The sequence below is a fragment of the Crinia signifera genome, chromosome 3, assembly GCF_055691185.1.
Source record: "Crinia signifera chromosome 3, ASM5569118v1, whole genome shotgun sequence".
NCBI classification, from domain to species: domain Eukaryota; kingdom Metazoa; phylum Chordata; class Amphibia; order Anura; family Myobatrachidae; genus Crinia; species Crinia signifera.
Window position 1 is genome coordinate 308,821,489 of NC_139219.1, and position 72,089 is coordinate 308,893,577.

General features: G+C 44.8%; 1 protein-coding gene across 1 annotated transcript; it reads right to left on the reverse strand.

The window, feature by feature from the left end:
• Positions 1-32,487: 32,487 nt before the first annotated feature.
• SDC1 (syndecan 1) lies at positions 32,488-54,610 on the reverse strand. The gene is made up of 5 exons (XM_083178593.1): positions 54,444-54,610; positions 38,036-38,123; positions 36,207-37,270; positions 35,190-35,301; positions 32,488-34,476 (listed from the first exon to the last, which is right to left on the reverse strand). Exons 1-5 carry the CDS (start codon positions 54,498-54,500, stop codon positions 34,310-34,312), a joined length of 1,488 nt encoding a protein of 495 aa, XP_083034719.1. The 5' UTR covers positions 54,501-54,610; the 3' UTR covers positions 32,488-34,309.
• Between the last annotated feature and the right edge of the window lie 17,479 nt (positions 54,611-72,089).

Sequence of the window (72,089 nt, forward strand, 5' to 3'; positions counted from 1 at the left end):
AGTCACCAGATCATCCGTAGTGGGGGTCATGGTCAGCACGATCGCGTCCCCATGGCCACACCACCCCCCTCTGTGCAATGCTGGTATTTCATGCATTGCACAGCGGGGGGCAGGGCTACAAATTACGCAATTTACGTCATTTGCTCTCGCGGACCCCCCCTGCCAAGGGGCGTCGCGGGAGACTGCCCACATTCCAGGAGGCTTGCTCCCATTTCAGGGGGGCCGGGAGGGGGACCCGATTATCTAATCTGAAAACCCCATATGCATTTTTTCCCCCCAAATACCGCAGGTATCCAGAGGTGGTATAACGGTGGTAATCCAGCCCCTAGGAAGATACAGCGGTGTTTTTGCTATAAGAGGCAGAAGGGTGTGTACAAGCTATAGGTGCGCCAAATAAAGACATGCCACCCTATAAGATCAATGTGATGTACGACTGTAGGCTGAGTAAAGTATTACGGGGTCAGGCTCTGCACCTACGCTGTGTATTAGCAGTTAATTATCTTGTTTTTATTTTTGTATCAAGTAACCGCTTGCTTGATTACATTATTTACTATCGCCTCACGTGTCGTTACTTGATTATGGAATACAATGTCATGCTTAAGCAGTGTATACAATCATACACTTGTATGTGGCAGGTTCAGGGGCCGTAGCGATGTATATATATCTAAGAATATACTTGTCATTAGTGCCAAAGGACAAAGTCACAATGGGGGAGATGTATCAAGCTTTGGAGGAAGATAAACTATCAACCAATCAGCTTTTGACATTTACAGACTGTGCTACAAAAATCACAGAAGCTGATTGGTTGGTACTTTCTCTCTCTCCACCTCATCTCTGTGCAAAGCTTGATCTGTTTCCCCAACAGTTAGAACAATGAGGTCAGGCAGAGAAGCGGAGGCAGTAACCTGCAGTAAGGGACTGTAGGGGATATGTATCAAGCTTTCGATAATCATTACACAATTAAAAATTAGTCACGGAGATCACTCTTCAGAACATCCACTGTTAATACTGGTAGGTTAATTGTCTCCCAACTGGTAATGAGGGGATTGAAAAGGGGGAAAGAGGGATGGAAAAGGGAAGCCGAGGGTATTTATCCCCTGTCACCCCTTCCACAGACACATTAGTCTGATAGAAACATAGAAACATAGAATTTGACGGCAGATAAGAACCACTTGGCCCATCTAGTCTGCCCCTTTTTTTTAAACATGTTACCTCAAACCATATTTGATCCTTATTTTTTTGTAAGGATATCAATATGCTTATCCCAAGCATGTTTAAATTGTACTACTGTATTTGCGTCTACCACCTCTGTTGGGAGGCTATTCCACTTATCTACTACTCTTTCTGTGAAAAAATTCTTCCTCACATTTCCCCTGAATCTTCCTCCCTCTAGTTTCAGTGCATGTCCTCGTGTTCTGTTGCTCCTCTTCCTGTGAAGAATGTCTCTCACCTGTACCTTGTTAAAGCCCTTGATATATTTGAAAGTTTCTATCATGTCCCCCCTTTCCCTTCTCTGCTCTAAAGTATACATATTAAGATCTTTTAGTCTTTCCTGGTACGTTTTGTGATGTAGGCCATGCACCATTTTAGTTGCTCTTCTTTGTACAGTCTCTAATGTATTTATATCCTTCTGGAGATATGGCCTCCAGAACTGAACACAATACTCTAGGTGAGGTCGTACCAATGACCTATACAGTGGCATTATTACTTCTTTCTTTCTACTGCTGATACCTCTCCCTATGCAACCAAGCATCTGACTTGCCTTCTTCATTGCTTTGTTACATTGCCTACCTGCTTTTAAGTCCCCTGAAATAGTGACACCTAGATCCCTCTCTTCCTCAGTAGTTTCCATTATAGTGCCATTTATACTATATTGAGTCTTTGGATTTCTGAGACCCAAGTGCATGATTTTGCATTTTTTGGCATTAAACTGTAGTTGCCATTCTCTTGACCATTTCTCTAATCTGCCTAGATCCTCAATCATTTGTTTTACCCCTCCTGGTGTGTCTACCCTGTTGCATACCTTTGTGTCATCTGCAAAAAGGCACATTTTACCCTCAATTCCATTTGCAATATCACCAATAAAGATATTAAAAAGCACTGGTCCAAGTACAGATCCCTGGGGTACTCCACTTGTAACCTTTCCCTCCTTTGACTGTACTCCGTTTACTACAACTCTCTGTTTTCTGTCCTGCAACCACGCTCTTATCCATTCAACTATCTTAGAATCCAATCCCAAGCTTTCAAGTTTATTTAACAGTCTGCGATGTGGGACAGTGTCAAAAGCTTTACTAAAGTCTAGATAAGCTACATCTACAGCCCCATCTTGATCTATTACTTTAGTCACCCAGTCAAAAAAGTCAATAAGATTTGTTTGACATGATCTTCCCCCAGTAAACCCATGCTGTTTTGGATCCTGTAAATTGCTGGTTTTGAGATATTCTACAACTCTTTGTTTTAAGAGTGTTTCCATCAATTTCCCTACTACTGATGTAAGGCTCACTGGTCGATAGTTGCTTACCTCTTCCTTGCTTCCACTTTTGTGCAGTGGGACTACATTCGCTGTTTTCCAGTCCTCTGGGATTACTCCAGTAGCTAGTGACTGGTTGAATAATTCTGTTATTGGTTTTACCAGCTCCCCTTTAAGCTGATGGTCAGCAACATGGAGTCGTGACCCAATGCTGGGGTGGTCGGGACCGACTTTGGGGTCAGGACCCACAGTTTGAGAACCGCTGGTCTAGAGTTTGTGTGGAAGGGCATATCTGCCATATAACATTAGATTCTGCCCCAATGTATGATCTCCCGTCCAGCTCATACACAACTCAACAAGTATATATACTAGTAAGCCCACTCGAAGCTAATGCTTCGAAAGCTAGTCTGCTACCTTGTACAAACATATAGAAACACTTGCCTCTGTGTTTGTGCATGGGTGAGAGAAAGAGATGTTGTTTCACTGGCTGCCAACAGATGGCAGGGTTTCCTAGACACACGGACACTAGACATAGATATATATAGAAAGAGAGATAGATAGATAGATAGATAGATAGATAGATAGATACAGAAGTACCAACACACTCACCAAGTGTATTGTATTTTATGCATATAATCTGCATATAATGAACAGATCTGCATATAATGAACGGATCACTAGCTCCCATTCACTATTACAGGACTTCCATCGGGCTGCTCCCATCCTATGGAATGCCCTTCCACGCACAATAAGACTCTCCGCTAGCCTCCAAACTTTCAAGTGTTCCCTGAAAACTCACCTCTTCAGGCAAGCCTGTTATATTTAAGTTCTATACGCATAACCCTCTGAGGCACTTATGTATTATAAAGCTTCCCTTCTGGACTTGTAACTTGGTGGTACTGCTATGCTATTACTGGTGCCTGTCCTTGTGTTTCCCTCCTATGTCCCTATAGATTGTAAGCTTGCAGCAGGGCCCTCCTACCTCCAAGTCTGTCTGTTGTCACCCAGTTTGTTTTATCTCTGTCTACTATTGTAAAGCGCAACGGAATCTGCTGCGATATATAAGAAACTGTAACGGAACCTGCTGCGCTATATAAGACACTAACAGAATCTGCTGCACTATATAAGTAACTGTAACGGAATCTGCTGCGCTATATAAGACACTGTAACGGAATCTGCTGCGCTATATAAGACACTGTAACGGAATCTGCTGCGCTATATAAGACACTGTAACGGAATCTGCTGCGCTATATAAGAAACTGTAACGGAATTTCCTGCGCTATATAAGACGCTGTAACGGATTCTGCTGCGCTATATAAGACACTGTAACGGAATCTGCTGCGCTATATAAGACACTGTAACGGAATCTGCTGCGCTATATAAGACACTGTAACGGAATCTGCTGCACTATATAAGTAACTGTAACGGAATCTGCTGCGCTATATAAGACTGTAACGGAATTTGCTGCGATATATAAGACACTAACGGAATCTGCTGCGCTATATAAGACAAGGTAACGGAATCTGCTGTGCTATATAAGAAACTGTAAATAAATAAATAATAATAATCTGCTTATGTATGAACCAATTCTTTACCATTTCCAGCCCTACAGTAAAAGCTCACCCTGATCTCGGTAAACCAGCGGTAACAGCTGGGTTTTCATCCAGCAGCCTCCGTTGCCTGAGATTTCATTGGCCTGGAGTTATTCTAAGCATTTTTTTTGTAGCTCTGCTTAGTGAATTGGCTTCAGTTCTCTGCAAATCAAAGTATTACATAGGGGTCTCCTTAAATCTTACAGGTCCCTTCACACGTAAACATGAAAACAGTCCTTTGATGTTGTTAAAACTGAACGCCCCTCACATATTAAATGATAAAAAAGAGAGAACTCTCATGGTGGACAAATAACTGTGTATCCAAGGCTCCACAGACATTAATGCCGCGTTCTACAACATAAATATGCCTTGTTTATTTTAGTTACGGTAATGAACCACCGTATTTTGAAGTGGTATTTACCTGCAGGACAAACTTCTTACTAACGCTGCACTCAGCAAAAGGCTTCTTTCATCCAGAACCCTCTGCCCCATAGAGGCCAGCAACTAGGTGCGAAATTCTGTAAGCAAATGCTGTGTCCATTCTAAATATTTTTGTTCTGTGACTTATTACTGTATATGATTGCCACATAATCTTACTAGAATATCTGCCTGTTACGGGTATTATTTAACATGATACGCCTACGTCTGCTGTAAGACGCTTGGAGACCCAGTTGTGATTGGGGCTGGATGGGACCGGGAACAAGAACACGAGGGAAGCCAAGTTCACCTACTTGCTGATTAATCTTTGGCCCACGTATTGGCCTATTCCAAGAATTCATTCCCTTTCTGTGAATCAGCACCTTGGTGCTATGTAGCTGTCAAGCACACAACCCAAGACATGATAACCGAGATATATAAAATGTCATAAATAAAAGAGAACAGGAAATATTTTTTCACTTTTATCTGCGGTCACGTTGAAAATGGGTCCCGTCACCAAATGGGGAAAAACACAAAACACTATTTACAAGGTCAAAAATTGGGATCTGTCTAGCTTAAAAACAAACAAGTACAATTGTAAAATGGTCAACTGAATCACAGCAATTGGCATTGTAATCTTTCCACATTGGGGTCTTGGGTGGAACTGTGTCGAGGCCGGATTCTAGGTTGAAAGTACATGGGGTGCAGATGGATCACATGGATATCTACCAACCATAGGTGCCGATTTATGATTTTGCTGGTGGGTGCTCAAGCCAAAAATATATGGGAGTGGCTTCATGGGGAAGGGGCGTGGCCACAAAATAATACCAATTTATATTATGTAGTACAGTTGTCTCCAATATTCAAATTATGGTAGCAGTGCCAAATACCTAAATGCCCCCACAGTGCCAAATACCTAAATGCCCCCACAGTGCCAAATACCTAAATGCCCCCACAGTGCCAAATACATAAATACCCCTACAGTGCCAAATACATAAATGCCCCCACAGTGCCAAGTATATAAATACCCCCACAGTGCCAAATACATAAATGCCCCCACAGTGTCAAATACATAAATGCCCCACAGTGCCAAGTATATAAATACCCCCACAGTGCCAAATACATAAATGCCCCCACAGTACCTGTGCCAGCAACGAGGGAGGGGGAGTGCGGTGGGACAAGGGCGGAAGGGCCGCTGCTGAGCTACTCAGTCAGTGTGCGCTATGTGCACAGCACGCACAGGCTGGCCTGCCTCACATCCACCTATTACTCTGCGGATGGAATACACTCTTCCCGGCATACCTGGGATGCCGGGATCCAGCACCCGCATCGCAGGACCCCGGCGGGTCCAGCAATGCGGGTGCTGCAGCCGCAAATTAGCAAGTTAGCGGGACTTGGGTCCATGGGTGCTCATCAATTTTCGTGGGTGCTCGGGCCCTTGAGCACCCACAGAATCGGCAACTATGCTACCAACTGTGGATGCATTGCAGGACGCGATCTCAGACTGAGCATTCCCTGCATCAGTTAGTGGGTTTCTAAGTAGGCACAGTGAGGCACCTGCCTAAGGGTTGTACTTGGTGGGGGCAGCAAAGCCGGTCCCCCTGCATCAGAGCACTAGTAGGATACTGGTCTGGAGGGGTCCCTGGAGACCTGGTGAATCCTTATTTTTTTAGCCATTGCAACAATGCGTGGTGTGGGAGTTAGGATGGGGTTGGGTCTGCCTTGGCTGTCCAGATGCATAAAGGGGCAGTGGCGTAACTACTGTAAGGCAGCCCCAGCAGCCGCTTGGGGGAGCAAGCGGCAGTGGGGTCTGTGTGGGCGCCGGCACCTGCTCGACACACTGACATGCTGCTGCCTGCCGCTGCCCACTGGCTGAGCACCAGAGGCTAGTCAGACGCAGCACGGGTGCGGCCATGGCAGAGACGACAAATCCCCCCACTGATTCAATTGACTGTACACAGAGCCGGCTATTGGCTACTGTGTACAGGATGGGTGGGCGGATGGGCGTGTTAGGGCGGCCTGGTGTCTGTAAAAACGACCAGTGGGGACACGCATTGGATCGGAATGCCAAAACATGCCCAATTTACCATACAATCAACATACAATCTGTTGGAATTGGATAGAAATTGGGGTATTGAGGCCAAATAGTTCTGGTGTGTACCCTACATTAGTGTACCTGACCCTTGTCCTGCATCATGCATAGGCAGATAGACGCAGATTGAAAGAGAGAATGGTAGGATATGTTCGTTGACAGATTCATTGTTCAGCCCGGCACACAAAACAGTCCTGTCTTGAGGAAGTGTTGAGGGCCTGTAGGCCAACTCCCGTGCTCATTCGCAGCGCGGGGGGGGGAGAGATAGGACGCATTTCTCTGAATTACTTTTAGCACCCAGCACAGGGAGGGTGTACGTTCCAATATCAGCTGCAGATGAAGACCACTTGGAACGGCTGTCCGCTACCAGTCCTGTAGATACTCAAGATAGACAGTCATCAACGGCCTACTGGTCATCTGCATGGCTGCAAAATAGCCACAGATGAGCAATGTAAACCATTTTCCTGGGATGCAAGAGGCAATCTGCAGGTAGAGATGTTCTGGCAGAAGACAAGACTAGAGCACACTGTGGCATAAATCATCTTTATATGTCAGCAGCAGGGCGGAAGTGTATATGCTGCCAGTTCCCCTAAGGTTTTCCAGCACTGAACAGGATACACTCTGTACAAAAGCAGTACAAATGCCTTAGATAAACGCAGCACGGGAACACACAGCTCCTCTGTAAAACAGCACCTTGCATTGTTCACAGGTTGGGCAAAAGTTTGGGTATAGAATAATTATGCCTAAGTGATTAGCACAATGGACCAAACTGGTATTTATAAGTTATAAGTAGTGCATGGGAAGGATGTGGCTAAGATGCTGGTGATTGCGATGCCAGCGGTCAAAATTCCAGAGCCGGTTAAGACAGTTTGGCAATTCTGAGGTTATAGCATGGCAGGTCTGCCAGCAGGCAACAGATAGGCTTCACAATGTGGGTACACTGCAGAGATTCCTAGCATAGTTCCCCACATTCTCCCCAGCCTATTGCCCAGCCACTAAAAGGCATTGAGAACCCTGACCCTCTGCTCTGGATAAACATATAACAGGAAATAATAGGTGGTGGTAATTAGCAGACAGTGATTCACAACAGATCTTAACATATCAAATATATCCTATGAACATATCACATATACCCTATTTTAATACCTGGTGCCAAGACTAAGGATCAGAGTTATATCTGGTGCAACGACTGTTGTGCACAGCAATACGAAGTGTTCAGGGCCGGGCCCATCCACTGGATATGTGGGACCAAATGTAATAGCATCAGGGAAAGGGGGGTGCGGGGGCTCTGGGAAGCAAGCAAGAGACTTGCCCACATTCCCGGGGGGGCGGGAGGTGGACCCAATTTTTGGTATCCTCCCGGCCATTCCAGGAGGGTAGGCAAGTATGGATTTATATCAGATGTCAATTCTAATGCTCAGAGCCATCCCTGGTGCAAGTCTAATGCGCCGAGATATGTCTATTGGCAGGATTAGTTAGCAGAATCATAACTGGTATGAAGGCCAGAGTGCAAAACTAATTCTAGTGTCAAAATAAATGTGCATAATCCATTGGCGGCTTCAGAGGGGGTGCTGAAGCGGGATGCGGTCAATATGCCGGCGGTCGGAATCCCAACGGATGAAATACTGATGCCGGAATCTCGGCCGCCGCAATGCCGGCATTTTGTCCCTCTATGGGTGTCGTGCACACCCATAGAGGGACAAAATGCCGGCATTGTGGCGGCCGGCATTTTGTCCCTCTGTACCGGGCAGTGTGCACAGCTTCCTTACAGCTGCTCGCCTTCGAATACACAGGCCAGGGGGGGATACTAGCCAGTATATGGCAGTGTGCGCAGCTTCCTTACAGCTGCTCTCCTTCCAATACACAGGCCAGTCAGAGCAGGGGGGGATACTAGCCAGTATATGGCAGTGTGCGCAGCTTCCTTACAGCTGCTCTCCTTCCAATACACAGGCCAGTCAGAGCAGGGGGGGATACTAGCCAGTATATGGCAGTGTGCGCAGCTTCCTTACAGCTGCTCTCCTTCCAATACTCCAGGCCAGTCAGGGCAGGTTTGAAGTTAATTTAAAGAAATATCAAAGTACAATAGCTTGCAGGAAGGAAACAAGTGTCAGCCTGCACGGAGAGCGCTACAGAGAGAGCTGGAATCTGCTATGTCTCATATACAAATAGACACATTTCATGCCGTTGTGTCAGCAAAGTAATGAGGTGTTGTCTTTTATTTAAAGTAGAAGTCAGACATTGATGTTGTGTAAATGTTGCGCTGCATGGTAATTGCTGGATGAAGGACTTCACCTGACATATACAGCTCCTTTCACCTCTGTTTAGTACACTGTCTTGTTTTAGTGCTGCGTTGCCAATTAGGTTTGAGGTTGACCGCAAAAAGTTAACAGACACAAGGTCAAGGTCAAGCACAGGGTCGATATGAAAATGGTCAACACATTAAAAAAGGCTGACATGAGTTTTTCAAATTTTTTATGTTAATTTGTAGATTTTAGCACATGAACCAACAATGAATGTACCGCGTATCGTAGCATGACATGCTTTGTTCCAATCGACTCGCTCCACCTCCGCCACATTCGGAACACTTTACCATTCCCAACTAGTCCATATTAATGGTGGTACCGTACAAAAAAAATAAAAACGTAGAAAAATCATGTCATCCTTTTTAGGTGTCGACCATTACATGTGAACTCTATGTTTGTATCCACCTATTGTTCATGTCAACAGAATGCATGTTGACGTAAAGTCCAGATCACAAGGAATACTGTATCAGTGGATTAACATGTAATGGGCATTATGGTGTACATTTTTAATGTGCGCCTTTGGCACGCAATGCCCCTATTTATGAAGCATATTGTGCATTATTGCTCAATCCGTTTAGTATAGTGTGTATTTTGGCTCAATCCATGTGGCAAAATGTGAATTTTGCCTTAATCTGTGTGGCATAACGTGAATTTTGCCTCAGTCCGTGTGCCATAGTGTGAATTTTGGCTCATTCCATGTGGCATAATGTGTAAGAGGCAAGAACTGTATAAGGGGGTTACTATTGTGCTGTATGAGTTGTATAAGAGGTATATGGCGTGGTAAAATTAGGTGACCACATGTTTGACTGGAATGTCGCCTCACCCCGCAAGTATTTTAGGACATCGGCATCCTGCGGGTGCACCTTTGGAGGGCACCTACCAATATATTTCCCAGCATTTTTCCTATGCCAGCTCCCTGCCTTTTCCAGGCATATATAATTAGTTGAAAGTATTTACACAAATAGAGACACACCCATGAGCAGACCACCCAACCAGAACACTGGTCACGCCCCCCACATTATTAGGTGCTGGCCACAACCCCTATTATTGCACATAATAGGCCCTTGATAATTTTCAGCTCCAGGCCCATTTACCATGGAAAAGGAACAAGCAGAAAAAACTTCCCTTAAGAAATCTCCCCTGATATCTCCACATAGGAACAGTGAAATGTTTCTAATAACTGACCAGAGAGTTGGAGCATCACGATGACAAATAACACAAATACTAAATACATCTGAATGTAATAAGACTCCACAATTATATTAAAGCGCCCACAACGTAATAAAAAGCATTGCTTATATTTCCCTTTCATCTACAGCAGTGCTCACTGGTAGTTCCAGGAACTTAATGATAGAGAATGTCGTGTGGTGTCATACAGGATAATATACAGCACTGCAGCGTCCATTTCTGAGGTAATTACTTTTATACTGTGTAATGAGTGGTGTCAGCCCTGAGGCCCATTAAGTATTTCCCCTCCCATCATTACGCAGGAGTCACATTATGTCAGGACACAGACCAGCCTCCATTAGATGTCTGCTACATTCATTATCTCTCATTGTGCACTGAGCTACTGTATAAGCCTGATGCAAATGACAAGTGTCCTAGTTCCTTACCATCTGCCTGGCTCCTTCCACCTCTGCCCGGCTCCCTCACTGTCTGTGCAGCTCCTTCCCCCTCTGCCGGGCTCCTTCCCCCTCTGCGCAGCTCCTTCACTGTCTCTGCAGCTCCTTCCCCATCTGCCTGGCTCCTTCCCCCTCTGCCCGGCTCCTTCCCCCTCTGCCTGGCTCCTTCACTCTCTGTGCAGCTCCTTCCCCCTCTGCCCGGCTCCTTCCACCTCTACTCGGCTCCTTCCCTCTCTGTCTGGCTCCTTCAATCTCTGTGGAGCTCCTTCCCCCTCTACCCGACTCCTTCCCCCTCTGCCCGGCTCCTTCACTCTCTGTGTAGCTCTTTCCCCCTCTGCGCGGTTTCTTCCCCTTATGCTTGCCTCCTTCACCCTCTACTCAGCTCCTTCCCCCTCTGCCCAGCTGTTTTGCCCTCTACCATGTTCCTTCCCCCTATGCCCAGCTCCTTCACTATTTACCCTGATCCTTCACCCTCTGCCCTGCTCCTTCCCCCTCTACTCGGTTCGTTCCCTCTCTGCCCGGCTCCTTCCACCTCTACTCGGCTCCTTCCCCCTCTGCCCTGCTCCTTCCCCCTCTACTCGGTTTGTTCCCCCTCTGCCCGGCTCCTTCCCCCTCTTCCCGTCTCCTTCCCATGCTTCCCAGCTCCGTCCTCCTCTGCCCAGCTGTTTCGCTCTCTACCCTGTCCCTTCCCCCTCTGCCCAGATCCTTCACTCTTTACCCTGCTCCTTCACCCTCTACCCAGCTCCTTCCCCTGTTCCCAGCTCCTTCTACCTATGCCCGGCTCCTTCCCCCTCTACTTGGTTCCTTCCCCCTCTGTCCTGCTACTTCCGCCTCTGCCTGGCTTATTCCCCCTCTGCCCTGCTCCTTCCCCCTCTGCCCAGCTCTTTTCCCCTCTGCCCGGCTCCTTCACCCTCTACCCGGCTCCTTCCCCTACTGCCCAGCTCCTTCCCCTGCTTCTCAGCTTCTTCCCCATATGCCCGGCTCCTTCCCCCTCTACTTGGTTCCTTCCCCCTCTGCCCTGATCCTTCCCCCTCTGCCCCGCTCCTTCCCCCTCTGCCTGGCTCCTTCCCCCTCTGCCCAGCTCATTCCCCCTCTACCCTGCTCCTTCACCCTCTACCCGGCTCCTTCCCCTACTGACTAGCTCCTTCCCCCTCTACCCGGCTCCCTCCCCTGCTTCCCAGCTCCTTCCCCCTATGCCCGGCTCCTTCCCCCTATGCCCAGCTCCTTCCCCCTCTACTTGGTTCCTTCCCCCTCTGCCCTGCTCCTTCCCCCTCTGCCCGGCTCCTTCCCCTTCTGCCCCACTCCTTCCCGCTCTGCCTGGCTCCTTCCCCCTCTGCTTGGCTCCTTCCCCCTCTGCCCAGCTTCTTCACCCTCTACCCGGCTCCTTCCCCTGCTTCCCAGCTCTTTCCTCCACTACCCAGGTCCTTCACCCTCTACCCTCCTCCTTCACCCTCTACCTGGCTCCTTCCCCTACTGCCCAGCTCCTTCCCCCTCTACCCGGCTCCTTCCCCTGCTTCTCAGCTCCTTCCCCATATGCCCGGCTCCTTCCCCCTCTACTTGGTTCCTTCCCCCTCTGCCCTGCTCCTTCCCCCTCTGCCCCGCTCCTTCCCCCTCTGCCCCACTCCTTCCCCCTCTGCCTGGCTCCTTCCCCCTCTCCACACATAAGGGGAGACAGATCCATGATACACAATAATATAGGTAGAGCCCCCAGGTAAGGACACAGAGCATACTGTATCCGGGGTATTTAGCAGACCACAGAGTCTATACAACCATGCAGTGGCATACGTTCGTTCCAGCTGCCCGGAACCAAGATATATATTGGTGTCCCCCCCCCTACACACACACACACATACACAACACAACCCAATAAAACCTTATATAAAATATATATTTATATATAAATATAGGTAGATAACACATATATTTCTAAGAACTCAGCCACAGAAGCAATATCGTTGGCTTTTAAATAACTGATTTATACCTTCCTGGGGAGGAGAGGTGCCCCCTTGGGAGCAGGATCCCGGCGGCAGATGACTCCATTGCCTCCCAGAGTTCTGCCTCTGCAACCAAGAGCTAAGTGCACACTGCAGCATGTACTCTCCATGGGGATTTTAGAGACACTTTTCAGCCTTTTTGTCAAATGTAAACTGTAATAAAAATTGAAAATAATAAAGAAATGGTTTATTACTGTGAATATTTAAGCAAAAATAATGATTAAATGAGGTAAGAAAGCGTAATGAAGATTAAGTAGATCAGCGCATGTCAATTATAGAGATAAAGAACAGTGTGTGGTTTGGATTTAAGCTTTTTCCTGTCAATTGTAACATTTTTGTGCATTACTATGTCTCTGACTGTCTTCTGACTAAAGCTAATCCTGCCCTGGGGCCTAGTGCAGCGCTGAAGCCTGTGCCAAGTCACCCAGCCCCTACTTGTGCCTCAGTGATAGAGTCTGTAAATACTGCAAACCTCTGACTTGTAAGCACAGTAGAGGTCATTTACAGCTTTGGACTCACTGCACCTACAACAGATAAGCTGAGAGTGAAGGTGGCCCCAGTGAAGTATAATCAGTGGCAATCGCAGGATTTCTAGAGGGGATTTAAAAATGCATACTTCCCAACTGTCCCGATTCTCTTGGGACAGTCCCATTTTCATACCTCCCAACTTCTGTCCGGAGGAAATAGGGACACTCGCGCGCCGAAAAGGGGGCGGGGCGTATGCAAATGAGGGTGCAGCTTATGCTAATTAGCCGCGACCTCATTTTCATACGAGAATAGACGCTGTGCGCATGCGCACAGCGTCTATTCTACTAGATTGGGGGGGTCTCCCAACTGCCACCCCCCGCAGCGGGACAATGCCTGCCGCGGGTGGGACATCGGGACAGGACCCGAAAATCGGGACTGTCCCGACGGAATCGTGACAGTTGGGAGGTATGCATTTTTTGGGGGGACACACATTCTCCCACCTCATGGTAAGGCTGCCGAAAATCAGGTCCCTTTCCCGGCCCTCCGGAAATGTGGGCAACCCTCCCGTATACCGGCAGCAAACACCATTCCCCCCCCCTCCCCCAATCTCCCTGGCAGCATCAGTAAATTACGGCGATTCTCTGCTTTTCTGGAGAGGAGACTTTAAAAGTAGGCAGCCTTGAACTATCACATTAGCAAGGGGTGCAGGGGAGAGGGTTGTCACTACCTAAATATTGCTACAGGATCTAACTTTGGGACCAAGCTACACACTAGGTAAGAAGGATATCGCCGTTTCCTAATCACACCACACCTGCAGTACAACCAGCACTGGACTTTAATCGCTGCTTCCATTTAAGAGCAGGTGCTGTAATCTTGGATCCTCACACACACAGCGCAGAGTCCAATGACCAGCTGTCCGACAGAGCAAACACAGGAACCAACTGCTCTCGTTGGCAGTTATGTAATCCCTGCAATATTCAATCACAATGGTTATAGTTTGTTTACATACAGTAATAATACAGTTTTATTATGACCCCTCCCCCTTCTGTGCATTCACGGCCATTGGGACAGGTGCTACATTGCAAAAGGGTAACTATCTATGGAAAAAAATTACCAGGGCTATTTTTCAGCAGGCTCCAGCAGGAACTGTGGCCCTTATTCTAGTTCACTCTTTCTGACAAATTATTTCTTAAAACCATGTGCACTGCAGGTGAGGCAGGTGTTACTTGTGCAGAGATAATTAGATTTGGGTGGGGTTTTACACCTGCCTCACCTGCAGTGCACATGGTTTTGTCCATCTAAGAAATATTTTGTCAGAAAGAGTGAACTAGAATAAGGGCCTCAGTTCCTGCTGGAGCCTGCTGAAAAATAGCCCTGCATATTACCCCGCCCCCTTTTCGCGGTCCTGCAATTTGGGGCGTTTGATTGGAATGGGGGCGGGTCTTGGTGTTGTTAGCCTTGTCCCCGCCTCCCAACCTGCAGTGTTTTGTCTCCGCTCCGGGCTTCCCCCAGAGATGCACAATTAAAAGTTGTCAACCCTGAGTTATTATTTATTAACAACTTTTTATATAGTGCAGAAAATTGCTCTTTACAAATTGGAAACAAACTGTGTATGTACAGACTGATGGCCTGTATAGGGAAATAGATACACAGGGATAGGTCCATGGAAACGTGTCTCTCGCTATCAATATCCTCCGTCGTCTTGCATATACATTTACTTGGGAATGTACATGATTACAGATATGCTGCGTATACATGTATATGCAGCATATTGGGAACCACTGGTCTAATGTGTACGCACCTAATCCTACAGATATACTTGTTGATCTAAAATGTAACTGTTATTGGATGTTTTTGTTGCAGACAGACTGGTGAGTCTGTCTGCAACAAAGACATGAGTGAGTCTCAGACTCATTGACATGATCTGAGGTGGCAAATTATGTCATTCTTTTATCTTTACATATGTAAGGAGGCTGAGGGTGTAGGGGGAGTACACACCCACACAGCACTGGCCACACCCACACAGCACTGGCCACACACTCTAGGCCTCTCTCATTGTCAGTCCGGCCCCGTATCGTTTTCAATCTGTCCGGCTCTTGTAAAATGTTTTCTATAAAAGTGACATATTATTGTGGCATTATTAAAGGGCTCAGTATGATTTCCTAACATTCAAAATACAGATATGTTCAAAATGCCAACATTCATTATGTCGACATCGTCAAAATGCTGACATTTCATATTTCAACGTGTCAACAAATCAACTTTTTTTGTGTGTGTCTATATTGACAAAGGTCAACATGGTATAAGTGTGTCGTGTCCAGTCGCATGGCGATGTAATCTAACTTGGATCGTGAAGTAAGAAAGAGTCGTTTTAAAGAAAAAAAAATATCAGGAAACATTCATGTTTTGACGTGTCGGCATTTTGACCATGTCGGCATTTTGACCGTGTCAATATAATGAATGTCGGTATTTTGACTGCATCCCTAATTAAACCACAACCATGTGTTATCATTAGCATAAAAAGTGGTAATGAGGAGGGTTTGGGGCCTAGTGGTGTTGGGGCCCACTGGGGTTTTTCCCCTGTACCGCTATGGGACAGTCCAGCCCTGGTGATATAACATAACACTACCATTATTATACAATATTAAATACAAAGACAAGTTTAGGCGTCATTGAAATTGATTCCCTTTCCCCAATAAACTCGTAGCCCCCTATATAATTGTCTCATTGTGCCTGCACAAGCAGTAGGCATTCCATCCCCTTACAGCACGTGGTCTGGGGCATAACATTGTGAAAGTATTACATACAGCAGCAGCACCAATCCGCATCGGAGTCGCTGGTGTTCCGTGAAGCAGTTAGTCTGTGAGGTGTATTTGCACAGCTGTGGCTAATGTGTGACTAATGGTATTGTTAAGTATTACTTACAGTAGAACCACTCCTTACTGGAGCCTGGTACAGTGTAACCGGCAGTAACCTAGTGCTGCAGGAAAGGATTCTATGTAAGAGCGTAGACTCAGATGTGAGGGCTCTCCATACACATGCATAACACAGCCCTGCCTAACTCTGCACATAAGCTAACCAAACATGCTGTAGGGAGCAAAGGTAGGGACCAGCATCAGATACCAGGGGGCAGATATGTGTTTTGGATTAAAACTCTGCATATCGCTGTGAGTTTCAGTGTCTGAGGCTTCTAGCACTGTAATACAGGAAGAGTGCTAGAACATGTATATGAGTATCATGTACAATAATGTACAATAAAAGCTCTGGGGCTTCCTAACAACCCCAAATCCAAATATTGTCCAGCAGCAGAAGGAAACAAAGATAAATCTGCATTGGCCTTAACGGAGCTCCGCCCCTGAGGAGAAATTTCCATGTTTCTTCCTATGAGGAACTGGGGGAATGTCTGGAAAAAAGCAAACAAACCCCCCTGTAAATAAAATGTGATTTGTTGAATATTAGATAGGGCTTATTACTGTTTGATGTTAGATTTCTGCCAGGGCCTTATCTGTGTGGAGCAGGAATGTTTTGCTTTTTAGGGCCAAATTGATGGCTATGTGGCCCTGGGTCTGAATTATCAAGAACATATTGTGAGAAGAGGAGGGGTGTGGCTATTGTTGTGTGGGAGTGGCCAGTAGCTTGTGGGCGTGTACATTCCTTGCCCTATCATCCCCAATGTCTCTCCTTAAAAATGTAAATTTCTTTATTTATTTATTAGCAGTTTCTTATATAGCGCACACAGATTCCGCAGCGCTTTACAGAGAATATTTGACCATTCACATCAGTCCCTGCCCCAGTGGAGCTTACAATCTATATTCCCTACCACATGTACACGCACACACAGACATTCTAGGGTTAATTTTGTTGGGAGCCAAATTAGCCTAGCAGTATATTTTTGAATAGTGGGAGGAAACCGGAGTACCCGGAGGAAACCCACGCAAGTACGGGGAGAATATACAAACTCCGCACAGTTAGGGCCATGGTGGGTATTGAACCCATGACCTCAGTGCTGTGAGGCAGTAATGCTAACCATTACACCATCCGTACTGCCCGTAAATGTGCATCATTTAGCGAGGAAAATAACAATACAATTGTAATGCTTATAATGTCTGGCTAACAATTATCCTAGTGTGTGCAGTAACATGTGCACCACTGCATATTATGGTGGCAGTATATAAACAAGAAATTATACATACATTATAATAAACCCCTGTCTGCTCTGCATATCAATGTAGACACTCCTTTAAGGGGGGCCTCCAGATGCACGGCCAATCAGCAGCTTTGATAGGGTCAAAAAACCCAGGTCGCATTTTTCACAAAGCAGGCAATCGGTTTAAACAGGAAGTGGCTTTGTCCCAATATGGGACGCTGTCGCTTTAAGAGGCGCAGTCTTGCCGGGGTTAAACAATATTATAAGCAAGTGATAGTTGAATAATACAATGTATTTATTTAAAATGGTTATACATATAGATGAATGAAGTGCACTTCACAATGACATTAATGAATAAAAACACATACCAGACAAACAACATAAAACATATAGTGCTGGCTATGGATTTGAGGCAATTAGCAGGCTTGGAATTAATATGGCATACTTTTAGTTCCTTAATGGCAGTTAGTAATCCATTATAGTTACCAGTCCTTATCACAGTCAATGGTCTCCAACAGCGATTGTAGGTGGATAAACCTCCTTGCACAGGTGCAAATTCTGTGGGTGGCACGTTACTCTCCTCCTTTACCAGTGATGTAACTGGAAAATGCTGTCCACTGTAGAGGTGACCCGGCTGGTGTTGCCTTGAAAGGACTGGTGTCCAATATAGCTCAAAAACGCGTTTCTCCGCCTTGTGTGCTTATCGGCGGCTTCCTCGGTTAGAGCTGTCAGATATGCAGGTATCATATTTATAGTGTGCCGGTTCGCGCGTCTCGCGCCCCCGCACTTCCTGGTTTGTATGCCAAGCCTCGTTTTGGTTTTACTACTATATATAGATGACGGCGGCCATTTTAGTTCCGTGTATTCCAAGACTCATTTTAACACAATAGACTGTCGCAGCCATCTTTTCTATGCATTGTATTCCAAGCCTCTTTTTCAAACGCAGCCATACTTATATTGCACTCGTTTTTAGGCCTCGCTCTCAAGTGTAGCCATATTTTTATCTATTAGCATTCAGTCTATAACCGAGCCTCTTTTCCATATTCTGTTACTATAGTTATTTAGCCTAATCCAGCTATTATTTTACGGACAAACAACATATACACATACCACAATAATTAATACAAAGAAAAATCAATATACAATATATTAATGCAATTCTGACACAAGCTATATTTTTAAGGGAATATGGATACATGTATACTGCCTCCTTTTAATAATTCTATATTTTTCACATATACATATACATATTATAATTAACCTTATAACCCTAATTAATAATCGGGAAAGCAAGGTGAGAGACGAGAGGGAGCACTAATAGGGCCCCATACTGCATTGATACAGGTAATACATATACATACATAGAGCATCTCATTTTTGGAGAGTTACCAACATAAACTCAATAGATTGCAAATAAACATTAGATACCACGAACAATCATAATTGGGAGAAGTGGGGGGCCAGTAAGCCCTCCCCCTAAACCCATCTCAAGCTGTTCGTTGCATAGAAATACACATAACATGAGACCAAAATTCATTTTTTAGACATGCCAGACATAATTTGGATTTAAATGTTGTTTAAATCGATGCTGTCATTTAAACCCAGGGGGCTAAGAGTTCTTAGGCAGAATATCCAGTATGCTTCACGCCTGCACAACTGGACATATCTGTCTCCTCCCCGGGGGGTACTTTGGATATGTTCTATTCCGAACATCCTGATCCCTTTTAGATCTCCTCGTTGGCAGCCAGCCATATGTCTGTAAAGGCTGTTGTTTTTGCTCAATTTCACAATATTTCGCTTGTGCTTCATGTATGAACATGTAAATTCCGAATGGTGTGGCCCACATATTGTAGGCCGCATCCACATGTAAGAATGTATATAATATACTTAGTCTTACAATTTAAGAAACCTTTAATGGGGAAAGTTTCGCCTGACACATATGAAGTAAAGGTAGTTGTTTTTCTCTCAATATACATACATGATGCACATGATCCCCCTATACCCCCTCCCCCGCATGAGTGGTAACCTTCTGGTGGGGATGGCAGCCATGTGGGATTACTGATTTTATCTTTCCCTTTTTTCTTATAGAAACTAGGTGCCAATTTTGTTTTTAGGTTCCGAGATTTTCTGAATACAACTGCATTATTGAAATCTATCTCTATATTCAGAATCTCGTTCGACTTCAACAAGTACATGTTACCCTTCACTATTTTCTTTATTTCCATGGCTTTCACGTTATACTGTGTAACAAAAGTTGCCTTTCTCTCTCTATTCTGATCCCTTCTCCTACCTGTCTTGTATGATAGGTTATTTTCTTTTATTTCTAACAATGTTTTTCTCTCCATATTTTTAACTATGTTCAGGGACTCGTCTAACAGTTTTAGGGGGTACCCTTGTTCTGAGAATGCTTGGTGTAGATCTCTACTTTGTCTGTCAAAAGCCACATCCGTTGAGCAATTCCTTTTCATTCTCATGAACTGACTCTTGGGTATGTTGTTTTTCCATTTGTTATAATGGCTGCTCCTATAATTTAGATATCTGTTTTGATCGACACTTTTAACATACGTATGGGTCTCTATCTTGTCTCCCTCTACCGTGAGAGCAATATCCAAGAAAGTGACACCCTCTGTGTGACTATTGCTAGTGAATTTTAAACCGTACTTATTGCTATTTAGGTCGTTAGTCCACTCAGTGACAGAATCTAGATCCCCATCCCAAATGAAAAACAAATCGTCTATGTATCTGCCATAGAGGACCAGGTTCTCCCCCAAGTCCCGCCCCCAGATGTTCTCCTCCTCAAATCTCCCCATAAATAGGTTGGCGAAACTTGGGGCGAACCTGGTCCCCATGGCCGTGCCCAGTGACTGTAAATAAAATTTGGAATCAAAAGTGAAATAATTGTGCGTTAAAATAAACCATAATGGAATTTAAAATGATACCATTTTGTTGCTGTAATCCCAAGTTCATGATCGAGGTTTGAATATAAAGCCTCAACATCACTTGTGATGAAGTGGTAGCTGTCTTACCATTTAATCTCATTTACCTTCTGTAGGAAATGTGTCGTATCTTTAATATACGATTGAAGCTTGGGTACGTATTTTTGCAGATAATTATCGACAAAAAACGATAAATTATTGGTCATTGAACCGATCCCGGCAATAATCGGACGACCTGGTGGACAAACCAGTGTTTTGTCGATTTTGTGAAGAAAATAAAACGTGGGTGTGATGGGATATGGTACGAAAAGAAAACCGTGTGTTTCCCTGGATATTGCTCCCACGGAGAGGCCATCATCCAACAGATGACTATATTCGTACAAAAATTTCTTGGTTGGGTCACCCCCCAGTTTTTCATAATATTTTACGTCTGTTAATTGTCTGAATGCTTCCTTCAGATAATCCTCGGTTTCCATTATAACAACCCCCCCCCCCTTATCTGCCTGTTTAATTGTTATACTAGGATCATTAAGCAAAGATTTTAGCGCTATTCTCTCTTTTTTAGTCAGATTATCTTATCTTTCAAGGGAGATTTATCGGTTTTATTGCATAGAGTTCTGAATTGCTCCATGGTGACTTTATAAAAACTCTCAACGAACGGGCCCCTGAACTGTAACGGATAGAATTCAGACTTTTTATTGAACACCATTTTGTTGGGCAGGCTATCCTTGATGTCAAATATCGGGATCTGTGTATCAGTTGTATTACTTTCTGACGCTAGTGATTCCAAGATTGCCACCATTTTATTATCATCGGGTTCCAGAATTTCTGAATCAATAGTACCTAGGGTTTTTTGTTGTTTTTTTTAATGTAAAGTAACGTTTTTGACTAAGGTTTCTGACAAATTTATTCAAGTCAATGAACAATTCAAAGAGATTGGGTTTGCTTGCCGGAGCGAAGTTCAGTCCCTTTTCTAGCAACCGAACCTCTTCCTCATTCATGATTTTTTTGGAAAGATTAAAGATCACTTTTCCTTTTACCTTCTCTTTGAATTGTTTCCTTGACTGTTTCTGTCCTCCTCATTTTCCCCGGAATCTTCGTTTCTTGTCCTTTTTATTGATCTGCTGTGATTTTCTATTGGGTTCCTTAGATGGTCGGATCTGCGGGGATCACCTAAAAAAACATTCTCTCTCGGGGGTAATGGGGTATTATAGTTACTACTCCCCTGGGCATCTCCTTTTCGTGTGCAGTCTCTATACTGATATGTCCTCCTTGGTGTGTAATTCAGACTGTATTGAGATCCCTCAGATGTATCATAATTGGCCAGAGGTTCATATCTGTTCCTAGTTTCTACATGGTCCCTCCCGGTTCCCCTATAGGTCTGTTGAGGCCTATAGTTGTTATTATTAAACATCCTATTTCTTTGTTCTTGGTTGGTCCCATATGGTTTCCTCTGATTTTTGACCGGTGTATATTTTTTACGGTTATCCCAATTGTTAATATATTTATGTACTGTACCTGACGCATAGTCAGACCTGTCGCGGTCCAATTTATTATTTTTTCTGAGAATTAGAGTCTTCTCAAAGCTCTCCACATTTTTATTTACCTGTAGATCTCTTTTAGAAAAATCACTGTCTCCCGAATGGGTTTTTATTTTTTTTTGCACTTTTTCGATTTCCTGTTGGATTTCTTTTGTTTTCCCCTCTCTGTATCTAATTAGCAATCACATTAAATTTTTTGAACAATTATCAAGTATACTCTCCCGCTCTTCGGAGAAGGTTTTGTCCTCCTTGAATGTGGAGGTTTTTAGGATTCTTAGTCCTCTAGGGATCAGATTCTGGTCCAGATATTTCTGTAGCAGAATTTGATCCCACCAGTGTCTGGTCTCGTCTGTACATAAATTCTCTAATTGATTGAACAAACTATGCATGTTCTCTATACCTTCATTGGGGGTATCTGGCTGGATTTTTAGCGGGTCCTTTAAGTACAAATTTCTCCTCTCAATTCTCTCACTTATACATTTTAAATTACTCATTTTTCAACACCTGGTGTGATGCTCCTGCAGCTCCTTAACACAATAATACAATAGGAAGAAGGAGTGTCCCTAGGGGCACCTAGGAGCGCTGGGGGTGTTCCACCTGGTGATTTGGATCGCAAAGAAACTCAATGTACCAGGCAAGGCTGCTGCAGCTTTTTAGAAGAGGATGTGTTGCCTCTTACAAAATACTAGGAAAAACAGGAAGTCACTTTGTACCAATATGGGATGGGGATCTAGATTCTGTCACTGAGTTCACTAACGACCTAAATAGCAATAAGTACGGTTTAAAATTCACTAGCAATAGTCACACAGAGGGTGTCACTTTCCTGGATATTGCTCTCACGGTAGAGGGAGACAAGATAGAGACCCAAACGTATGTTAAAAGTGTCGATCAAAACAGATATCTAAATTATAGGAGCAGCCATTATAACAACTGGAAAAACAACATACCCAAGAGTCAGTTCATGAGAATGAAAAGGAATTGCTCAACGGATGTGGCTTTTGACAGACAAAGTAGAGATCTACACCAAGCATTCTCAGAACAAGGGTACCCCCTAAAACTGTTAGACGAGTCCCTGAACATAGTTAAAAATATGGAGAGAAAAACATTGTTAGAAATAAAAGAAAATAACCTATCATCCAAGACAGGTAGGAGAAGGGATCAGAATAGAGAGAGAAAGGCAACTTTTGTTACACAGTATAACGTGAAAGCCATGGAAATAAAGAAAATAGTGAAGGGTAAGATGTACTTGTTGAAGTCGGACGAGATTCTGAATAAAGAGATAGATTTCAATAATGCAGTTGTATTCAGAAAATCTCAGAACCTAAAAACAAAATTGGCACCTAGTTTCTATAAGAAAAAAGGGAAAGATATAATCAGTAATCCAACATGGCTGCCATCCCCACCAGAAGGTTACCACTCATGCGGGGGAGGGGGGTATAGGGGGATCATGTGCATCATGTATGTATATTGAGAGAAAAACAACTACCTTTACTTCATATGTGTCAGGCGAAACTTTCCCCATTAAAGGTTTCTTAAATTGTAAGACTAAGTATATTATATACATTCTTACGTGTGGATGCGGCCTACAATATGTGGGCCGCACCATTCGGAATTTACATGTTCATACATGAAGCACAAGCGAAATATTGTGAAATTGAGCAAAAACAACAGCCTTTACAGACATATGGATGGCTGCCAACGAGGAGATCTAAAAGGGATCAGGATGTTCGGAATAGAACATATCCAAAGTACCCCCCGGGGAGGAGACAGATATGTCCAGTAGTGCAGGCGTGAAGCATACTGGATATTCTGCCTAAGAACTCTTAGCCCCCTGGGTTTAAATGACAGCATCGATTTAAACAACATTTAAATCCAAATCATGTCTGGCATGTCTAAAAAATGAATTTTGGTCTCATGTTTTGTGTATTTATATGCAACGAACAGCTTGAGATGGGTTTAGGGGGAGGGCTTACTGGCCCCCCTCTTCTCCCAATTATGATTGTTCGTGGTATCTAATGTTTATTTGCAATCTATTGAGTTTATGTTGGTAACTCTCCAAAAATGAGATGCCCTATGTATGTATGTATATGTATTACCTGTATCAATGCAGTATGGGGCCCTATTAGTGCTCCCTCTCGTCTCTCACCTTGCTTTCCCGATTATTAATTAGGGTTATAAGGTTAATTATAATATGTCTATGTATATGTGAAAAATATAGAATTATTAAAAGGAGGCAGTATACATGTATCCATATTCCCTTAAAAATATAGGTTGTGATAGAATTGCATTAATATATTGTATATTGATTTTTCTTTGTATTAATTATTGTGGTATGTGTATATGTTGTTTGTCCGTAAAATAATAGCTGGATGAGGCTAAATAACTATAGTAACAGAATATGAAAAAGAGGCTCGGTTATAGACTGACATACCTCCCAACTGTCACGATTACAGCGGGACAGTCCCGATTTTCGGGTCCTGTCCCACCCGCGGCAGGCATTGTCCCGCTGCGGGGGGTGGCAGTTGGGAGACCCCCCCAATCTAATAGAATAGACGCTGTGCGCATGCGCACAGTGTCTATTCTCGTATGAAAATGAGGTTGCGGCTAATTAGCATAAGACACACCCTCATTTGCATACACCCCGCCCCCTTTTCACGCGAGTGTCCCTATTTCCCCAACACAGAAGTTGGGAGGTATAGACTGAATGCTAGTAGATAAAAATATGGCTACACTTGAGAGCGAGGCTTGGATTATAACATAAATATGGCTAAGCCTAAAAACGAGTGCAACCATTTTAAATAAAAACATTGTATTATTCAACTATCACTTGCTTATAATATTGTTTAACCCCGGCAAGACTGCGCCTCTTAAAGCGACAGCGTCCCATATTGGGACAAAGTCACTTCCTGTTTTTCCTAGTGTTTTGTAAGAGGCAACACATCCTCTTCTAAAAAGCGGCAGCAGCCTTGCCTGGTACATTGAGTTTCTTTGCAATCCAAATCACCAGGTGGAATACCCCCAGCGCTCCTAGGTGCCCCTAGGGACACTCCTTCTTCCAATCGGTTTAAACCACAGTATACCCTCTGGTAGCGACCAAGACCTGAATTTCACACAGAGAAAAGACCTGGGGATGACACCGCTTCATTTCCTGGGTCAAATTTCACCTAAGTTCTTTGCCCGTTCCATCAAAATTGGGTGAAATCTGTGCCAAATCGCACTAGTGTAGGTGTATGCCTAGTGTATTGAGACAGCATATGCTTACGGAGCATAGTAGCCAAATATAGAACTATAATACAAGAAGGAACTGTTCACTTTCTGTTGCCCCAGAAATGTTGTGCAGGAACGAGATGGTTATATTTATACGCCATAATTACATCTTATGAGTTTCCTTGCTTCTAAAGTGACCAAAAAAAATAAACAACAAACCAAAAACCTCTCAGCATATATCTGGAAACCGGAGGAATCTTGTTGTGTCCCCAGTCCACACATGAGAAGTAAAGTTATATTTCCCTATTGTCACCCACTGACCATTATATTTTATTTATTACCAGTTTCTTACATAGCGCACACAGATTCCACAGCGCTTTACAGAGAATATTTGAACACTCACATCAGTCCCTGCCCCAGTGGAGCTTACAATCTATATTCCCTACCACATGTACACGCACACGCAGACATTCTAGGGGTAATTTTGTTGTGAGCCAATTAGCCTGCCAGTATATTTTTGGATTGTGGGAGGAAACCGGCGGACCCTTAGGAAACCCACTCAAGCACGGGGAGAATATACAAACTCCACACAGTTAGGGCCATGGTGGGAATCAAACCCATGACCTCAGCGCTGTGAGGCGGTAATGCTAACCATTACACAATCCGTGCTGCCCACTCTTAGTATTTTTTATAGGAAGGTCAACACAAGCATTAGGTCAACAATGGGAAGATCAACATGTTTTTCACCTTTTGTGTCCAGACTGTCAACATAGTTGACACAGGCACCTTCTAAGTGTACTGCTGTACTCGGCACACTATTTTATTCTCCCACCACGCCATTGCACAGCACACATTGTATAGCTCATATTGCACCAAGCACACATCTCACCATGGCCCTTATTCAGATTATACAAATTTGTTCTCAAAATGGGCAAAAACATGTGCACTGCAGGTGGGGCAGATGTAACATGTGCAGAGAGAGTTAGGTTTGTTTGCATTATATTGTTTCTGTGCAGGGTAAATAACGGCTGCATTATTTTTACACTGCAATTTAGATTTCAGTTTCAACACACCCCACTTAAAACTAACTCTCCCTGCACATGTTACACCTGCCCCACCTGCAGTGTACATGGTTTTGCTCAATTTGAGAACATATTTGTACTGCGATCAGATCTGAATAACGGCCCATGTGTGGAAACTATAATAATGGCTGACATACACTAGGTCATTGTCAGAAAGTCGACTGAAAATCGTCAGCATGAGTTTTCACTGGGATTTGGTGACTATGTCGACGTGTTCCGCGTACCTTCACCATGCTTCCGACACAGTGCCTTGCTGCGCCTGGCACACTATTATATTCTCTCTCTATGCCCACTGGGATGGTAAAGTGAACAAGTCAGTTTAAATTATTATTATTTTTTTTTTTAAATCTTATCAACCTCTTGCTTGTGTTGACCTTGTGTCAATGTCGACCATTGTTAGGTGTCGAACATTAGCGGGCGACCTGTAGACCAAATACCAGGCCCACACAGATAAGATCTGCTTAACACAGGTATTTCGGAGTTTCTCTCACTCGCGGGACCGGTCACTCGGTTACTGCACTGCAAACAGCATCAGTATTCCAGTGACATGTTAAACGCAGAGCAGCAGAAAACTCCGGCTTATTTCTTGTTTTCTGACACATCAGTGCCCATATGGAAACCCCATCACTCATCCGCTTATTGAATGAGAAGGTAGAGGGCTCCACAGGGGAAAACATTGATCACTGTCTTCCTTTTTATACTCTGTCAGACATATAACCAAAGGTAGCATTTATTTTACTGTGAATGAGATGAAAGCAATTTTGTTGCAGATATTGTAGCAATATATTGTACTGTAAACATTTTCTGAACCAACTTAATAGAAAGTTGCAATCTGTCTCTACATTTTCTGACTCCTCTCTCATTCCTCTTATACCCCATTCACACCAGCCTAAATTCCCGGGTTGGGTCCGGGAACAACCCGGGACTAGCGCTGGTGTGAAAGGTTCCCGGGACAAATTCCCAGGCTAATTTGCCAGCAATCCAACCCTGCTAGATAGCAGGGTTGTTCCCGGGTCCCTCCCGGACTACTGGCTGGTGTTAATGGGGTAGGGTATATTTACCCGGGTTGCCGGTCCTCGGTGTCCTGTCCGGCCGGGGATCCACACAGGCAGCTGGCGCAAATGACGGTACAGGCAGCGGATAAAGATGGCGCAGCTCTCCTGCGGCAGTGAGGGCGCCTGAAAGCTGCGTCATCTTCATCCGCCGCCTGTCCAGTCATTTGCGCAGCCGCCTGTGTGGATCCCCGGCCTGCACAGAGGACAAGCAACCGGGGTGAGTATTCTCACCACCTCTGCCGACTGCCCGCTGCCATCCCACCTCCTGCCGACCTCCTTCCCGCCCCCTTCACACACCAGAAAATGCAGGGATTTTTCTGGTGTGAAAGGTGCCAACGCGGGAATAGCCCGGCATGATTCCTGGGCCATATTCCCGGGTGGGTCCCTGCATTTTCTGGTGTGAAAGGAGTATTAGTAGACAATGCGATCAGTGTTAGAGTAAATTCTATCTAGTGTGAACAGCAGACGGAATCTTTATACCTTTGTCTAGGCTGGAGTTTTCTCCCCACTACACTCATTTCTCTATCCGCTGGTATATGACAGAGGAAAAGCAGCTCGTGAGGGAGAAACTTAAACTCCGCTTTCTGTACCTCCTAAAATACCTGTACATGACATCCATGCCGGACTTCTGTTCTCCTACTATAATATTTCTCTCTAGGTCAAACTGAGGGTTTCCAAGTTACTGAGAAAAATAGAACCCACTATTGATAGGGATATTAAGAGAATTCTCATTAACATAAAGCACTTAGTAAAGTTATAACCCTAATAGTGGGGATATTTCCCACTTAACGGTCTTCACGTAAACGGTCCAGTTACAGTGTGTATATGTTTTGTATGTATGTTTGTCACTATGCACAATTTATGTACTAAATTTTGTCCTGATCATTAATACCCCACTGGTCATACTCATGGGACTCTTTTATCATTAAGGAAATAAAGATTAAGTTTTAATTTTTAATAATTTGAACACAATTCTGTTTATAGTGCCCCAAACCAGTCTTCTTTTCTTTGTGTATTTCCTATACTGCTTTTCTGACTTCGGGGAGCACCTCCAACCCCCCAATCTCTGGCAAATCTTGCATAAATTGTAATTTTGGGAATTGGAGCTTTATCTGGCATTTTGTGTAAAGTAACCCTGTGTACTCCTATATAGACACAAAGGCCCCTTTCCAGTGCGAAATCAACCCCAAAAATACCCTGATCCCACCCTACCCAGCATACTTACTAACACAATCCGGACAGTCGGAATTGCGGCACCGGCATGGTCAGCAATGTCAGTATCCTGGTGCCGTTTTCTGTCCAGTGTCGTTATTCTGACTGCCAGTATTCTACCATATACCAATTTTACCGACATCACTGTAATTATTGTATTATTCGGTCATTATGGTCAGTAACCAATAGATGCGTGCGGCAGTTCTGGACTGGTGGTACAATTTGATAAGCAGGCGGATATCCTAGAGGTAAATGGACGTAGGTACACAGGTCAGACATTGATCTCCTTCTTGTCAGGAACAAACAAATCATGCCGGGTCATCCACACATTTGCTTTGGCTTAATGACACGAAAACAGATGAGCTCATAAATGCAGCAGGATTAGATGAGGAGGAGAGGGGGGGGGGGGGTGTTTAGGCACTAGGGAAACTTTCAGGACTAGGCTGCAGGAGGTTAGAGTTGGGAGGATGGGTTAGGGGCATGCTGAAGAATTCTAGGATCTGTTGGGATTGTAGCTGTTGGGTCTTCCGTCAGGATTTCAACCCTCTCGTCACATTCACAGCTTACATAGGTCCCACCTATCAAAAGGAAACAGGCCTGGAAAGGAAAGTTTACATGAATGTAAGCCTCCCTCAAAAAGCAGACAGGGGGTATTTGGAGAATTGAAGGTGTATGCTCTCCCCCCCCTCTAGGCTGCAGAGTTGGGGCAGTGCTACAATGATTCAATAACGCCACCTCCCAGACAGCTTACCTGTGGTTCCAGCCTCACTCCCAATGTGCCATCTGGACTGTGCTCTCCCAGAGGAAAGAGGCAGCCAAGCCTGTACCTATCAGCCCCATCTTTAATCTGGCTTTGCCTTAAGTCAGTGAGAGGACCCAAGTTTATGACAATATGGCCAAGAGTAACCAGACCAGCGTGTCCAGAAAAGAAAAAAAAAAACCCTTAAGACCTCCCAAAGTACCACTTTTGTTCCATCAGACCTCACCACATGCCCCTTATTTGCCATCAGACCCCCTCCACATTCCCCGCTACACCTGTGCCTAAAATGGATATCCTCAAAACCTAAAGGGTCAGGGTGTTTGAGCAACACTGGTCTAGTCTACGACATTCGAGTGGTTTATTTACATATTAGTTTCTTATGAACTGAGAACACATTTCAAAAGAACTTACTGATTTATTGGACATGTGTATTAACAACTGTAAAATCCTGTCTGCAAGCCAATATATTACACCAACAGTCATATCGCTGTAAATAATGGGCTGGCGGTGTTATACTAACATTTATAGCTCCACAAGAGTCCACTCATCTCCTGCTAAACTTCAACACTGGAGACTGCACAGTTTAATGTTAAGAACTTGGCACTGCATGTCCACACATTCTGCAGCCTTATCAAGAACAAATAAAATGTTTTTCCGACAGCTGTACATGGGTAGGAAGGTGCTACACAGTCCTACGGTATCTTGTGGCTCATACCCATCACGTATAAATGCTGAATGAGATTACTGATTATCCATTTAAAAAGTTATTACTGACAGGTCTACAGCTGTAACGGTTCAAAGTGGTCAGCTGCCCGGCTAACAAGTCTGAAGGTGGTGTAGGAAATGTATATTGCATTCATTTGGTTACAGTAGAGATCTTCGGGAAGAGGGGATGCAAATTCCTTCTTGCCCCAGGTGCAACAATTTCTAGTTATGGTCCTGCATAAATATACAAAAAGGATTAAAACCCAGGAAAAAGTATAACACTGCTGTTGTGGGGCTGGTACATTGGGGCAGATGTATTAAGCCTTAACAAGCGATAAATGCAAGGGTGATAAGGAGAGATAAACATCCAGCCAATCAGCTCCTTACTGACTTTGTTTCAAACACAGCCTGTAGCATGGCAGTTAGCAATCTATCACCCTTGCATTTATCTCTTGTTTAAGGTTTAATACATCTGCCCCATTATCCCAGTGTCAGAACGATCTTCCTCCCAAAAAACATAATGGACAAAAAATATTTATTCAGTAAAGCATTCAGACTGCAGGCTCCAATAGCATATATTTCCCTGCCAGTCTGAAGTCACAGTGACCGAGTGCAACACCGTAGTCTGATTGGATGGTGAGGTCAGCGAGCACAGTGCAGACACACTGCTTTGTCAGGGAAGTCTGATTGGATGGTGATGTCAGGCAGCAGCATGTATCACATTTGCTATGTGATACCAGCATTTATCAAGTACGCACGACTTACAGGAAGACAGCTTTTGAGATTATAGCAGTCATTTACCAAGAGAAAACGTCAATTTATGACCCAGTAGTCCTATTGACCACATGTGGTTGCTGGTCCACTCATGCGCAAGACAAGAAACTTCACAGTAAGTCCATAGATCAGGCATGGTCAAACTGTCCCTACAGCTGTTGTACGACTACATATCCCAGCATGCCTTGCCACAATTATCCCATTAGGGAATGCTAAAACTATGGCAAGGCATGCTGGGATGTGTAGTTTCACAACAGCTGGATAACCAGTGTCATGCCTGCCATAGACAAACGCATACACAGATGTTGCCATCTGCCACAAACTGTAAAGCAGTAGTATCAAACCCACAGCGCTCCAGCTGCCAGTTATCGCAATCCATTGTATAAAATCTGTGGCAGGGCATGCTGAGATGTGTAGTTCAACAGCTAGAGGGCCACGAGTTGGACACTACTGGTGTAAAAAGGTTCACATCTAAGGGATTAAAGACACTTTGAGCCTTGTAGCATTCAACGGGGGAATGCAGTGGATAGGTTTACAGGTGTTGTAACAAGCCTCTGAAAACAGCAGTACATCCTGCCAGATATAACCCTTGTGATGTCATACCATATATGTAGCAGGTCAGCCCTGCTCTCACATAACCAGCCAATCAAACTGCAAAATACACTGACTGCACTGTGCTCACTCTGACAGACTGTCACTGTATGTAGCCGGTTAGTCTGATTTGCTGCCAATACTCAGTGTCTGTTTATTAATTAGCCAAGTGTTCCACTAAGGTGCGAAGGTTGACAGGGTAAAATGGCAGTTGTGGGAAGGATTGCCAGGCTGATGGGAGGTAGTGTTCCTGGAAACTTGTTAAGTGCACATATGAACAAAAACGTAGATTAGCGGGACAGCATCCTGCGCTACATACTGGCTGAAACCAGTCATTTGTTGCTAAGGACTTGTTTTGGAAGCACTTTGGCCCCTGATAAGAATCCACCACACAAACCATTTATAACCAAGCCTGCCAACTTCGCCACGGTTTTATTAGCCTTTAATGGCTAGGAAGTCTCTGCAAAGCACTTTGTCAAATTATAAACCCTTGTTCCACTGCTGAGGCACTTCGACAAATGTTATTTTTATACCAAAGTAAAGGGATGTATTAAAGGGGTGCCGACGGTCATTTACCGGACGTCGGGGTCCCGACTGTCAAAATGCAGACAGCCACCTGCTATTTTCCCTCGTGGGGGAGGGGAATGAATGATCCGCGACCCCCATAGAGGGAGACTAGGTGGCGAGCCACCGTGCCCGCAAGGGGCTTTGTTGCGCTCACCATCCCGACTGTCGGAACCCTATACCACACCCGTACTAAAGCTACAGATCCTGTCAACAGATTGAGGTGTCAATACACGGCAAACCCCTGCTGCAGTAATGTGTATAACTTGCATGCAATCAGACAATGCACCATTATGAAGTCTCAGCAATTGATCTTTGCTTTCAGCAAATGAGTGCTCTTCTAGAAGACAGTCTTGTAAAAGGTCACTGCAGGGACTGTTCAGCACATGGGTCATGTGACTAAGCCAAATAACATCACCTTCTACAGGAAGAAGTGGATAGTATTTTTACTTTCACCTCTCAAGCTCGAGACAGCCATCACATCATTACCCATAATGCAATAAACTAAAGTGCTGTAGGCATCCCACCCCCAACATAAAGTTCTGCTTTACCACAATGCTCCGATTTAGAGCATGTTTGCCTACCCTCCTGGAATGGCCAGGAGGGTCCCGAAAATCTGGTAACCCCTCCCGGTTTCTGGGGGACCACCGCTCCCCCCCCCCCCCAAGCGTTTAAATAACCAGATTGGCCGATTTCCAATGAAGGGGTGGCGCTAAATTGGAAGAATCGCGCCATTTTAGCCCCACCCCCTCGGCAGAGATCGGCAAATCAGGTAATTTTACATCATGGGGCAGGGCTTAATGACAACACGCAAAAAAAAAAAAAAATTTGATATTAAAGGCTGGACAGTAATGGAGTTTAGAAAATGGATGCAGACCATTCATAGAATTAGTTTGGAAGGTTTAAAAGTTACTCACGGCGTTACACAGAACACAAAAAAAAAACTGCTTAAAAATGGACATGTGGTACAATTTATTAAAGGTCTCTACATCTGGAAAAAAAAAAAAAAAAAAACATTGTTACATTTATAAGCAGTCAGGAGGATTGTGGCAGTAACATTGGAAATCAATGAAATTGTAAAAATTGAGAAATACCTATTTCCTCAATGTAAAACATACAGCGAACAAGTTAACAAATAAACTGTTATATTGCCCATTTCTCACCTATTTATCCCTGAGTTGTAAGCCCTTTAGGTGTGTAGTGTAACTACATTTAGTTTAACAGCCGACAAGCCTTCAGACCCACAGCTCTAAAAGATTTTACAAAATTAGTCAGGGACGGATATTCACATATCAGCCTATTGCCAAGCATTTTTACAGATAAACCTTTATCACAATTGAAACTCAAACATCTGCTGTGCAATACAGCAATGTATGACGCACGTACTGACTCAGCCCATAGCAGCAAAACGCATAATGTAAGCAACAAAAAGGTGAGGGTGTAGTCTTTTCTTGGACGATCAAGAAAACCAAATCAACCGTTACAGCATGTGGGATGGACGGTGGGCTTCGAAAGTTTGAATGAACCGTAGAGTATTTTATTAAAAGAAAGGTGATTGCTTTGTTACATGTTTTCGTACCCGACTAAACAAATCTTATTAACTGCTGCACGCAAAGACATTGCACAGGATGCAGAACTTCCATTAGAACACTTGAACATTGATTGTGAATTACTACCTTATAAAGTTAAGTTAAAAAAAAAATACCCTCCCACAAAGTAGAACAAAAATATATATATATCTTACAGCGCACTGCACAGACTACACAGAGAAATAATCACTTACAACTCAGCCACAACTGTATAAAGGCTAACAACCACGTTAAAGTCACAATTTGCATGGAAGTTTAAAGCAGTCCCTGGGAAGAACAGGCTTTGGCCCCTCTATGCTGAAAGTATTACTTGCATCTCCCTCAGCAGAAAAACTATGGTGCACAAAACTACACACATTAAACTTTGGCACTGCACACACAGAAGGCAATTTTGTTAACACAAGTTACAATGAACATTTGGTAACACTTTCCATGCTGTCAAACAGGACTAGATTTTTGCTGGAGCATTCCATATTTCTTAAAGCATAGGATGCGGTGGGATTCTGCTAATTGAGTAGTGCAATAGAAGAAAAAAAAATAAAATAAAAAGCAGGTCTTCGAATTAGATGTATAAATAAGTAGCAATTGAAAGATCTAAAAAAAAAAAAAAAAATAAAAAAAAATTTAAAAAAAAAAAAAAATCCCACATCCTGTGGCCTAGTTACAAGATGAGCTGTATTTGAGAACTGGATTCTGGGTGACTTTCTAGACCATTACATACAGTAGTCTGCCCAGAAATGGGTTTGTTCAACCTTCCACATGTAACACTTGCCCGTTTAAGTGCTGTCATGGAATTAAGACACTGTACCATTTTGGGGGAGACACACACACGACTTTATCTAGCTAAGTATATACAATTTTAGCAAGGCACTGGAGAAACAAGGCTAGGTGTTCGGCAGAAAAAGGTTGGAAACAGACTTGCACCAAAAAGAACTTTCTGCATTTAGTCAGTCATGCTGTAGGACCATAAACCAAACCAGTCTTTAACCACTTCCTTGCTGAAAACTCAACGAGAGTCCATTATAGTTTTACAGGCTTTGTGCTGTAGAGAAAGGCACTTAGGACTTCTGCCTTAAAAAAAAATGTCCGCTTCAAGTCCTGGGGGGGCCCAAAGCCACAAAGTTAAAGCAACGAGTGAAGACACAAAGTTCGGGGTCACAAATGAACATAGAACTTGTAGCGTTGGTCTTATGCATAGAATTCCCTCTGTTCCCGTGGTTTCTGATATCCCCCATTGGACTGTTTTGGTTCCTCAAGAGAGTAGCTTCCTTCATCCTTCTTTTTCATTCTGTACAGTACGAACGCAACCAAGGCGGCAGCAAACACTAGTCCGGCCAGACCTCCAGCAATGATACCTATCGAGAGCAAGGACAAGATGAGCATAAAATGAGAAAATCACAAGCCTGAAAGTGGTCCAAAACATCAGATCAAGCACAAGGGATGAAAAGTAAAGCTATGTACACAGACCCATTTGTCCTGGACGATTTATTTAAGTCAGTGATGTCCAAACTGTCCTTAAGGAACCCCCCCCCGTGAAATAATCTGCTCCATTTGTGGAATTTTCCCAAATGTTCCAGTGAGTATTAAGTACACCTATGCAACTGCAAGGCAAAACTTGAAGACATGAACAGTTGGTTGTCCTCAAAAATTGATTTTGGGAACCTCAGGTCTAGAGGAATGTCTAGGCAACCCGGCATATTTGAATATCAGGAAAACATGAGTTCCAACAGTCAAAATAATCAAAAGGACACATTTGTGGCCAAGATTTGTCATAGGCATCTCAAAATAGATCCTCCATAAATAATTGCGCCAATAACCACTTTAATAACAGACTGCAGGTACTCCAAGTACAAAAGTCAGCATGAGGCACCATGCTGCACTGTAGCTCCTCATGCCAATATGCACTACAACTAGTATACCCCAATAGTAGAGCGGTGGCAGGGTATGAAGGTGTGGTGTCACAGCAGGACGGCATGAAGATTTAATATAGCAGCAGACTAGCCACTCTGACCAACATACAAGTTCCCTTACAGGAGCTTTCCGGTTAGTGAAAGACCCGAATATTTACCTGCCAGAAGCTCCTTCCTTTCCATTATCCCATGAGAAGCATCGGAGCTACCCTCAGAAGGCTGGTGTGCCCTGTTAATGACTTGCGGTGCTGTAACTTCAATAAAGAAATCCTAGAAGATTGTAAAAAATAAATAAAAACAATTTAGTTTTTTTACATGCAAAAACAGGGAACATCAAACCAAAATAAGTGTTAAGGCCCCAATACACTATGTGACTTCCCTACATGAAGAGCTGCATCCAATTCCCCTTGAGCTGCCCTGGACCCTCCCATGTGTCGGGATCTGGGAGGGGATCTGACCTGGAAGTCAGATCCCAGTAATATGGCCAAGTGCGGATAACAAGATTGCATAGAGAAAGCCAAAACAAGGTTCTCCATAATGTTACACATCACTAGTAGTAAAGACCAGTAATAATTTACACAACTGAAAAGGGCAAAGTATTTGACATCGATGATTCAAAAGGATTCTGCTTATTATAATGGCTTAATGAATATGGGTAGAGACTATACATTTAGTGATACTATTTGTTGATACCCATTTGTCAAGCATTCCATTTTTGTTGCCCAATTAGGATTACTGGTTTAACCTTCGAATTGGCCAAAACAAACAGACCTGACCATTCAGTGGCTAGATTGAATAGTGCATAGCCAAATCAGATAAGGCTGTAAATCAGTGATTTTCAACCTTTCTACCTTGCGGCACACTTAAGACTTTAAAATTGTTAAGGCACACCATAAGATCCCCCCCCCCCCCCCCCCCAAAAAAAGGGGACCAGTAAATAGCAGTTGAACTGGTGGTGGCTGTAAACTAGTTTGGGCATCTCTAGATCTGGGGGCACACTTGAGAACAGCTCAAGGCACACTAGAGTGCCACGGTACAGTGGTTGCAATACACTGCTGTAAATGAACAGCGAAGGGAACATTCCAATCTGAGAGGAGCAGAAATTAAGGCCCAACAGGTAACCAAAACTCAGCAGACACACAGACCAAAGCGAAGTGGTCCTCAGGTCAACTTACCGGGTCTTCTCCTGAAGAATCATCATCTTCTTTAGAGTCGGTGGAATCCTCGTTTTCATCCTGCACTGGAACTACTGAAGTTTTGCCCTGCAGAGTTGAGCTAGTGGACACATCTGAAGAATCCACATCTTCATCTTCACTGATCACTGGCACAGCAGTGGTAGCTTTAGCAATTGGAATATTGGCATTCCGGCCCTTTGGTGCTTTTGTGAGGACTAGAAGGGGCTCTTCTGAATCTGTAGGCTGAGTAGCACTGGGTGTAGTCGTATGGTGGTGGCGGCTGTGATTATGATGGTGGTGGTGGTGCTTATTCTCTTCAAAAGGTGTTGTGGTCTCACCTTGGAGGAAGATATCCTCAAAAGGCTCATACTCATCCGCTGGCTTTGTGCTAGTTTCTTCAGGAACTAGCATCACATCAGTTGGACTAGTCGTATGTTCATGATGATGGTGGTGGTGAGGATGAGCTTTATCTGTAGAAGAACCCGAAACTGTGGTCACATCAGCATTTACCAAGATAGTAGCCTCATCTGTATCTGCATTAGGATCTTCAATATCTGCATAAGGCGTACTAGTGGACCCAGAGGTGGTATCTTGAAGGCCGTGTTGTATTAAAATGGCAGGAGTGGTCAGATTCTGGCCTACATTCTCCATGACAGAGTCTTCAGCAGCTGTACTTGTGGTAGGTTCTACAGGTTGTACGTGATGCTCCTCAGCTGGAACAAGAGTTACGTTCTCATCATGTCCATCTAAAACTGGAAGGGTTGTACTAGGTGTGGTTGTATGGTGATGGGGGTGATGATGGTGGTGGTGTTTCTTTTCATCATCAATAAACTCTTCTGTAGAGGAGTCTTGGGTTGTTGGTACCAATGTTGTGCCTTCTTGAATAGATTGGTCACCACCAACGATATCTTGCACTGTGGTGGTATGCTCAACCTTTGTGGCATCTTCTACTCCAGTTTCCTCTCTGACCAAGAGGTCTGGCTGCTGGGCTGTAGAGGGCATTTGAGTGGCCATGGACACCAGAGGTGATGCAGGTGTTGAGAAGTCATTTACAGTCTTAGTCTCTGAGTTCACAAAAAAAAAAAAAAATATGAGTTGCAAACAGATGGACTTATACATTGGTGTCTTCAGCAGTAAGCTTCATTACTAATCAACATTTATTGGAGGTGGAACAAGCGAAATGACATAGTAGCGATTTAAAAATGCTAACACGTATGAGTAGTGACCGTTTGTTAGGCCCAAACCAAAGCAGCTTGAAGTTGGGAGACGCAAAATAGCATTCTTGCCAGGCTTATTCAACAAGGCACTGCCTCCTTGGGCGTTCTGTAACTTTATATTGAATAAAGTTACAGAACGCATCCTAGCCATTTGCTGTGATTTTAAAAAAACTGCCAAATAATCAGCAGCACCAGTGCCCCACCACACTGAATCACTGGTGAACTTCATTTTTCCTTTCGGCTGCCATAGTGGGCTCCAGTCACCCTACACATACATCAGGTGACTGGTGCGCAGTCTAAAAAAAGTGTGGCCACCATAGGTTTATAGTATTCCATTAGAATCAGCTGAAGTTCTACATTCAACTATATCGACAACTCCAGTCCTCGAGAGCTACCAAAAGTTAATGTTTTCCATGTCTCCTCACAGAATCAAGTGAAGTAATTAGCTCCACCTGTGGATCATTTATAATGCATCAGTCAGTAATGAGTACACCTGTGCCCCAGTTAGGTGATCTAGAAAACGTTAACTGTTGGTAGCTCTCGAGGACTGGAGTTGGCTACCACTGACTGAACTAGATCAATTACATAAAGCAGCAACACATGTTCCCTTACCGTATGCGCCTGATCCGCCTGAACCGGAGTAATCCCCATCATCCCCAGAACCGTCAATATCTTCAGGAGCAGCAGATTTAACATCATTCTAAAATGAAAACCAAAAATAAAAATGAAGTGAAGAAAAACCTAAAAAAAATATTTTAGTTACAGAAACACACACGGTTGCTATGGGCAACTTAAACTCTCCTCTATTATAAAAGGCTGATCACCCCTTGAAACTGCACAAGAGCACCAGCATCTCTTCAGAAGCATGTCATACATTGCTGGTCAGAAATAATTTGTGCTGTATGGAAAGGGTATGGCAGTGCATGCTGGTCTTTGTAGTTGCAAAGCACAAAACCACATAGTTAAACCTGATCTAGGAACATTCAATCTAGTTTAGTGGTTCCCCCACACAGTTCCTGTTTCCCTGGTCACCTGACAGGTGCAGCCATGACTGACACATTTTAAAATATCCACAGTTGGAACTGATTTTTCTTGATTCTTGTGGAGACCTGGAAAAAACCATGTACTGTGTGGGGTCCTGAGGACAGAGTTTGAGAACCTGTGATCTAGCCAAATACAGAAGATTCATTGGAGGATGCGTTAATTCTGCTATATTACAGACAGTTTGGCCAGGCACAATAAAGCTGCAGGTTTCACGGCAAGAGAACGGAATGACCAGTATTTGCTGTAAGCACCACCCATTAATACAGAGAAGCATTGTGTGCTCACATGTAGCCTGTATTCCATGTTATATAGTCTCACCGAACCATAGCCACAGTAGTTACGCACACACACACCAATGCTTCAAAATCCATACCGTTAAAATTTGCTGGGGTAACCGCCGGTGTCAGAGGCAACAAACGCTGGGTCGCACCTGGGTTGAAGCAAAGCCCAAAAACCTGGGTGTGACCCGGCGTTTGTGTAAAAAGAAACTATTAGTCCATCACTAAACACCTTCTACAGACATTCTAGGGCAGAAAAACTAAATTTTGTACATGGGAAAATGATCAACCCCCACAATACTTAAATTCAGTTTATTTAATCACAATCTAACAAAGGTCTATGGATGTCTGACGACAAGGTGAGCATCATATGGGCAACAGCTGAAAAGGTCTATGATTCCAGTTTACACACTTTACCCTTTTACACCGGAGTTTCCAGGGTTGGACCCAGCTTCATAGCCCATTTACACAGCACTGTGACCCAGGTCTACGCCGTTTACACTGAACCTGGGTCAGCACTGCTTTTCCCTATGGATGACATTAAAAATGTCCATTTTAGGACTGAACTGCCATCCAACCTTCCCTCAATGATTTAAAATAAAAAAAACTAGGTACTTGTTTCCTAGCATGGCCACAATCGTTGGGATCGTGTACCTTTAAGTTAAGGTACACGATCCCAACGATGGACCCGATTTCCTTTGAAATCAGGTCCATTTTGCCGGCAAAGAAAGAAAAAAAAAAAGAAAAACCGGGGCGTCGGTCGGGACCATTAACATTGGTCCCGACGCCCCCGATTTTGCCATAGGCTTCAATGTTAAAATATTTTTAACATTGAAATCGTGAGCATCGCGTCGGTCTTGTGCCATAATGGCACAATATGAGATGGACTTGATTAAGTCCCATCTCACATTGAGGGGACGCGTATACCTGTGAAGTTATACGCGTGCGCTCGCCACGCTTCGGGCTCGGTGGCTCGCCGCGCTATATAGTCTCAACTCCACGCCGACGTGAATAGTCGGGGAATGAAAAGGTCGGAGGACGCGCACCGCCGCGCTTCGGGTTGGCGTCTATTGTGGGGTGGGTCATCTAGGGAATATTTTACATTGAATCCAATGTAAAAATGGGTCCCAGGGACCCTATTCACATTTGATTCAATAAAAAAAAAAAAAAAAAAAAAAAAATCGGGTCGGTCGCATGCGATGGACGCGATTTTTCCGACACGGCCACCCTGATGTAAATCGGTGTGGCCATGCTAGGAAAAAAGTACCAAAAACTAAGAGACATGACTAGTTAGCATTGAAAAATGTTGGTTTGTTTATTTTGTAAAATATTTTGCAAAAAGTTTTATTCAGTGCTCAAGCACACATAGTGGTATAAAAGTGCAGCATCACCCATGTGCTCTCCCCAGCCCCTTCCCCTGCAGCAGCAGACTGAATCTCCCATGTGCTCCCCCAGAGGAAATAAATAAATAAATAAATATATATATATATATATATATATATATATATATATATATATATATATATATATATATATATATATATAAATAATCTGCATCCAATTATGATTTCTGTGTGCACTGCCCGTATCCTTCCTGGCTGCTGTCTTTTGCCACTGCAGCGCACTGTGGAAAGGTGTCCAGCACTTCTGGTATCCTTTCAGCACTACCTGGGTTGGGACCATTTACACCGCCCAAGACCCAGGTCCAACCAGTGTTCAACCCTGGTCAGGACCTGGGTAGGAGACCAGTGTTACTGGACCTGGGTTGACCCCTTTTACACCAAAGTTGACCTGGGCTATTCCTTGGTGTAAAAGGGGTATAATTTGAGCCCACGTGGATGTTTAGAGTGCCAGGTGCAGTGGTAATGAGGCACGTGGATCGAAACACAACAAGCAAATGCGGCATACTAATTGGTCCATGTGCTCAGTGTTGACATTGGCAAAAAAGTTTGACTCAATTTTTTCCTCTCTTCTCCCTGTTGAGTTAGCATCCACCTTACACACCCTACAGAACAGAGACAGACTGGCCAGCTTAAGCAGTAGTGCTTTGCACCAGAGATACAGCATGTGGAAGGGTCTCGCATTATGTGGCCTTTCCAAACTTATACTGTCGAGGGGCAAGTGTCTGCTTGCGCTGCTGATCAGATGCCAGGTGGTCATACAATTGTCTATTGAGCTTTAACCAGCAAATGTAATATACCCTCTGATCTACAGTAAGCGCACGCACATTCCCATTGTCAGAGAAAGCAGCCTGACGCACAAGGCCTTCCATAGAACTCAGTGGAAGCAGATCACCACAATGCAGAGTGCCATACCCCACTCCAGAAAGCCATTTGCTTATGCTATTCTGCACAATGTTCTCTGCATCAGTTTACATTGTTAGGGCCAGAAAGCTTCAAAAGTGATAAACAGCCAGCCAATCAGCTCCTACCTGACATTTTTCAAACACAGTCTGTGACACAGCAGGCAGGAGCTGATTGGCTGGCTGTTTATCTTTCTCCATTTTATCACTTTTGAAGCTTAAGGTGCCCATACACTAGTAAGATTTATCTTCAGATTTGGCTGGTTGGAACATAAGCTGCAGTCCATAAAAGCTGGCTGTGCGAAGGGCAGGGAGTGGCTTCCTACAGGAAGCACCAGCCCTGCTTATTGCAGCACTGTAGTGTCCGACAGGTAGGACATCCAATAGGAAGTCAGTTACCGATACAGAGGATGGAGATTTTACCTGGGGCAGCGTGCTGCATTCCTACAGCCATAAAGCTGAATCTGCTACACAAAAATGCAGTTCTTTCATATACAGAGCCTGAAGGTAATTTGATGCAATAGTTCCAGTAATTTTGTGCAAAAAAATAAAATCCTAGATACTGAAGTTCAGACATGGGAGACTTAACAGAAGACCAGGACAGAAGCACATGCAGAGAGACCGCACCAGCCATAACAATAAGCCTCTGTTAAGCCAAGGTTAGGAAAACATTCCAATGATATCCAGGAGGCTCTAGGTGAGGGGTTTTGGATCAGCATTCATTTCCATGTTCACACTCCGGAGAGTAGGTCATGTGAAAACATCAGCTTAGCCACATCACTGTACAAGAGAACCACAGTGACTTACAGCTACATTACTGCATAGCAACGCAGCTACAAGTATACAGTTCAGTGGGTTCTCTCCTGCAGCCATCTGGATGTAGCAGCACAAGTCCAAGACTGCTGTAACCACAGGAGCAATGATTATTAACACGTTCCTTCAGGCTGTAATTAATGATTTATAGTTCTGCAAGGTCATGTGACTGCCAGGGAAACCAGTCACAAGCAGTGAGGCTCTGGAACACCCATCTGAGCTCTGTACAGTGAAGGGCCCTTCAGACTTCTGTCTCAGTCTTCGAGTGGTCAGAACCGCTGTTCTGCAACACCTACGTGCAGGAATTGTTTCACATGCTGCACTAAATAAACTGATCAGGCTCAAGTGCACCTAGTCTACAGTGAAAAGCAGAACTGCTGAAGTCCATGGCATGGGTGGCTAAACTGATACATTTGGAAACAAGAACTACAGTTAATAGGTAGTGGTGCTAGTAGAACAATTAAACTCCCCTCATAATTTGTATTCTCATGAGTCTCCACGCAGATAGCTTCTTGCACTGAGGACCGCAGCAATAAAAAGGTGCGTACAGGTAAATTGCTAAGAAAGGTGCTTCAACACAGGTGATGGCAATCACACATTAAGAGGGAAGTGCAGGAGCAGAGCAATGTGTCCCTCCTGGAGAGGGTCATGTTGGGAGGTACGGACGTGCGCAAATGCAGTAAGTGCCGAAACTTGGCACATGCATGTCTGCGCCGGTCTCATTAGTCACAAGGTGTGCAGCCTTATGACGAAACAGACACGTTGCAGCACTTTATGTACAGTAAATACACATCCTCACATGTGGAAACAAACAGAAGGATGTTTGCACCCAAACAGAAGAACTGCTTAATAGAGGTAAAAACATACAATTACTTAGAAAGCAGAAGAAAGCTGTGTACATAGAACATTCAAGGGACAGGCTCTATAGAACAGCAAGTTCCACACTGTGGCGCACACTGCCAGCCTAGTCACATGGGTAGCTCAACCAAAGCAATGAAAATGCAGATACCACGATAGTTTCCGCTCCACTGTTACAACAGAGTAGGAGGAGACCGTAAAAGTCCCCAACGAGAATCTAAATACATAGGACTCAGTCACAATACTTAATGAGCTTTTAAAAAGGGATTTGACTTCAGGGCACAGGGTAATAAACAGATCTTTAGAATTGTGAAAGATTTAATAGATTCTCTTTTCCCTCTCAGTCCAAATGTCGTCACATAACAGGGAAAATCCAGATGACAGCAGCTGGCAATCTGTTACTGTACAGAGAACCGCAGCCCTACATAGGGAACTGTGCCAGTGCTACACACCACCCATACAGTGGGCTGTATACAAAGCCCTCATTCCATACTACCGGTAGGAGCAGATCAATAGTGTAGTGAACACGATGCCTTTAGATCTGTGCTCCTCAGCCATGTCTTTATAGCAAAGAATTATTCCATGGACACGACCAACACTGGATACAACTTACGCCATATACTGAACAGTAACAGCCATAGGGACCCATGATTGTGTAGCTCAGTTGCCTGTAGGGTAGGGACGTAAAGAACACATAAGCCAGCTCGGTTTTCGGGCATTGAAGGCTAGCGAGCATTCACCGTCATGCAATGAGCAGCGGCTGTACAGGAGAACTATATACACACACTCAGGTGAACACTGAAGCGGTGCATACTTTAGTGTTTACTAGCACACAGCGTGAGCAGGTCGGATCTAGTTATTCAGCGGAAGAGGCGTTTGGGGACATTTATAAAGCTTGGAGACATGACATGAGTAAGAAGTGCAGCATGAGAAACCCTGGAGGATTTGAGCAAGGAACCACCCACTCTAGAGTTAAAAAAAAAAATTTGCTCCGCCCCCACGTGTTTGTGGCAATAACCTGCTGTCTTGTCAATGTTGGCCTTGGGACGATCCAGCCACCTGCATAGCATACGTACACCTAATGGCGGCAGAAGATGCAATTGCAACATCTCATGTCGTTTCTGCCAAAAAACTTTCCCCACAAGGCAGCCGCCTGTAATTATATGTTATTGCAGCCACACACAAGTATAACAGAAGCAGTTTCCTAAAGCCCTGTACACGGGGAGACTGGTGCAGGGAGGCTGAGTGTTGTGCTTAAGCACGATTGCTCAGCAGGCAGCGCACTGCGATGTGTGCAGAGCAATCAGCACATCGCTTCGCCTATTCTTCATAGGCAAAGTCCCGCGATCTAGCAGGAAAGACTGTGCAAACACTGCGGGCAATGGAGACATGAAGCCGCACATCACCTGAGGCTATACACACACAGAGTCATCCTGTATCAGGCACATATAGAAAGGCAATACCCTAACATGGCAATGCAGCACCTCACCTCCTGCTGTGCTCAGGAAAAGCCTGTGAGGCCACACAGCAGTGTCTGGGGGCCAGGGCAGCATAACAGTGACACTTACTGCACTGGTACCAGCTCTTGTGTTGTCAGAGCCATGTCGGATTCTATTCGTGACCTAAACCACTGCCAGTCACAAGATCTGGCAGTGACCACAATCACATGCCCTTATTTACAAGTCTCTTCTTGTTTAAGAAGTTAAAATCAGCATTTAAAAAAATAATAAACTCACAAGCAAGGATTGCAGAAGAACGGTGCTAAGCTGGCAATACATGGGTCCTATTTTGGGGCATTGGGCTGATAAACCCGATTAAAGCGGCAGAGGGGATGTTTTTACACTGAGAAGTCACATAAGTGTATAACCAGCTTTACACATTGCACCAACCAAAACAAGGAGCCTCGGACCTAGAACCCAAGCAGTGCACGTTTCCTAGATCTGACTTGATTACCGGTGTCAATGGACCAACACTAGATCTAGAGATGGTACCGGTTACTCTTGTTAATGCCATTAGATCTCCATGAAGACAGTTTGGGTAGAAAGGCCAGAAAGAAAAGAAAAAAAAAAAATTCAGTCCTTGCCAAGAACCAGGTCTAACATGCCCAAATGATGAAGTGCACCACCAGGCAATGCTACCAGTCCAGTCACTGGAGTCTGGCATGTATCCTGTAAGCGTGTATAAGTGTTGCATGTGCAGTGACCTGTGCCACAAGATCGGTGGAAGTTTCTGTAAAATGGATAGAACCATGGCTTCTGCTGCTACAGAAAGGAATTGTTCTGAACGATTCTGTTAGAGGAGAGGTCACTATCAGCAGCACAAAACCTGCTAATGAAATCTTTGTTTTCTAGATTTCTTTGCATTAAAATGCAGTTCTATGAGGACTAGGAAGGAAGGCCAGCTCACATACTATACAGAGATCAGTCAATGTTGCTTTTGCTAAATCAAACGCAAAATGCACCAAATAAAAAAATTGCAGCTTCATCATTGGTTCAGGACAGATATTTCATTGAAGCCACTTATTTGGAGACTGAACCAAATCAAGTTACATAAACGGAGATTTTTCAGGAACCCAGTTAAATAGGGAACTAGGCATAGCATCATCACTTCTGTTCCTGCTTACCAAATGGAAGGACAATCACTTTGGTTACAGCAATAATGAAGTATTCAAAAGGTTTTTCTAATGCTGGCCACACATCAGACCAACTTTCATCCAACTAGTTGGATGGGATAAAAATCTGGTACTGGATGGGAGCAAATTTAATTTGTAATTCAGTAAATCTGAAAAACAAAACCTGTCGTTCAGACAAAGTAATGCAGTTGTATCTGATTTAAATAATTTCACTGAATGTTTTTGTACATTTTCCTGTGTTCGTGAGCAAATTGCTCATAGTCATTTGCTCCCAACCAGTAATAGATTTTTATGCTGTCCAACGAACTAGTTGGTTGGATGAAAGTTGGTCTGGATGTGACATCTGTCCTGAAAGAGGTTTCCAGATGCAAAGCAGGTGTGTATGAAGCAGTCCTAACCATGAACTTGCCTTTCCCTACATCCAGGACCCAGTGAATAAGGAAGATGTAATAAATACTATAGCAACACAAATAAACAAAAGTTAGTACGTTTGTGCGAAACCAAGTTGTCTCCACAATTGGGGAGAACGGATGGTGTAATGGTTAGCATTATTGCCTCACAGCACTGAGGTCATGGGTTCAGTTCCCACCATGGCTCTAACTGTGTGGAGTTTGTATATTCTCCCCGTACTTGTGTGGGTTTCCTCCGAGTACTCCGGTTTCCTCCCACAATCAAAAATATACTGGTAGGTTAATTGGCTCCCAACAAAATTAACCCTAGAATGTATGTGCATGTGACAGGGACTGATGTGAATGTTCAAATATTCACTGTACAGCGCTGCGGAATTTGTATGCGCTATATAAGAAACTTAATAAATAATGCAGGAGTTAGCAGTAACCTTCATACAAGCACTAAAGACAAATACACAATGAGAAAAGTTATTCCATCACATGAGAAGAGCCAGCTACTGTCCTGTGGGAAAGCTATATAATCATTTTAACAAGGGTTATCAAGTTTGTCCCAATCATCCACAATCCAGTTTAAACACAGATATTAATAGATATATAGCATAGTATAGCAAAGGTGCGGCACGCCAGACTGCTAGCCAGACACTGATGCGGCAATCGTGCGCTAGCAACATTTCGATCACATAGTTATTGTCCAATCATGCGGTGACTGATATGTTTATAGCCATTATTTTGCTGCATCAGTGTCAGTGTCTGCTTTATACAGCCTGGAGTCACCTTTGCCGTTGTGGGTCCTAGATGACAGTTCTGGAACAATTGCCTTAAAGACACATCAACTTTTGAATTTTCAAATATTGCTTCTGTTCAGAGTCAAGAGTTCAAGCCAGGTTTCTCTCCTCCTAGACTGGTCTCCGACAGTATGTTCTGTGCAGTGGCTGCGTGACAGTGACTACAGCTGCCATACACCCCATCCACTAGTGTTCTGCCTTTACTACTGCAGTTTAGTATCCAGCCTCTCACAAGTTCTCTGGATGCCCAGTTTCACCTTACTCGTTGTCACTGAAAGCCAAACCAAGCTTCACGAGGCCTTCAATCACTATTCTCTCCTACATCCTCTTACCACCTTTAAATTTAAATATAAGCTTCCAATATTTATTGCGGTTGATCCTCAGTCCCTACCCACCATACTGTCCTATCTCATGGCATCATACACAACCACATAGGACTGGTGCACTTTAAGACAAGAGTCAGCCTTTGGCCTCTCCCCAGATCTGTAGCTCTCCCCAGATCTGTAGCAGAGTACAGTATAATTACTGCCAATAAGCAGCATCCATTACATCTGGGTCACCTGGCGGTTGGCCTTCAGACGAAATATAACACACCCAGGTTAATGTTAAAACATGTCAGAGGTACAGGAGCTTTCTGCTGAAAGCAGTGTTGGACTTGGCAAGAGATAAGAAAGAAAATGACTAAGAAAAATGAAACAGGATTCCAGATAAGATAGAATTGCTCAATGCAAGCCGTATTCAGTGCCTCACTGATGCTCAGATGTTCTCTATACAGTATCCCCTTACACCTACCAAGTATCTTACATAAGTCTGCAAATTGCGGTGGACCATGTTATGGCTATAGAAAGATAACATTCAGTTATTTCTTGTACAGTGTTCTTTAAAGGCGCCCATACACTTGATCGATTTAGCCGGATCCTGAAGAGAAAACAGCCTAAATCGGATGTTTGACACCTCATCCGACCTGCTGCGCATCAGGCCGGACCCGACAGATTAAGCCTGCTGCAGGTTTAAATCTGTCGGATCAGACGCATCAGAGGCACAACGCAGGTGCTTTTTAGCACTAACGATGTGTTGGCCCAATCCGTAGGCGAGACAGCGGTGAAGCACCACTGTCACACACACGTGCAGTAGCTGCGGCTGGGAAGCTGCGTACAGGCAGCTGGGTCTGTACGGCACGGGCAGCGGTGTCCATGTGGCTGCTGGGAACTAAGTAGCGCTATTTGCCGGGCGGCGGTGCAGGTAGTGCTGCTGAATTTGAAAACACTGTTCAGACGCTGATTGGCCGAGATCCAGCCAATCAGCATCCGGCCAGTCTTCTAAAAAAGGTCATCAAATTCAGCAGTGCTTCCTGCACCATCCGCCCAGCAAATAGCGCTACTTCGTTCCCAACCGCCGCACAGACTCCGCTGACTTACTGCCCAGCGCCACAGGGACCCTGCCATGTATAATTTGGCACATTGAGTGCCAAATCATAGGCAGCCTGCCGGGGGGCGCTCAAGGGCAAACTTGTCCCAAGAACAAGTTGGACTAGTGTATGGGGGCCTAGTCACAAGGCTCAAGTAGTAGGTAAAGATGGGGGTATAGAGGTACCAAACCATCTAGGTCACAGGTTCTCAACTTGGCCCTCAGGACCCCACACAGTGCATGTTTTGCGGGTCTCCGCAGAAACAAAAAGTGAAATAATTAGCTCCACCTGTGGATCTTTTCAAATAAGTCAGTGAGTAATGAGTACACCTTTAGCGTGCAGCTCAATTACCCTGCAGGAATTTGGACAATGCCAAAGAGCAGCCTATCCCTATAACTGTACAGGAGTAAATGGCCAGCACTCAGTCACTGCTTTGCACCCATAGGAATATTTGCCCTGTCCTGGACCCACTAGTAGCCGGTACATGTGAAGCATGTTCTCGCGTTATTATGGAGGAGTGTGACTGAACACACCAAAGCAGCAAACACTGAGGAGGAAAAAAAAGGGCAGAGCAGGACATAAAAAGGCCATTAAAAAGTAGCTGATAATTAAGCAACACAAGCTCAGTCACCTTCCCAGGCAGAGTTAATAGTGCCAATTATACCCATTAAAGATGCAAATTCAGTCTGCACAGCAGATCTTAAATCACTGCCTGGTGGGAAAGTGGTTCCAAGAGGTTTATTACTAACAGACCACAAATGCGGCTTCAATGCTGCAGCTCCAGCTCATTAAGCAGCTATGTCTGCATTAGTCACTTTTACAGATCAAACTCCTGATACTAGAACACATGCCAAGGTAATAGGCCAGGGAGACTACGCTGCAGGGCCCAGAGCAACTAAAAGCGTTCCCCTCTAACAACCAGTGCAGGGGGGACAAGGCTCAGCTCTGGGACTCTTGCCAGTGGCAGATTCAGGGGTGGGTCTGCAGCAGAGTCCAACTTTCAGACACCTACTCAGAGATAGTTTGGGGTGGTGAGGCTCCTATTTGATTTGTCATCTGGATGATTGAGGGGGCTCAAGTGTCAACATGAGAACAGCATTGACCATTCCTTGTGTCAGCCCCTACAATCCATACCCTTTGGACAGCGCAAAGTTCAGGAAGAGAGCATTTTGTACCCCAAGGCCTAGGTTGCCAAATGTTTTAACGTTTCTGTATTTTAATATTTACTTATAAGGGGATATTCAATATGGGATTCCGACTCTCGGAATCCTGGGAAGTTTCTTCCAACAGTAACTCAGTCAGAATGCAAAAGGTTTCTGGCTGTCGAGTGTCGGAAAGTCCGTGGATCAGCCAAAAACGGTTGGACCAAGAACCTGATAATATCTGAATGACAGTTCGTCAGTTTTCCAGGTTTTTGTTCCAACCAGCCAGATCTGTAGCTGTATGGCCAGCTTTATGGTGGCAATGATCAACAGTCTATTTCACTTTTCATCTAGAGAGAAAACAACCCCAGAACACTACAGCAAAATCCAGGCAACAAACCATAGCTAGAGGGGTCCAACCAATGTGTGAGTTTCCACAGAATTGGGGCTAGGAAGCAAAGTGGAATTATAACCGCTGGAGAGATATGCAAGCATGCTGTATAACTTTTTTGCATAAAGGCATTTATTACATAATAATTGCAATACCAGCTATGCTACAGATCTGTACCAATCACTAAATGACCTCCAGTTACAGGCGCGTAAACCTCAGCTCCAGTCTTTCCATAAAGTAAATACAATGCTCTAACGGCTTAGAACCTGGACCCTCTTATTGCACATCAATGTGCGTAGGAAAGCAAGAGTACATTTTTAGTGGTTTAAAATTAGTTCTGACATGTGTACAGCCTGTAAGTGGACTAGGCATTATGTGGCCTGCAGACCAACACACTAGGACAGGCATGTCCAAACTATGGCCCACCAGCTGTTGGGAAACTACAAGTCCAATCATGCCTTGCCACAGTTTTTCCTACTAGGGAATGCTAAAACTATAGCAAGGCATGCTGGGACGTGTAGTTCCCCCAACAGCTGGAGGGCCATAGTTTGGACATACCTGAACTAGGATGACAGAAGTACAATGATTAAGAACTGACAATTCCCTTTGTCATAGGAAACTCCAGTCACCACCAACATGACCACATAATGTACACATCACCATGAGTCAGACAAAGCAGGATTACCCCCAACTGTCCAGGGAGTCAGAGGATGACATGCAATCTACATGTTGTTACTCGTCAGTGCAATTATTTCATCAGAGGAGCATCACTGCAGAAGCCATGTGATCAAGGCCTATGCTACACTGATATTGTCAGACGGTCAATGAGATTTCCAGGAAGGGAAAAAAAAAAAAAGCCACCCAAAGACAAGAAAGCCATAGTCAAGGTCACAGGACTCAGTTCAGAATTAATGCCATGCTCAGTGTATAAGCAGCTGCCTAGTCATTGGATTACAATATCTTAGCATTACTAGACAGCCGACTACACTGGAAGCTGAACTACCACCCCCCATAAAAGCAGGCTGGGACACCGCGTTGGTTATGTGCACCTTGCTAGGCTGGGCAGGTGTTCTCAGAAGGCAGATAGAAATGCATTCAGTCCGCAGAAGAAAGGAATGAGCCTCTGAAACCCTATCCCACCCGCACACAATACTGTAATGGATTCCGGCCTGGGACATGTTTACACAGAGCATCAGATGAGGACAGTGCGTTGGATACTAGCGAGTCCTTTCAGTCTGGCAGCTCGATTTCACATTAATTACCTATGAGCTATACCAGGGCCTAGATGTGGTACAAGAGGTCAGATATACCATCACCATGCCATAGATCAGTACAACTCACACGATCCACCACTTGTCTCTTGGAATATAGCGATCACTGGGGCAGATGCATTAAGCCTTAACAAGAGATAAATGCAAGGGTGATAGAGATAAAGTTCCAGCCAATCAATTGCTAAGTTACAGGCTGGGTCTGAAAATAAAATAAAAAAAAGGCAGTAAGGAGCTGATTGGCTGGATGTTTATCTCTTTATCACCCTTGCATTTATCTCTTGTTAAGGCTTAATACATTTGCCCCACTGTATGAACTGTGCTCCAAGTTTACTGATCATTCAGTATCCAGCCAGTTGTTGATGTCAGAATTTCAAAGGGAAATGAAGTGCTGAATAGGGTCAGTGTGGTGACACCTCAACTGTATGTCTAATGCAGTGTATTCACGGTGCGATTTAATTAAGACTATATAGTCCAGATTGTAAATGACACTGAATCGCACAGTGTTCACTGCATTCGATCCTAATGAGTGGCCCCAGGTTCAAAAGCAGTAACAGAATAAGCAGTCAAGTCTATGTCTGCTAGACAGAAAGTATTGCCATGCTGCTAAACGCAGCATCCCCCTCCCACGAGCAGTCCCTCCAGGACGATGCCGGCAATTCGCCGGCTGATTATATAGATGGCTGCCGGGTTGGCCTGTGTGTACACCCCTTTAAGACATATAGACGTTACATGTACACGCCTCCTCACCTTTTTGGAGGTTAAGTGCCGCCAGTAACCACTCAATGGACCAAATTACTCAACAGAAAATAAAAGCAAAAGGATTTTAAAATTTCCTGGATCTGTGGACATATTAGGGGGCAAGAGCAGATAGGCACTAGCCGTCATTCTGACGGGCTTTTAACTAGTATATGAAGTGGTTCTGTCAGTGCTTTAAAGATGGATAACTGTTCACAGCATTTCATACAATGCTGTGGGAGGCAGCGGCCTGGCCACCTCTGATTGGGCATTGTAAACAGCGAGATGGGACTGAAGAAAGCCAGAAGCCAAGAAGTTGTACTCTAGACACCCAAGCTTTAGCACCTCAGTTTGATGCTTCGATTATACCATCTGTGCAGAAGCAGGGATATTCCTAATAGCTGGACTGTCAGGGTCTTGCCTTGAGGACAATGTCTGGGACTCACCGTCTCATGTACTACATAAACAGTTACCAGCTTTATATCACAGCAGTGTAAGCACTGCACAGTATGAATAGTCACCACATGTGAATGACAGAACAGTACTAGTATATAGTTATGTAGGCACTTTACTGGAAGCGGGTTAAAAGAAACAAACCCCCATACTGTGCAGGCATTTGCATATTATTGTGAAGTTACAGTTAGCAGATCCCAGCCCCTGCCTGGGGGCGACACCAGCGGCTCTTCCTCAGATCACCTGAACAGACTGCAGTATTCACCTGTAATCAGAGTGCAAACATCCTGTCGGAGAGGGGGCGGGAAGTAAACAGTCTCCACAGTCCAGTGTATGGCACCTGTCTCATCCATTAACCTTTTACACATGGCGATTCCATATACCGCATCTTGCCAGACAAGGCTACGGCCATCTTTCATAGTCCAGTGTCCAGAATGCCAGCTTGAGAACACCACATAACTCAATTATTCGCTCACTAGGGGCAACACGCAAGACAGACTGGTGCTGCTCAACTGCAGTCCCTGCAACAGGCCAGGGTTCCCGGATTTCTGCTGGTAAGGATGTGAAGCATCCGGTTTCTCACAAAAAAACAAATATTCACTGTCAGTCCACAAGTAAGCAGAGATAGGCGAGGCATGAAACACCTCATGCCTCTAATCATGAATGTTTTTCTCCCCCCATAGAATTGGTCTTTGAGTCACACAGAACAGAAGGTACAGTTACAGCAACCAGGGAAGCAGACAAAGTCACATTTGATAGAAACATGCAAGTTGAATCACCCCCACACAAGTACAGCCTGCAGCAGGAGATCGCATGTATAGCAGTGTTGGCTAACCTTGACACTCCAGCTGTTAAACTACACATCCCAGCATGCCCTGCTGCAGTTTTGCTATTTGGCCATGCCAAAACTGATGCAGGGCATGCTGGGATGTGCAGTTCAGCTACAGCTGGAGGGACAAAGGTTCCCCAAGACTACACCATTAGACAGGTAGAAGGGGCCGGCTCACACTTACTGACATGATTTGGTGAACTATGACCACTGCAACACCAACAGGAGAACCTGACTCACCTATAGATGCCATTATACCATGATCTAGCACAGATTCAAGTTAGAACACCGGATAAAACCAGTTAATGATACATATACATTAGGTAGGCAGAACTGGATCCAAATACGATCGCACACAGGTCGGTGTCAAACCTAACCAGCGACTCACTTCACACTTTCACTCACCTAATAGTTAGTGATATTACCAGTAATATTTGACATCAGCAATAACAATTATTAAACTTGCTGGACAACTTTGTGCAGATAACTAGCTAGAAAGTTATTTACCATGGGAACATTAATACTGCGCCAATAAGGAAACCAAGCCATTACCACACAAAGTAAAATATACATATTTATAACACCTTATAGAGTGATACATATAGGTGTGGGGGGGGTTTCTACCAATGTGTGTGTTCTACCAATACAGAACACACAGTGGGTGGCAGCCACATTACACACGTGTTCCCTGAACCTGCACAAAATGGGGCAGATGTATTAAGTGGAACTGGGTCTTTTGTAATTGTTTTAAAGGACATTGGTGCAGATGTATTAAGCCTGGTGAAGCGATAAAGTGGAAGGTGATAATGCACCAGCCAATCAGTGTTTGAAAAATGACAGGTTAAGTGCTGATTGGCTGGTGCATTATCACCTTCCACTTTATCGCTTCACCAGGCTTAATACGTCTGCACCAATGTCCTTTAAAACAGTCACAAAAGACCCAGTTCCACTGTCACCTTCCCAAACCCACCACCCTCCTCTACTGTAGGACCAGGGACTGTACAGCACATGGGAACAGGGACACCCCAACCTCATGTCCAGTTCTGGCAGCATCAGAGATACCTTAGCCTCAGGATGGCTAGAAGCCTGACCCACAACACTAGCCTGGGGTACAACGGGTGTTTGGCCTAATCTATCATAGTCCTAAACAAAGATGTGTATCATCATGCATCAGGTAGCAGTCACTAGCCGGCTCCTGCTGGGGAAGGGGAGTCACTAGGTCATGGACCTGTAGGTCAGGGCCATGCTGCACCCACAGGTAACCCACATCCGGCAGAGAAGGGGTTAAGCAGGTGAGAGCTCTCCCTGCTGAGAGATAAGTATCCCACAGTACAAGCTCAATGCAGGTAAAGCCCACGGAGGGGCCCCAGAGAACTCCAGCAGAGACACCCCCCCCCCCCAGCCATGTTGGGGGGGGGGGGGGGTCTTCATTAAATAATAAGCAATTAAAGTAACTACATAGCACCCACACCCCAAACACTGACATCTTTCCCTCCTTTACCATAGCCCCAGGAGAGGCGTGAGGCACGGGTGAGGGAGAGGCACGGGTGAGGCACCGCCACCACCTGGCACAGGTGAGCAGGTTACGGCCAGCCCAGGTACAGGAGGACATACACACGCCATTCACACCCCGGGTCCCCCACCGCCAGCACACCCAGGAGCCTCTTACCCCCAGGGCCAGTGCGCTGCAGATCCCCAACACGAAAAGTGCTGCAAGCATGTCCATCTTCCCGCACAGCAGTCACCGCACTGCTCCCGCACACCGCCGCCCGGGATTCCCGACCTGCTCACACTGGGAGGAGGGAGACTAAAGTAACAATCCCACTTCCACCCAGTACCCGCCTCCCCCAGCCAGCCAGATATACCGTGACCCGAGGGCGCCACCTGCAGCGCTTCAGCGCACCTGCATGCACTCAGCTCAGCAATCAGCAGCAGCAGCTGCCTCCTCTAAATGCTCTGTTCCTGGACTTACCTGGTAATGTAGGATTGGCTGGCTGTTTATCACTCTCCATTTTATCACTTGTGAAGCTTAGCGCCTCTGGCCACTTGTCTGCCAACAGTGAACATAAATCATTCAAAAACAGTTTTTCATGATATTTTTTTAAAACCGACTTGTTCTTAATTCACAATCAAAGTGGGCATAGAAAGGATTAGTGTATAACAGTGTGCCCGGCGCAGCGAGCCATGCGTAGAGACTCGGTACACTTAATATGGTGTCCATGTCGACAGATTTCAACACATAAAACAAACAACGGGAAAACCTGTGTCAACATTTTCCGGTGTCGACCATTTTCATGTCGACAATTTCCTTGTGTTGGACTTTTGTCTACGTCGATCTAGACATGTTGACCTTTTTCACGTGCCAACCTACTCCTGTGGACCAATAGTGAGCGACCCAATCATCCACACCAGTGCAGGTAATAGTTTCCTCAGCATAAAAAATGGATGGGGCCCCAGGTTTCGGCCCTGGATTTCTAGGGTTCATCCTGGTAAAATTGTTTATTGTCAACATTTATGGAGGCAATGTTGCTAAAGGAAAGAGTTGTGCATTACTCAGCTGACCTGGTTATACGTAATATAGCAAGATGACGGGGATATTATTGTTTTCTTGTGCCCAGATTCTGGCTTTCAGTTCCTCTAATTAAAAACATCTAATAAATAAAATGACAGTGCAAAAATGTGTAAATGTTTTATTTCTGTTAAAACTTATACACAAGTGTTCCAATTTCCACCATTACAGCACAAGATTTAAGTATATCCATGTTTGAATCCAGATCATTAGCCTTAAAACCTGGACTATAATGGCAGAGTTTGGGAACCTGTGAGTTTTAACATTTATAATTATAACGGTGCTTCCCAATGTCAGTCCTCATCGTACACTAATACCATGTTCTCACTGCCAGTGAGAAATACACGGCTTTTCCCCTGCATTAAAATGCCGGGGACTTCAGGGACGGACCCCTGTTCTCACTGCAAGGCAAATTCACGGGTGAAGAAGTTGTACCCGGTAAATTGACTTTTAACACGGGTTTCTGCAGTGTGAACAGGTCAACCCGTGTCTGCATACCCGGATCTCAAACACAGGTAAAAAGAAGGGTTTTGCCCATGTATGAGATCCGGGTATGCGACCCGTTCACAATGCAGAAAAACCTGTTAAAAGGCAAATTCCTGGGTCAACATGCTAGACCCGGGAATTTGCCTGCAGTGAGAACGGGGTATAACAGTACTTCAGCACAGCATACATCCCAACTGCATTGATGCCAGAGTCGGGACTTCAAAATAGTGGTCACGCCCTCAGTAAAAGGGGGGTGTGGCTTATCACCAAAGACGTTTGCTGTCACTGTGGGGTCCTGCCCGGCGCTAATGCTGTGTACACACGGGGGCGATAGGCTCTATAATCGCTGGGAATATGGTCGCAGGCGACCATATTGCCAGTGATTGGAGTGCGCACCCGGCGATAATTCGCCGGGTGCGTGCTCCCGTTTTCTGCCTCATTGTAATCGCTCCTGCGATCAGCTAATTACCTCTGCGGCTCCCCCAGCAGAGGTTCCTTTTCATCAGCGACCATCTCTGGTCGCTGATGAAAAGGAGACACTGAGCAATATATTGCTCAGCAATATATTGCAAGCAATATATTGCTAGCAATATATCTCCCCCCGTGTGTACGCACCTAAAGGTGCGTACACACGGGGCAATATGATCGCTGGCAATATATTGCCAGCAATATATTGCTCAGCAATCATATTGCCCCGTGTCCCGTTTTCATCTGCGACAAGAGATGGTCGCAGCTGAAAATTTAAACACTGCTGGGTGAAGATGCAGGGGATGTCGCTGGTCGGAGGAGCATGCTCCTCCGACCAGCGACCATTCAGGGGCTGAAAACGGGAGCGCGCACCCGGCGATTTATCGCTGGTGCACACTCCAAGCACTGGCAATATGGTCGCTCAGCGACCATATTCCCAGCGATTTCAGCCCCTATCGCCCCCGTGTGTACACAGCATTAGAGCTGCTTGCACGTCCCCCATCTCTGCGTCCGTGAATAGACGTTGTGCAAATGCTATGCAGCTGAGCAGGGCAGCGAGTAGCAGTGGGTCTCTGGGCACTGTCCCTCGAAAATCTGAACAGTTGGGAGGTATGTCAACGGTGACCTCATCATTACCACAGTTAATTTATTTTTTGAAACCATCTGTGCTGAAGCATGGATATCCTTCAAACCTGAAGGTTCTTGAGGACCGTAGTTGGGTAAAACTGATTTATAGGCTAAAGCAAGTTCTCAGCTCCAGTCCTCAAGTACCACCAAAGGCCATGTGTTGTGCATTTCTTTTATCATGCACAGGTGAGGTAATCTATTTCGCAGGGTAAGTAATAATCCCACCTGCTTCTGCAGACTGAAATCCTAAAAACATGACCTGTTAATAAAGCTTAAGTGCTGAGGTTAAGGTGCGTACACACGGGGCAATATGATCGCTGGCAATATATTGCTCAGCAATCATATTGCCCCGTGTCCCGTTTTCATCTGCGACCAGAGATGGTCGCAGATGAAAATTTAAACACTGCTGGGTGAAGAGGCAGGGGATGTCGCTGGTCGGAGGAGCATGTTCCTCCGACTAGCGACCATTCAGGAGCTGAAAACGGGAGCGCGCACCCGGCGATTTATCGCTGGTGCACACTCCAATCACTGGCAATATGGTCGCTCAGCGACCATATTCCCAGTGATTTCAGCCCCTAACGCCCCCGTGTGTACACAGCATTACACACCAGAGTGAACTTAAGCACTTTTCAAAAATGCTTTTACTCTGCAAACGCCATTGTGTGCGGATTTACTAATAGATTTCCACTGTAATAACTTACAGCAGGAGGGGTTAGCCCTGGCCCTCCCCAGGTGCTACTGTTTTGGGGAGACCCCAACCAGAGCTGCTCTACCCCTGCCTTGGTGCTGCTGTCACTCCTTTCAATCCTCTGCCACAAGGGAGCGAGCAGGTAATCTCCGCGCCCCCCCTGATGGGCGATTCCACTCCGATTCAAACCCAAACATCGCCCAGGGGAGCTAATTCAGCCCGCTACAAGTGGGTCTGAATCACCCCCCTTAATTAGTACCTCAGTCATTTTGATATAGCCATATGTGCTAAACCAAGTATATATTTCAACCCTGTACTGATAGGCAGTGGTGTCACTAGCCAGGTGCGGGTGGTGAATCCTCTGATCTTCCATGGTGCAAAAAAGATCAGAAGATTTAGCAAAAGATCCATATGAATGCACATCGGATCTTAAGGTGCCCACACACTAGAACGATTTTTTGGCCGATTTCAGATAAATCGGCCAATATATCATCCGATGTTTTCCGATAATCGGTCGAAAATCGGCCGATTTCGGTCCGATGCACGCTCCCGTGGATCTTTTGCTAAATCTTCTGATCTTACGTGCTGCATTAAAGATCAGAAGATTTAACAAAAGATCCATATTAACGCACACGGGATCTTAAGAAAAATCTTTGGTAAAGATGTGCGCTTGCCTGAAATCTTTTGTCCAGGACAGGCAAAAGATTTCAAGGCTAATTTATCCGCACATCTTAAGATCGCAGATCTTTCTAGTGTGTGGGCACCTTTAGGGTACCTTTGGACCCTCTGTGCGTAGACAAATTCAAGCCAGCATAGTGTTAATTAAAATATCCATACTTGAGTCCATATGGTGAAATCAAATGTTAATGAGGTACTAATTAAATCACCTGTGCTCAAGCACAGATTTACTTAAACCTGGACTGTAATGTAATGTTTCACAAAACATTCCAGGAAAGACTAAAAGATCTTAATATGTATAGTTTAGAGCAGAGAAGGGAAAGGGGGGACATGATAGAAACTTTAAAAAATATATCAAGGGCTTTAACAAGGTACAGGTGGGAGACATTCTTCACAGGAAGAGGAGCAACAGAACACGAGGACATGCACTGAAACTAGAGGGAGGAAGATTCAGGGGAAATGTGAGGAAGAATTACTTCACAGAAAGAGTAGTAGATAAGTGGAATAGCCTCCCATCAGAGGTGGTAGAGGCAAATACAGTAGAACAATTTAAACATGCTTGGGATAGGCATATTGATATCCTTACAAAAAAATAAGGATCAAATATGGTTTGAGGTAACATGTTTAAAAAAGGGTCAGACTAGATGGGCCAAGTGGTTCTTATCTGCCGTCAAATTCTATATTTCTATGTTTCAGTCTTGTTTATTACAACACAACACACAATAAACATTATATTAAGTCTTAATAGGTACAGGCTTGCCCAATTCTGCTGTTCCCCCCAAGCTCACTCAAAGGTAACACCACATTTTCATGTTAGTGCAATTATTACAATAATTTTTCTGTTACAATGTATGTTTGGATAATTAATTCTGTCATCAATGCAGAGTCAAAACTTACCAGCGGCGGCTGCATTGCTGACCATAAAGTGCGGGTTGGGACTCCTGTGAATCTAACCAATCGGAATCCGGGGCGGGCTTAACAGTGTGTAATGGCTTATTCTGTTTACTGGTTGCCGTAAGGTTGCCGTAAGGTGCCCAATGCACTTAGCCCCGGGAGATGTATATTCCACACATGGTAACATGTACAGTATGTGCTTAATGTGCTCATTCCACAAGACACCACAATAGTCCAGGTTTTAAGGATATTCAAGCTTGGGTGGATATAGCAATAACTCAGTCAATTTGATTATACCATTTGTGTTTAAACATTGAAATTTGGGCTTTTAAGCTGCGTACACACCCGCCAACATATCAGCCATTGAAATGAACGGCCAGTATACCGCCGGTCCATCGGCCAGTGTCTACCAGCAATATGTCTGTGAATTAAGTTGTTCAACCATATCGCATTGGCTGTGCAACACAACCGATGGCTAATATATCTAAAGATATATTGGCACATTGTGCTGTGTGTACGGGCGATCCGCCGACCGCGCGTACACCCGGTACATAGTCTGGCGGTGATTAACAGTGCAACTGGATGGGTGAATGTAAATGCCCGCTCAGTTGTGGCATAAGTCATAACTGATTGGGCAGTGTGTATACAGAACATGCTGCCCATAGATATATCTCCGCAGCTCAACTGATCTTCAGATATATCTTTAAGTGTGTACTGAGCCTTTTGCTGGGTGCATACCTGCCGATATATATCGCTGGACCATCGGCCAGTTTGTACCAGCGATATGTCTGTGAAACAGAGTTTCTTCATTCATTAATACGGGTAAGTGCTCTAAAATTAAACAATGCATTTTTTACCAACTTTTTCCCCCCACTATTGACGTGAGGTTGAGAAAAAAGAATATCCTTTAATGTGCCCGGAATGCAGTTTGTATGGCGTCACACTGCCCACATTTGCGTTTATTCATACAAATGGTTTTGCTGCACAGCCAAGTCATTTGTACAATAGGTGTCATTGTTTCCTGTGCTGCAATTCCCCTGGCAGACAGACGTGTTGCATACCTGTCATGCTGACTCAATATCACAGATAATAGTCTGATCCTGCCTTCATTTCCTCTGCAAAAAATTACATCTTAGTTTATTTTGCATGAAATCCGCCATCTAATTATTATCGAACATAGGACCTGATTCTAGGTGATTCTGGAAGCTGCAGAGATCGCAGCTTACAGAGTCCCAGAGCGCCCCCATCCCCCCCCCGCCGCCGTTATGAAAACACACCCCCTCACATGTACCCGCAGCAGGAGAAATCATTCATTGGTCGAAGACCATCGAATAATTTCCCCTAGGCTCGCAAATATAAGTCAGTGTAAACTGTCTTATATTTGCGGGCGCCCGGAACGAAGACAGGGCAAGAAGTCATGTGACACCAGCTGCCCGCCCCCGGCACACTTCGTCCCGCCCACATTTGCATGTGAACGCCCATAAAATGCTGGGCGTTCCCATCGCCACCAACGTCCCCGTCCTGCCCTCTCCCTCCCTCTCTGCTGAGAATGGCCTGGTGAGCCTGGTAGAGCAGTGGTTCCCAACCTGGGGTAATTGCTCCCCTGGTAAAACACAGCAAGCTGGTTGGGGGTACTTGAAAATACTATTGGTAATGGCGAAAGAAGTCTCCCATTGCCATGGAGATGATTCATATTGCTCCACTTCCGGTTCCGTCTGCAGCCTCATCAGCGTCTCCTTGTTCTTTTGCCCGACCAGCAATCCACTGGGAGATACCTGCTCTGCCCTCAGACATCAGCAATCATCTGCCCCATGCTGACACGGGTGGAGGAAGCAGCGGCACTAATCTTGCAGGAGTTAGCGGGAACCCCAGAGACAGTACACAGCCAGCGGCCAGACACAGAGGGACCGATCCCTGACCGCACAGTACTCCTCCACTGCTCCTTAATAAAAGGACGCGCATACCACTCACTTCCACTCCACTCGTAAGTACTGTGGATACTTAAAATTGAGAGGAGGGGGTACTTATAAATGAAAAGCTTAATCAAAGGGTACGGGAGAGAAAAAAGGTTGACAGCTGCCCTAAAGTATCAGAATATTTTTCCACAGCATCCCTAGGTCAAAAGTTTTTAATTGAGAACATATTAAATGAAGACAATTGTATGTATATGTCATGTTTAGGGTATATGATGAGGGACAGGATGTGTTTCTCTTTGTCCACATAGTTTATTATTTGAAGCTACAAGCACTGGTTTTGCATTGACCATAGAGCATTTACATTTGTCCCGGACCACCAGGCCAGGGCACCGCTAGTGCGACAGTAACGCTAGTTAGAGACCGGCGGCTGATCGGTGGGACCATGGTCAAGGGGACAATTTCAGGATTTTATGGTGCCGAATGTCACAGGGGACCCCGGGGACACCGTACAGTATATGTGCACAATGTCCCCACGCTTGGCTCTCTACGCTCGCCATGCATTGAGCACTATTCTATTCTTTCTCTATGTCCACTTGGATAGTAAAGAATGATCCAAGTGGACTGGCTCCAAAAAATCCTGAAGAAGACCATGGTCTGGCCGATCAGCAGCGTTACTGCTGCTCTAGCGGCAGCCAACTTTCTTTACGTGTCCAAGCCAGGGTAATGGAGAGTGGTCGACCCTACCATGGTTAATCTAAACCCCCTCAACCCAGCTTCTGGATACCCATAGGAGTCATGTGAATTAAGAAAGAGTACACACTAACAAAGGTTCCTGTAGTGGTCAATAACAGCTCTACTAAGGAAAGAAGACCAGCTGGATGAGTCAAAGAACCTATAGCTAATCCAAAGGTTCTAGATCATCTCAATGGCAGATCATGAGGGGTTAACTTAAAATACCCCCACCCCATCCTGCAGTCTGATTGGTGGATAACCAGTGCCATCCACCAATCATTGTGTTACTGTGTCTGTGCACTGTATGAGCCTTAGAAACAGAGGACCATCATTTTTATGTAGTGTTCCGCCTGATGCCATCATCATCATCATCATCGGGTAGAGGCCATAGCTACCCATAATATACGTCTTCTGAGAAGCATATATGATGAGGAGTTAAGTCTCATTAGATCTTTCCTTCCTGGCCTCAACAAAAGCTTGCCCACTGGGTGTAAGGGGCGAGGATGTATCAAACCGCAGAGACATAAAGTACCAACCAATGAGCTTCTGCGGTTTCACAGGCTGTGTTTGAATAATGACAGTTAGGAGCTGGACTGGTTGGTACTTTCTCTCTCTTCACAGTTTGATACAGCTCTCCCAGAATGTGTAAACAGGGGAGCCGAGAGAGGGGGGGAGCGGGTACTAATTACCCGGGCCCACGCTTGCTGAAGGGGCCCCGCAGGGGCCCTGGTCTGACCCCTCCCTTCCCCCTCCATCCCTCCCGGGTAGCAACAGTAGCACACACTTCTACAGCATCTGCTGTGCTGACAGCACGCTCAGCATGAGCATCTCACTGACAGCGTGAGAGGTCATGCTGAGCCTGCTGTCAGCACAGCACATGCTGTAGGTGTGTGCTGCTTCTGAGATTCCAGTTTTTAGAGTTTTCTTTCACCCTATTCTAAACATTTTGGGGGCGTGGCCTAAGTGTGGGAGGCTCCCACAACACACACACTTAGGCCACGCCCCCAAAATTTTACCGGGGCCCGGCATTCCTCTCGGCTGCCCTGTGTGTAAAATATACAACACATCTTGGCACATTGGAGCGGCACGGAAATGCATAGATTGTAAACTTGCAGCAGGGCCCTCCTACCTCCAAGTCTGTCTGTTGTTACCCAGTTTGTTTTATCACTGTCTACAATTGTAAAGCGCAACGGAATCTGCTGCGCTATATAAGACACTGAAACAGAATCTGCTGCGCTATATAGGAAACTGTAACAGAATCTGCTGCGCTATATAGGACACTGTAACGGAATCTGCTGCGCTATATAGGAAACTGTAACAGAATCTGCTGCGCTATATAGGACACTGTAACGGAATCTGCTGCGCTATATAGGAAACTGTAAATAAATATATAATACAGGGGTTCCCAAACTTTTTTGAATCATGGCGCCCTAGAGCATCAAAATATTTTCAAGGCACCCCTAGGCCAAATGCTTTTTATCGAGAAATTCATAAAAAAAATATTAAATGAAGTGCATTATGTTTATATGTCACAGTTATCTGGTGAGGGGCAGGATTTGCTCCTGTTTGTCCACATATATTATGATTGGCAGCCACAAGCACTGGTTTTGCTTGGTACATTGACCATAAATAATATGAATTGATCTTGGCCCACCAACCCGAGGCACCCCTGCAAGTGTCCTCAGGGCACCCCAGGGTGCCTAGGCACACAGTTTGGGAAACACTGATATAATACATTTGCACCCCACAAATGGACTGGTGTCCAAATGAGGCCCTTAGCTGTTGGATCCTGACACTCAGAGTCCTCAGCCCGTTAGAGACGGAATGTTTATCAATGCAATCCGTGTTCTCAGTGACGGTGTCAGTCAACCACCCCAGGGCTACCCTGGTTCCTAACATATGAGGAATCTGCTCATTTCTCATTTAAGGAAGCTTGTGGGATGTTGCCGGTAGCAAAACAACATAGCTATTCGTCACAGCGATGCATGTGCCTGGATAAGAAAACATTCTAGACTTTCTCTTCCTCGTTTGCAAGCACTGACAGCACCACAGTTATGCAAGGCAGAGTAGGAGAGCAGGGGGTATGCTATGGAAACCTCAGTATCTTCAATGTGCGTAAGCGATCGCAGGATCAGACAAGTCTGGGAGCATAAGAGGGTGGGGAAAGCTTCTCATAACCTGGGTCACAACCTGCAGCATCATATCAATGTGATTCAGCACTTGGGACGTAATGAGTCACAGCCAGCTCATGCTAGCTGGCGAAATAGGTCAAAAGACACGATTTCTATAGCGCTTAGATAATGACTCAGAATTTGGTATAATAACTGATTATGCATTGTGTAAGAGCAGTACGCGTTCACAGAGGCAGATTGCTAAGATCATCGTCTGCTGATCCGCTCTGCCAGTCCCTCCATTGGTTACCTGTATATTACCGTATTCAATATAAAACGCTTCTACTCACATATAAAGCTATTAACCATATTGCTCCAATGTATAGCTTTACTTATCAGAAAATATCTCCCAACTCGGCCACTCCGCTCTGCACAAGACCTGCGTCTCTCTTCTGCACGGATCACTAGCTCCCATTCACTATTACAGGACTTTCATCAGGCTGCTCCCATCCTATGGAATTCCCTTCCCCGCACAATAAGACTCCACGAGCCTCCAAACTTTCAAGCGTTCCCTGAAAACTCATCTCTCCAGGCAAGCCTATCATAGTTAAGTTCTACACGAATATATATATATATATATATATATATATATATATATATATAGCTTTTCTTCGGGACTTGTAACTTGGTGGGACTGCTATGCTATTATTGGTGCCTGTCCTTGTGTTTCCCTCCTGTGTCCCTATAGATTGTAAGCTTGCAGCAGGGCCCTCCTACCTCCAAGTCTGTTGTTACCCAGTTTGTTTTATCACTGTAAAAGTGCAACGGAATCTGCTGCGCTATTTAAGAAACTGTAAATAAATAATAAATGTGCCTACGGTGCCTAATACACTGATGTATGCAGATCTGATGGTTCACGCACACCTCTGATGGTTTATCGACCTGTACATGCAGCAGTTGCACTGTCCCCAAAGCTGCAGCATGATTGACATGCGGCTGCTATTTATGGACAGGGAGGGAGCTGCAATGGGAAGCTTCAAGGAAAATGGTGAAAGATCGATGTTTTCGGTCTGTGGCTGCTTCCTTGGACGCAACTTCACTGGCCCTGGAAGACTGAAATCATGGGCGTCCTGAGTGATATAGATGACTGATGCTCACTTAAGGCCCCCATACACTACGCGATTTGGCCCCGATTCTGGAGGATTGGACCGAGAAATCGGGTGAAATTGGCCAAATTGCGTAGGGTATGACATCTGATCTGATCTGATCCGATGCGCGGTCCCGTGCGCACCGGATCAGATCCAGATGTCGGACGGTCTGCACATAAGATTAATCATGTGCAGCTGTCTGGGGGGGGAGCATCAGGAGCAGGCTGGGAGTGGGTACCTGTCCGGGGAGCGGCAGGAGCAGGGACTGGTCCGGGGAGCGGCACAAGGTGTAGCGGCAGGCAGGGAGCGGGGACCGCGGCGCAGATGCTGAGCAGAGACCGGGGGCGCGGCGGGAGAATAGAAGGAAATCCTATTCAAAAGACTGAGCGGCCGCTGATTGGCTGGGAACTCAGCCAATCAGCGGCCGCCCGGTCTTTTGAACAGGATGGTTTCTATTCTCCCGCCGCTCTGCGGTCCCCACGGCGAGCGGGAGAATAGAAACCATCCTATTCAAAAGACCGGGCGGCCGCTGATTGGCTGGGAACTCAGTCTCAGTCTTTTGAATAGGATTTCCTTCTATTCTCCCGCCGTGCCCCAGGTCTCTGCTCAGCATTTGCGCCGTGGTCCCCGCTCCCTGCCTGCCGCTACACCTTGTGCCGCTCCCCGGACCAGTCCCTGCTCCTGCCGCTCCCCGGACAGCTACCCACTCTGGGAGACAGGTACCCACAACCATCCGCTGCCTGCCGCTACACCTTGTGCCGCTCCCCGGACCAGTCCCTGCTCCTGCCGCTCCCCGGACAGGTACCCACTGCCAGCCTGCTCCAGATGCCTCCCCCCCAGATTTTAACGTGATAAATCGCATCCTATTTATCACATGTAAAAAATGGCACATCAAGTGCCAAAACTTATCAAGCTCCCCCGGGGAGCTGCCTGGGAAGCTCAGGGGAAATCGGGGCTGACTTGTCCTTAGGACAAGTCGCCCTAGTGTATGGGGGCCTTTAGACAAGTCTTCAGAACAACAGCAGATGTTTATTACACATAACCTAGTCAGTAATCTGAACACTGAATAGTGAAAAGGATTTATCCAAGGACAGCAAACACTGTCATTTAGAGTTTAGATCCCTCTGCTAAATAACACAGCCATTGATAAGGAGGGCAAGATCATAGCAGACACACATGGGCTGCAAAATGTAATACAGGTTTGGGAGTCTGGAGCAGCCAGTGGGGACCCAATGCAACATCACCACTTTTCATTTTGAGAAGCTTTATTAAATGAATCTACCCCTAAGGAGCAGATTTATTAAGCTTGGAGAAGAGATAAACTGGATACAAAGCGGAGAAAAGGTAAAAGGAGATAAAGCACCAGCCAATCAGCTCCCAACTGTCTTTTTCAAACACAGCTGATTGGCTGGTGCTTTATCTCCTTTTACCTTTTCTCAGCTTTATCTCCAGTTTATCTCTTCTCCAAGTTTAATAAATCTTAATCTCTTGCTTTACCCTCTGTGGTGACATTGAACAGCCGTGGACAGTCAATAACATCCATAAATAGATAGAATATATACATACGGAATCGGTACATCTGTCAGAATGAACTTAGGTCTACAGTCATTAGGTCGACCCCACTAGGTCGACTGGCAGGAAGGTCGACCTGATTTAAGGTCAACATGGGCCAAGGTCGAATTTGCATAAAGGTCGACATGAGGATGGTCGACTGGTCATAAGGTCGACATGGGTTTTTCTCTGTTTTTTTATCCGAATGTCGACACAGTCGACATGGACACAGTTGGCAATGAGAATCGGACCCTCGCATCGCTCGCAATGCTTCGCTCGCCCCAGCTTTAATAACCTCCTCCATGCCCTAGTGGATGGTAGGGCATGAAATACCGCCTGTCGGCACATGTCGGCTCAAAAAACAGTGAAAAACCCCATGTCGACCTTATGACCAGTCGACCTTCATGCAAATTCGACCTTAAGTCACATCGACCTTGGCCCCTGTCGACCTTAAGTCAGGTCGACCTTATGACTGTAGACCTAAGTTCATTCTAATAGATGACTGCTTCCCATACATACACACACTTGAAGTGAAGGCTTAGAAAGCTAGATATATTTTCTCTTGCTGCCAACAGATGGCAGTGTTTCTGAGACACACGGACACTAGACATATATATTATAGATATATATATATATTAATTGTGTTTATTTATGTAAATTAGCACATCACCCTGCGCCAGCCACAGCACCTTGTGTACGTCTGCTTATGATGTCATACTAGTGCACCTGGTGGAGTGGTGGGTGGGGCTCCATAGAGCACATTGGTGAACCACTGGTATAAATGTATTGCATTGTTCACTGCACCTCCCTCCAAGTCTTGATAAAAAGAACCTATGGCCCTGGCCAAACCCTGCAGCAGCCGCACCCACACCCCCCCACCCCCCCCCATCACTGACTGACTCTCCTCCCCCCCCCCCCCCTCCCTACAGGATGATGGCCTGTTTGAGCCCTTGAAGATGGCACCGCAAACGGCTGCCTAGGAACTGTGCACTCAGCCATATGTAACCCCCACATCTCCTGTGTGATAACTGTACTGTCTCTGCTGTAACTGTGTTGTCCTTGCTCATACTGTTACCTACCTGGCTGCTACAATGACCAGTGGCACCGCTGATGGCTGCCTAGGCGCTGTGCTGCTTGGCGGGTATGTGCTCTCTGCGTCTATATTCCCCCAGGGTACTTTCTAGCCTATACCTGTATGTGTTTGCATATCTGTCACTGTTTAACTGTAAATTCCTAGTATGCGCAAGTATACATGGCCAATAAAGTTGATTCTGATTCTTCTGATTCTGAAACGTTGACCACAATTTGGACTCTGTTTTTTTTCTCCCTTATATGGACTCTGAGTGCCCTCCATCAACTTCTTTGAATATATATATATATATATATATATAATATATATGAAAAAAAGCAAAGTTCAGAGTGTTTGGGATTGTCTCACCTTATAAAAGCCATGTTACTTGGCAGTTGAGCATTAACCCAGAGAAAAAACACATGTTCATTTTAGCTATGATGTGTAAGCAGGTGCCAGGTTCCCAAGAAAACCAGTTAGTGTAGGACTTGCAGTGAAATGGGGTCCCTTGGCGATGGGCTGCAAGCTTAAATGCATTGATCAATTCATGAACTAAAACCCCATTATTTATTTATTTATTATTTGAATGTTAAGGTGAGTTAGTTTGTTGTAGTGAGTGCTGGGCCCCCTGTGTTTGTATTTACTAGTGTGTGGTCACAGGCCACCGCACCCCACCCTGGGATGTGGGTGCTGTTTGCACCCCATTCCTAGGAATGGCGAGTGTGTTGGTACTTCTGTATCTATATATTTGGGTTGATTTTTAATTAACCTCTGTTACTGTGATCATAGCTTTCTCATGCACCCTAGATAAGCTCATTTACCTGAAACCTGTGACAGCTGCCCCTTTAATACTAATTCAGGTGCTGTGTTTGGGATTGTCTCACCTTATAAAAGCCATGTTACTTGGCAGTTGAGCATTAACCCAGAGAAAAAACACATGTTCATTTTAGCTATGATGTGTAAGCAGGTGCCAGGTTCCCAAGAAAACCAGTTAGTGTAGGACTTGCAGTGAAATGGGGTCCCTTGGCGATGGGCTGCAAGCTTAAATGCATTGATCAATTCATGAACTAAAACCCCATTATTTATTTATTGATTATTTGAATGTTAAGGTGAGTTAGTTTGTTGTAGTGAGTGCTGGGCCCCCTGTGTTTGTATTTACTAGTGTGTGGTCACAGGCCACCGCACCCCACCCTGGGATGTGGGTGCTGTTTGCACCCCATTCCTAGGAATGGCGAGTGTGTTGGTACTTCTGTATATATATATATATATATATATATATATATATATATAAAAAAAGCAAAGTTCAGAGTGCGCCTATATTTTCACAATACAAAATAAGTGTAATCTTCCAATAAACACAGAATAAAATTCGATCTAGGATAAAACATAATACAATTTTTAATAAATGAGTCTTTCAACAGATGTTGATGGCCCTCCTGGCAAATTCCTTCTTAGATGGACAAAACCACGTGCACTGCAGGTGGGCTAGATGTAACTTGTGCAGAGAGTTAGATCTGGGTGGAGTTTTACTTCACAGCTACTGTAGATCTATATTGCAGTGTAAAAATAAAGCAGTCAGTATTTTCCCTGCACAGAAACAAAATAACTCCCCCAAAGCTAATTCTCTCTGCACATTTTACAAGAAGGAATTTGCCAGGAGGAGTGAACCAGAATAAGGCCCATAGTTTGGCCTGATCTAGGAGAATTAGAGGTACATTTATGAAGCTAGGAGACGATGGGATGTTGCCCATATAAACCAATCAGAATTAACTTATTGATTTACAACCCTCTAATAGATGATAGAATCTTCAAAAGAACTCACATCTTAGTTCATTTACCCCATTAGTATCTAGTGCAGGCATTCCCAACCACGGTCCTCAAGTCACACCAACAGTGCAGGCTTTAGTGATATCCAGGCTTCAGCACAGATTGTTTAATCAGAATCCCTCAGATACTAATTAAGTCACCTGTGCTCAAACCTGGATATCACTAAAACCTGCACTGTTGGTGTGCCTTGAGGACCGTGGTTGAGAATGCCTGATCTAGGAGATGAGCAATGGGAACAGTCTCCATATTAATGACACTTGATTGGAACCCATGTTGTAATGATTTACTACAACCAGGATTAGTACGTTCAGGTATTTCATCCTACAAATGAACACAATCGTCTGTGCTAATGCTCTGTGTGGTGTTCCCACAGGCATGTTCTGGACTATGAATAATGAATCTGGGGTACTTATGTAGTAACTGGGCTGCCGATTTTGAAATCGGGTCCATCGCATCGCATCGCACCCGACCAAATCGCATGCGATGCGATGCGATGGACCCGATTTTTCCATAGGATTCAATGTTAAAATGGACTGAGTCCATTTTAACATGGAATTCAATGGGAAAAAGGGGTCCTTTTCATACCCCTACTATCCAAGTGGGCATGGAGTTGGATATAAACCTGTGGCGAGCGTAGCGAGCCACCGAGCCCGAAGCGTGGCGAGCGTAGCGAGCCCCGCGAGGGGACACAGAATACCGTCCCCTCGCGGGGCTCGCTTCGCTCGCCACGCTTCGGGCTCGGTGGCTCGCTACGCTCGCCACAGGTTTATATCCAACTCCATGCCCACTTGGATAGTAGGGGTATGAAAAGGACCCCTTTTTCCCATTGAATTCCATGTTAAAATGGACTCAGTCCATTTTAACATTGAATCCTATGGAAAAATCGGGGCATCGCATCGTATGCGATGTGATGCGATATCGCATCGCATCGCATCTGATTGTATGCCTTAACTTAAGGCATACAATCAAAAAATCGGCAGCCCAGATACTACATAAGTACCGAATCTGGTAATGAAAGTCTCCGAGGTGCTGGGAAGATAATTCCATGGATATGGCAACTTCTCTCTGAGCATCTCTCCCACTCTCTCCTGGGCAGTATTATAAACAGCAGGGTTACAGGGCTGGGCGGTCTCAGAGAGGACCAATAACGTTTCAGTACCCCAGTCTCGGATATGATGTCTGACCTGCTCGATTCAGCTTTTTGTCCCTTATACAGGATATGGAGAAAACGAGCAACTGTAAACCATGCACCCAGGACGACGGGCTAGCTGGAACCTGGGACTCTCCATTCATGTTTCTGTGTTCCACATTATCAGCGCTTAACCAAAGTATTTGTACAGTATTATCTATTCAGGCCGCTTCACAATTGTAATTTGTTGCAGTGAAGACCGGGCGTAGAGAACTGTAGAGATGAACTGTTACTGTCCCCCCAACACTCACTGTGTTCCAAGGAAGCCAACTCCTCTTCCTGACCCTTCAGCCAGCCTTGTACAAAGGTTCAGTGGGAAAATGAACACGGTGATGAGGTACAACATTGCTGTTCTTTTGCAGCATTAAAAATAAAAAGCTGACGAGCCTGATGAAGCTTTGCTGGGCACAACATTCAGGGGTTAATCTCCAAAAAAAACCCTTCTTAGTGTAGATAACTGTCACTGTTTCCAGACCACCCAGCAGGATCATAGAGATCATTCACCAAATATATATTTTTACCATCTCACTGGTTTTGGACTAATTTAAAGGGCAGTCTTCAATACCGGCCGCTATTTCCGACAGGGGAAATAGCCTAGGTCCCCACCTATTCAATGCTGCTGTTTCCGACAGCATTGAAGGCAGATTTAGAAAAAAACAAGTCAGATCTGTTTTGTCGAAAACTGCCTTAGATTGTCCAATTCACAGCCGTAATGAATTTTCAGATGAGTCATTGAGCATAAAAAGGTTTTAATGGTGTCATGATGTCACATAAGGGAGGAGCCAGTCACCCAGATGAATGATGGGACTAACTGTGGGAAGCTCCCCTGGTTATTGCTCATTGTAGACTTGCTTAAGCAGTTACGTAGTAGTTAAGGCTGAATAAAGACGTTTGTCCATTGAGTTCAACCTTTAGTTAGAGGGTATGGTTTATTTACTACATCCCTTTATATAAATTGTGTATTCTGATTTAATTATAGACAGATTATGATTGTTGTTTGTAGCCCTGGATGTTTTTACCCAATTGATGTTTGTCCAACCTTATTTTAAGTGTATTAATTGTGTCTGCCGAAACCACCTCTCCAGGAAGAGAGATCTACAATTTAACTGCCCTGACCGTAAAAAAGTTTTTCCTTCGAAGGGTACAAAATCTTCTTTCTTCTAATCTAAACTCGTGCCCACGTGTCCTAAAGTCCGTCCTTAAAGCAAAAAGGGCGTCTGACAGTTCCTTATATTGGTCCATGATATATTTGTACATGTTTAGCATGTCCCCCATTAAACGTCTCTTCTCTAGCGTGAACTATCCCAATTTTTCCAATCTGTCTTCATACTTTACTTTCTCCAACCCCTTTATTAGCATTGT

Coding starts and splice junctions, on each gene's coding strand:
- SDC1 (XM_083178593.1), bottom strand. CDS start 54,500: ATGGACATGCTTGCAGCACTTTTCGTGTTGGGGATCTGCAGCGCACTG. Junction 35,302..36,206: donor ATTCTTCAGGAGAAGACCCG/GTAAGTTGACCT, acceptor ACAATCTTCTAG/GATTTCTTTATTGAAGTTAC. Junction 34,477..35,189: donor AAGGAAGGAGCTTCTGGCAG/GTAAATATTCGG, acceptor TGCTCTCGATAG/GTATCATTGCTGGAGGTCTG.